The sequence below is a fragment of the Manacus vitellinus genome, unplaced genomic scaffold (genome assembly GCF_001715985.3).
Source record: "Manacus vitellinus isolate BGI_N305 unplaced genomic scaffold, ASM171598v3 scaffold_2_pilon, whole genome shotgun sequence".
NCBI lineage: Eukaryota > Metazoa > Chordata > Aves > Passeriformes > Pipridae > Manacus > Manacus vitellinus.
In genome coordinates, this window is record NW_021940208.1 from 13,695,911 (window position 1) to 13,767,999 (window position 72,089).

The window sequence follows — 72,089 nt, forward strand, 5'->3', positions numbered from 1 at the left end:
AACTACAACCTCATTTCCTCAGTAAGATCAGAGTGAGAGTGAGGATTTTCTAGCCTCATCTAGCCCTTCTTGGGCTGCCAAAAATGCCCCTATGGTATTCCTTAGGAGGATTATCTGTTTAAGCAGACCAAGAACAAGAAACTGTGGGCTTTGTGTGGAAAGTATCTACCATTAAGGTAGTGGAAAAATTAGTGCAAGATCTAAAGTTAAAGTTTAAACACATCACAAATGCAAAGGAAGGTTTTCACAATGTTTAAGTTGCAGAGGCTTTTTAATGTTTTCTGTTAGAAAACATCTCCATTGTGATGACACAGAGCTGTTGGAACCTTACAGAGACCTTGGGCTGTATGTTAAAAAATGTAACGGTAGTCATTATTGAGGGTTAAGCTAGGCAGATGAAACATCCAATTTAGGACAAATTTGCAGCTCTATTTTATATAAAATCTTCTAAAAAGTAAGTTCAGCTTCTGCAGAAAGCTTTCCTACATCCATATGAAAGTATGGACTCTTAACCTTTCCATGTTAGATGGTATTTTACTCATAGATAAAGAGAAACAAGTTTATGGATGATTGTGCATCTTACACGTCTCTGCTTGCAAGAGCAGGTCTGAAATCCATGTAGCTGGAAGAAGTCTACAAAGCCACATGTTAAAATCTCCATTTCACACTCAGGTTCAAGAAGAAATCTCATGCATGTTAAGTGCCGTTTTATTCCAAGTGTCCCTCCATTTCAGTGTTTGGTGAAGAGCAATCCATCCTTGCTGAAGGAACAAAAACTGTCAGAGAGAAGGGAAAATACTGAGGGACATGGAGCACTTCTTCGAATAAATGTTAAGAAAATAAGTCAAGCTGTTCCCTAGCAAACTAGAAAATTTCTGGTTTTTTTCTGACCTCCCATTTACAACAGAAGCAAGAGGTCTGTGTAGCCTTTCTAGAGAAGAAAATTCTACCTGAAAAATGAACTGTAAGAGACACCAGTCCATGAGTAACACCCTGTAAGCAATGTGCTCTAAGCTGCATCACTGTTTAACTTTGAATAACAGGCTGAAGGGAAGAATTCCTTTCTGTGTCTGAAATCACAGAAAAGAACAGAAGGAAATCCTTGGCTGCTGGCTTGATACATACAGAGCCTTACCAAATCAAATGTGAGTTTTCCCCTGTGGTCAGTTTTCGTCTCTCCACTCTGATTGATTTGCAATAGCACCCACACACACACACACACACACATGCTCTGAAGCTCGAGGGAACAGGAGCAGATAAGCAGGCAGCTAGAGCAAACATATTCATTTACACTTGTTTAACTAGATCTAAATTAATTTGTGGAACGTTCCCTTTGGGCCTGGTAGGCTGTTGAAAGCAAAAGACCTTTTTTTTTTTTCCTACTTACAGTAATTGCTAGGTTCGCATCTGCTGGGCTCCTCTTCTCATGGAGAACTCCTGTCCTCCATATCTCCATCTCTGCAAGGGCCCCAGTTACATATTTGCAAAGATCTTTTTGTAACTCCATACTATGGCAATGCAATCCTGACATGTAACTATATAGGCACTGGCAGCAGATCTCACCTTTTGACTGAGACTGACAATGACATAGTTTTGTCTCAAAATTATTTTTTCTCTTTTTATAACAAGCACCACAAGCACTTATCCTGCTTCCGTAATGAAGCACAGTTCACTCTTTGCCCAAAAGATAGTATGGATAGGATAACACAGTTTCTTAATACCATCCAATTAGATAACAGGGCAATCAGAAAATGCTTACATTTTAACTTTCAAACTATTATCATGACTAGAAGAATAACTACAGAATAGGGAAGGTAAATTCACATGGCTGCTTTGCAGGCTGCAAACTACTCCCATTACACTCAAAGATTTGGGAAACAGAGGTATTGGACTTCCCTTAGTGAAGGAGGTATTTTCCTGCATCTGTCCTTTCTTCCTTATCTTACACATGATTTAGTTTGATTTCCCACAGCATTAAGTCAAAGGCTTTGGTATGGACACAGTGGTCTCGGCTTTCAGTAAGCAGCAGTAACTTATAGTGAAGTCTGCATAATAAGGAAAATAATAAATATCAAATTAGTAAAACAGAGAAAAACACAGTGCAACAGACTTAGAAAATTCCATCTTCCATCACAAGAAGCTTATTGCATTTCAGGAGAAAAGTAATGGGATAAAAGGAGTAAGACAAATTTGAAGAAAAAAATCAAACCAATTAATTCAACAGAATTGGAATTTTGCAGACTTATTTACATGCAGTAACACCACCCTCAATTTCATTTATGATTTGGGTAAAAAAGTCCTCTCATCATATGTGACAATTTGAACTAATCTATCTACATTCTTTGGGGTTAACTGACTTAAGACAGAGCAACATTTCTGATGCAAAATGGTCCAAAATCAAATGAAACTTGGAATCAGGCAAATGCAGGCTGGGATGGAGCTCAGAGGTCTCTGCTGTAACCTCCTGCTCACAGCAGGTGAGCTCTGAGGTCAGACCAGGCTGCTCAGGGCTTCACCCTGCTGGGACTTGAAAACCTCCAAGTACAGAGATTGCACCACCTCTGCGGACAACCTGTGCCCCTGCCTTACTATCTTCATGGGGCAAAAAGTGTCTTCTTACATCCAGACTGAAACTCTTGCCTTTCAATTTATGTCCATTGTCTCTACCTTCTCCCCCAGCCCCAATTTACAGCCTGACTCAGTCTCCTCGATGACTTCCCTACAGGCACTGGGGGCAGCTGGTAGGTCCTCCCAAAGCCACCATCTCTGCTCCAGGTTGTACAAGTCCAGCTCCCCCAGTCTCTCCTTGGAGCACCAGCCTCACCATCTTGGGGGCCTCCCCTACCCCTTGTCCCTGTACAAGATATGTCCCATGTCTTTCTTGTCTTTCTTGTCCTGGGACCTCTAAGCTGGGTGCAGGATTTAGATACCATCTAACGACTATGAGTAAAGGGGATTAATTGTGAACAGGGTACAGGTCCCTGGGATGAGGACAGCCCATTTCATTCTTTTAGCTACCTTTTCCTAATGCTTTCCAGTTGTTGCATTTACTAACTAATAATTGTGTGTACTTCAAATCCTATGCAAATGTCAGCTAAAACACATTTTTTTTCAAGAATCTCCCCCCACCTTCAACTTATAGCTGTGAACCTATGTGGGAACTGATGCTCCAAGGTGAGCTTTGCTGTATGCTAGACCCTGTGGAGGAGCTGCTCACAACACGGAAGTGCTCTGGCTCTCTTCAGAGAGCTTTTCCCCCCACAGAAAACCATTCCCTCACAGCAGAGCCTCGTGTCTGCAGCAACTGGTAAAGTGTCTGCAGCAACACATAAAGTATAGGAGAGTGTGCATTATTTCTTGTCTGTTTTCTCCCCTGACTTCCACAAGTTATTCTACCAGGACACTGGTTTCTAAAGACCCGTATGTAGTATGTAGTAGTGCTACCACTAAAACATCAATCACACTGGAGCACAGAAGTTAATACCTTCCTCATTAAAATAGTTTATTAATAAGCAAAATAAAAACAGTGGCAAATATTTCATTACATGATTCAGTTTTAAAATATCTCAGAATAAACAGAAGCAATGCAAGCTAATTAATTATGACAATGTCATATGCCCATAAGAAAAACAGGTCAAATCTTGAAAGTAATCAGAACCTTGTTTAATAAGGCCTCAGGAGTGAGGATTGACCTCTCCAACTTCAGATATCTAAATGCAGGTTGAGCCAGTTGCTGTGGCAATAAAAAACAATAGAAGAAATCTGACAATTTTAAGTCTATATTGGAATAAAATAATTTAAGCTTACAAATTTTCCTTTCTCTTGGCTGATTATAAAGAAGCACAGGACAATGTCTGCACTATGCCTCCCATCCTATGTTTCACATCCAGAAACGTGTTCTCGGCCCACCATTTGTGTCAAGCAATACAATTTATCCTACATCTCTTTTACTGTGACCTAAGCAGAAATAAGTGGTATTGGTATGTTCATGCAGACGTTTCAGCTCAAAATGGTAACTAATAAAATTTCAACAGCTTGTTTGTATCCTCTATAAAAAACAGGAGAATTAGCAAAATGACAGCTTAAAACTTCTGCATCTGTGCTGTGACTGAAGTTACATGACCAGTTAGCACAAATTCAGAAATGCATAACTCAGGAAGGGTGGGTGCAATGCACTGTTTCAAGTTATTCTTACTATCTGCATAACAATAATGCCCCAAGGTTCCAGCTAAGATCAAAGTCCAACCATATTACAGGGTTCAGACATTCATAATAACACTTTGTCTGCTGTGGATGAAAACATGCCACTGCAGCACCTGAGGTTGATACTACTTCCAGGTGTATCCTGCCTCTTTGTCCATGGAGATGTTGTGTCTCCAGAGGGAAGGGCAGCAGTAAAGCCTAAATGCTGCATTTAAGCCACTGTATCTTTCCCTCTGCAGGGGAGCAAAATAGCAGATCACAGAATCATAGAAGGGCTTGTGTTGGAAGGGACCTTAAAGATCATCTAGTTCCAACCCAGATACCTGCGGTCCCTTCAGCTGCAGCTGTTACACTCACTACAGCTGAGTCCTAAAGAAGCAGATCTTGTTTCAGCTAATGTATAAAACAGACGTGGCACGAGAGAGGTGAACTGGCTTCCCAAGATCATTCAGATGATCATGGAGAAAGCCCAGACAGACCCACTACACAGTACTGTCTCCCAAACTAGCTACTAAATCAAAATCTCTTATTTCTCAGAGACAAGCCTTAAAATGAGGCACATACTAATGCAGCAATGCCAATGGCCAGCATCAAACATCGGTGGGCAAAGCCATGGGGTATCAAGTGCATGGTCTTAAAGACCAAGTAGGTCTCTGGTAAGTCTAACAGAACAAGGGGTAGGGAATAAAGGGGAAATTCTGCTCTATTTACTTACATTTAGATCACCATACAAGTACAGAAGTGCCAAAGGGTGGGAAAGGAGGAGCAATTCTTTCCCGTACATTGTGGTACAGTAATAGACAGGAGTTGAAGTGACCCTTACTGCTGCTGAGGTCTCAGCTCACTGACCAGTGAATCCACTCTTTGCTCAATGCAACCTTCTCCTATCTGCAGCCAGAGCTTCACAAATTAACCTCACTGTCACAGTGATTGGTGGGTGTGGGCTTATTTTCTCCAGTGACAAACAGCTGATGTTTGCCTGTTTCAGATCCCTGCATAATCCCTGCAAATATTGTTCAAGTGCTGAATTCCTAAGCAAGCTGAAAAATGCATTATTTAAAACACGATTGTGTTCCAGCATTGCACAATATTAATATTGCTAAAGCTACTTAATGCTTGCACATCTAATGCATTTATACAGTAATTTGATAAATTTTAACTGAACTTTTTAATAACTGTTTCTAGTTATTCATTAATTTGTCAAATTTGGACCAAATGTTTCATTGGTCTCTACATGTGCACATATCATTGGTTGCACATTCAGTCTCCTCTTCCGCACGACAAAAAATTTCCACTTTTTTATGAAGATCTGCTCTTCATTTGGTCTCTCCTGTTAGACAAGGTGCACCTCAGTTGGATTTCATTTGTGTTTTCAGTTTGGCAAGACCAGTGAGACAGTCATCTCTCCATTTTCTCCTGGCATCCAAGACTTTTGGCACAACTGGAATTTTTTCAGACATTGCCTGGAACAGAAAATTTAAGATGATTAAATCTCACGTTCTGAATAGAAAGTTTCTCACCAGCACTGTTTTCCTGTTTTCCCTGTGTCAGATCAAGTCAACATCCACACAAACTATAATGTAGTTTCACAAGCAACAGGTCACTAATTCTTTACATGGATGACTGGAAATGAGCCAACCCATATGAGAAGAAAAGAGTTCCCACTTGTATAAGGTTATCCTGAATGTGACAATGAAGATGACTACAGAAACAACAAAACATCAGCCTCTTCCCTCATTTTGCTCCACACAGCCACTGCCTAGTCTCTTTGACAATAATCTTTTATCAAGCAGGAGGGAGGCAACCGGGCCATTTATGTGGCTGAAAATGTGCTCTAAACCATATTCTTGTGTGCGTTTTTAAAGCTGTGATGTCTCTTCTGGTTCCCAATAAATGTAATGAGGGATACCACGTTTATTAAAAACATTTTGTCTTAAGAGTGTCAGTTATAATAAAAATGATAGAGGGAGACACGTAACAAACTCAGGGGAAAAAAAGGTATTTCTGAGTGTACAACTGAAGTTCTTAGAAGTGCCAAAGAAAAAGTAGTTTTTTTGAGAGAGCAGGTAAAGATTACAAGGTCATCTTTGCCAAAAGAGTACCTGAGATCTTAGGCTTAAAAATCAAGTGTTGAGAAACTTGGTAAAACCAGGACCTGCTACCAATGACTGGCAAGCTGTGGTCACTCCAGAAAAAAATCAGCAGGAGGGATAGAGAAGTAAGATAAGAAATGTCTAATGATTTACTCTAAGAAAGGATCCTTGCAAGCCCATCTTTGGTGTTGAAGACTGAAGATAATAAAGAGACACAGAAACAGATGTTGAAGTGGAATCCAGCTTTTTATAAAAAACCCCAAAGTCTTTCATGCAGATTAAAAGCTGCTAATTGTGAATGACTCCACAATTATTATTGATTGTTATTATAAGCAATCTATGTTGTTAAAGCATAAAAGAATTCTTTTCCTTTTTAAAATAGCTCATGTTGAAATTGCATTAACATAAAAAGAAACAAAACAGTGCTATCTTCCAGACAGACTGCCTCCATATTTCAAATGAATCTCTGATAGCTGATCAGAAATGATCCAACACATACATGCGTTCTTTAGTGAAGCATTAAAAAAGGCAGAGTTAGGAAACACTTCAGTTAGTTCCTATGGTCATTCAAAACAGCCTACATAGTAAGTATAAACAAATTGTGGGCTTAGAAATGTTAATAGATAAACTAGATCCCAATCCAGAACAGCACTTTAAAACATCTTTAAACATGCAAGTAACCTTACCAGACTGCTCACATGCTTAACTTAAACATGTATTTGCAGCACTACAGACTGGAACTCTAGTTTGTAAAGCACACAAAACCAAGAAAAAGAACACCCAGAAGGAAAAAAGCTACAGGGTTTATACAGCAAGGAATCTTCTTCCTTAAAGTACATATTCACACAATAAGTACAGACTACGGATACCTATAGCAGTTAACTGAAATGGTACAAATTTTAAAATAAAAGCTAATATTCTTTGTTCCGAGTGGCACTGTTTTTATCAATTCCGTATTTACCTGATTGACTTTCTGCGCAATTTCACCTGAAAATTCTGGAACTGGCCCAAAGGTGTTCAGAACAAGTCTCATTCCTTCAGAGTATCTTTCACAATAATTTGCAATACCTAAAAATAAGAGTGAAAAGTTAGATTTCAACAAAATTTCCTAGTTAAGGTCAGTAAGGCTGCCTGTGCTTAAGCACTGTCTAATATCAGAAACCCAAAAAATGGTCTGCTCTTATGATTAAGACATCTAATTGTCATCAAGGAAAAATGGATTCTAATCACCACATTTCCATTAAGGTTCATGGAAAAATCATTTAGGACACACCTTCATTGCAAAACCAGTTAATGTTACATACCAGCAGGTAATGCTATGTGAGGGGTGTTGTACACAACCACAGCTTTACTTGAGACAAGAAAGCCTCCTTGACCAGTGTCCACAAGGAGAGTGCTCTCACCTCTCCTCTCCTCCTGTTCAGTATGTGTCATATCCATTGCAGCATTCCTCTTATTATTTTTATTTATGAACCTGGAGTGTATCAAGAACAACATGGCTCAGGGAGAAAGGCATGGAGACCCAGGTGGCCTCTAGTGAAAGAAAAACACCTAAGGAGGAACAGATGGATCTTGCAGATCAATACCTTATATTGTAACTAGTGTTAGTGACAGGGATTTGACTTTTATGACCCTCTTTGAAGGTTGAACAGTTGTAGGGGGAGACAGGATCCACCTGACAAAGAGGAGAAAAAGCATCGTTGCCAAAAACCTGGCCAATCTGGTTAGAAAAGCTTTATATTAGGATCACTGGAAAAGTGAGATTACAACCAGTAATCAAGAGAGGAAGGTGTGCATGGGGATGGAAAGAAAAGAGTGCAGGGTAACAGGTACAAGAAAAATCTCAAAGTACAAAAAAAGGCAGAAGGAGTCCACTCTAGTGTATATGCACAAATGCATGCAGCTGGAAAACAACCAGGGGAAGTAAGAGTGCAGTCAAACAACTACAACATTGTTGGAGCAACTGTGGTGTGGTGGGATGGCTCACACAGCTGGAGTGCTGCAGTGGACGGATATGGTAAACAGAGTAGTGTCAGCTACCAATTATTCTGGTGCTTATCCAGCTGACACAGGTCTATGACACTTAGACCAGTGCTAAATAGTTTGGGTTTGGTACTTTTCCAAAAGTCAAGGGATACCTTTCAAACATTTGGTAAGCTAGTTTAATAATATCATAAATCTGGTAGTTTTGATTTTGGTACAGGAGAAGGTAGAATAGAAGACTGTGTGCCAGAAGTCTTTTTCACAAGCCTTAAGCTAAAGAGCTAAAGAGATAGTATCTTTGGAATGCTGAACGGATATGGCTGATCCATTTACCTGGTGAATGTGAACTTCTGAGCTGGATATGGCCTTCAAAGCTCACTCAGCCAGCTAGACTTGAAAATAGAGCTCCTACTGGTAGCTCACTTTGAATGAATCAGAACAATTTCTGGGTGGGTGTAGCTCATCAGTTCAACAGAGACATGCCAAATGCAGGCTGGGTAATCCAATTGACTTACTGCACATAATGTATGAACGAAAAGAAGCCTTACATAAAGTCAGCAAAATAGGAAAAGGTGGGGAAAAAAAGTTATGGGTCTAGAGAAGAGCAGCAGCATTAGTGCAGTTGATCTCAACATTGTGGCTGAAATGGCAACATGCAGGCCCGTATGCTGCACACCAAGCAGGGAGGGGGCACTGCAGAATCTTTCAAGTCTCAAGTGAGGGAAATAGACCAAGTTAGAATACACACATAGTCTCAGCCAAGGACTAAAAAAATAGTAGTTTCAAAATAACTAACTTAAGGTAGTACTCCCAGTGTGAAATGTCAGTGGAGACAACTGCAATTTTAATTTAGTTTCAGCAATCAGGATCAACTGTATGCTGCTGGCTTGAAGAGGGCACTTGAGCAATGGGGAATATTGCTGGAAAAATCACTTTGCTTTTCAACTGCAAACTCAAAATTAGCAAATATTTGACTCCAGGTCTTTAGTCTTGGGAGTTCTTTGGTTCAAAGGTCAGGGCTATTGCAAAGGTGGATGTGAAGAGCCCTTGACTAGAGCATAGGGACAAGGAGGAGGAAAACAAATATGACAGAATCCCTTTAACTTTAATCCTTGTTGATACTACCCAGGGAGCAGCTTAATCTTAAAGAATTAGCATTAGTAAACAGTGTGAGACAGATAGGAGAGCACCCTAGAGATGGAGAAACAGGAAGAAGATGGCAAATGGGGTTGTTAAAAACAACCATCTCTTCTTGCATCCAGTTGCTGCACCCACACTGTGCCTCACTACCTCTAACTGGAGAACAAGAATGATGCAAAATGCATCTGGGACAGAGAAAGAGGATGATAGCTTCTTGTCTGTGTGGTTTGTTGGCTCCCTGTCTAAACCTCCATCTTCCCTGCACACGCTCACTTCATCAGCTTTGGAGAAAAGGCTGTGGGAGAAGGCAGATGTTGCAACAATTGGGAACTATGAACACAAGGCAGAAATACCTCCAGGGAAGGCAGGAATTCCTTGAATCTTCCTTCCACCACTTAGTCACAGCTATGGCAGAGATTGAAAGAACCTCTTCTTGAGGTAACAAAAAGTTCTAAGGGAGTAGTGGATGCATGATTATAGAGAAGAAAAGGGGAATACCCTACCTTCCTTGAAAGTTCGAAACCCATCTCGGCCTTTCTGACTTCTACAGTATAGTTACGGGAACATGTTATCACAGGCTAGACAAGGGCATTGATTCAAGGCTCTTCAGCTGCCCATATGTATCTAGGACACACAAGGCTCTTTACACCACCACCAAAGGAATAAGCTGCTACTTACTCAGCTTCAGTAGGAGTCCGGGCAGTTTCCAAAATGGCTAACGAACTGTCCCACAAGAATTTGTCCAAATAACCACACTTCAGGTTTACAGGTCCTTACCTGAAGGACTTGCACTGGTGTGGTTCAAACATGGTTCTTGCTGAAATGCCTCCAGTTGCATCATCAAGATGAACACGACATTGATGAAGAAAAAATAACTCAGAACAGATATTTAGCTTAGAAACATGCATAAAATGCTTCACTGCCCCAAGAAGACCTCTTCACAAGTGAAGTTCATAAAGAGAAAGGTGATGGGAGTAGCAGGAAGAAAGGGAAAATGTAACAGTATAAAATGTAGTATATTCATGCATTATAGTTTGTAAGCATCTTGAAGTACCTCAGCTTCTTCCTTTCTCTTCATAAGAAAGACAACAGGCATGAGGGATGCAAGCAAGCAAACTTGGTAAACCAGTCTGACAAGGAGACTACACATGGGGCAAAACAAGGAAGGCACTGAGATATTTGTGAAAGAGAGCAAGAGACAGGAGCAAGTGTTACTGGCATGGTCAGGGAATACGCCAAAGAGAGGGTGCTTCATGATACTGAGTATTAACTTGATGACTTTCAACCTGATGAACAGCATAACAAGATACTGTAATGACTCAAAAAGAGCTGCTAAGATGGTCAAGCCACTGATGCAATAGCATCAACAACTTGAAAAGACTGGGGTGGGGTTGACTTTAGCACATAAAATCTAAGAAGCAGCTGCACTGAAAGATGAGTATGGATGACAGTAGAAAAGAAGGGGCATATTTTGGGAACATCATGGAGTAATCTGACATGGTTAGGTTATGTTCAGAGAAACAACAGTCCCAAACTCTGTTTTACTGATGGAGGAATTACATTTCTAGACATTACAGCTCCAACGGAAACTTTCTAAATGTAATCCTATCTTCAGCAAAGGTGTCTCTAACACAGATGCATGCTCTTAGTTAGGGTGTGAATTCATAGGACGCTTCATACACTACATTAATTCCCATATGAATTCACTTCAAAATCTAGTTGTATGAATACTTTTGACTACCCTAAGACAGCAGTAGCACCCAAAAAAGTTTTATTCTCACTGTTCCTATACCTCAACAGCAATGCACAAACATTTCTGTAGGTCTGTGAGATGGATCAAGGAATTAAATTGAGTCAATATGAACCACTCGGATGTGCTTTTTTTGCCCCCCCAAAGCAGTTTTCTTCCTGTCTGTTGCAATTCAGTTCTTAATATGCTGGTGGGGTTTCTGCTTCTTTTGATGACTTGATGCTGTCGTTTTATTTCACGTTCAAGGCTGTTGGCTCACTGCCATATATTCAACATTCCTAATACTCACGCATGGATTAACTGGTAACCTAAAGTAGCCTGGATAATAGGTTTGATAGGATCATTTATGAATTAACACAGCAGAAACAAGGCACTAGCACATAGGAAGTTCATGGGAAGATCTTGATGTATGCATCCCACAGGGAAAGAAGAAACACTGACTTCAGAAAAAATAATTGGAATAATATTTCTTATTCAAAACCAAACAAAAATGTCATATCACCCTAAAAAAAAAAAAAAAGAAAAGACAGACTCTCCTACAAATAACACTATTTTTCTCTCACATGCCTCCTTCATGCCCACCATTCTTCCTCACTGATTAACAGAGTTTTAAGATTGTGGGCAACTAATATCTTACAGCTGTAAAGAAAGGCAGCTGCCGTGAAGCTGGTGAAGCTGATAGACAGGCTAACAAAATGGATAGAGGGGGTTTCTTATATCTACCTCCATTTCCCTCCACTGATAAAAAATAGACAGTATTAGTACAGTGCTTCAGAGCAGGTTGTCACAGAGTCATTTAGACTGGAAAAGACTTCTAAGATCATTAAGTTCAACCATTAACCCCGCACTGCTCAGTCCACCACTAAACCATGTCCCCAGGTGCCACATCTACATGTCTTTTCAATACCTCCAGGGATGGCGACTCCACTACTTCCCTGGGCACCCTGTTCCAATGCTTGACAACCCTCTCCACAAAGTCTTTTTCCTTCGTATCCAATCTAAACCTTCCCTTGAGGGTTCCACCTCAAGGTGCAACTTGAGGCCATTCCCTCTTGTCCTATAACTTGTTTCCTGGGAGAAGAGATGGATCCCACATGGCTACAACCTCCTTTCAGGTAGTTGCAGAGAGTGATAAGTAGTTGCAGAGGCTCATCTACCCTGAGCCTCCTTTTCTCCAGGCTAAACACTCCCAGCTGCTCCTCATAAGATTTGTGCTCTGGACCCTTCCCCAGCTGTGTTGCCCTTTTCTGGACACACTCCAGCACCTCAATGTCTTTCTTGTAGTGAGGAGCCTAAAACTGAACACAGGATTCAAAGTGTGTCCGCACCAGTACCGAGCACAGGGGGTCAATCACTGCCCTATCTTGCTGCCCACACTATTGCTGATACAGGCCAGGATGCCATTGGCCTTTTTGGCCACCTGGGCATACTGCTGGCTCATGTTCATCCACTGTCAACCAAGACCCCCAGATTCTTTTCCACTGGGTAGCTTTCCAGCCACTCTTCCCCCAGGCTGTAGCACTGCATGGGGTTGTTGTGACCCAAGTGTGGGACCCAGCACTTGGCCTTGTTGAGCCTCATACAGTAGGCCTTGGCCCATGGATCCAGCCTGTCCAGATCCCTCTTCAGAGCCTTCCTGTCCTCCACAAAATCAACACTCCAACCCAACTCAGTGTCGTCTACCAACTGACTGAGGGTGTGCTCGATCCCCCTTGTCCAGATCATTGATGAAGATGTTAAATAGGATTGTCCCAAATACTGAGCCCTGGGAAGCACCACTATTTACTGGGCCCCAGCTGGATGTAACTCCATTTCACCACCACTCTCTGGCCATTCAGACAGTTTTTTACCCAGTGAACAATACACCTATCCAAGCCATGAGCAGCCAGTCTCTCCAGAAGAATGCTGTAGGAAACAGTGTCAAAGGCTTTACTAAAAGTCCAGGCAAACAACATACATAGCCTGTCCCTCATGCACTAAGTGAGTCATCTTACCATAGAAGATCAGGTTAGTCTAGAAAACCCTTGGCAAACAAGAGGAGGTCCATACTATTCATATTATGTGAAGCAATAGTGGACAACTGAAGAGAAGTTAGCACTGGAATGGAACTATGAACATAAGCCATCACATGTCCTGACATCAGCAATTTTGATTTAAACTGATGAGGGCAAGAGCCTGAGTCAGTCTGCGAGCACATAAAGAGGAGCAGCTCTAGACTCAGAGACAATGCATCTGCAAGGGCAGGAGTGAAGCAATACTTCTCATGATCCAAGTTATTGAACAATGGTGGAAGTGGTCCAGTACACAAGTGTACTAAATATGTTATTTTGGGGTTATTTTTAATTGAGAATATTATTTAATGTTAAAATAACTCTACAGATGTATTTTGGTTTTGTATTTTGCAAGCCTATCACCAGACTACTCTTTCGGTTTATCAGTCACTTGGATTGTATTTTCCAAGTTTTCTTCCCAACATATTAATAGAAGGAATCATTAAATCTAGAAGCTGGATAATTTCTGCCATTAATAAACAACCTACCAGTTTCATGTGTTACCTAAAATTGGTTTGAGACGGGAAATTTCAGAAATGTTTCTGTAACAATGACTATTTCCTGATAGGAAGAAAGAAGCTAAACTGGATCATGATGGAACACTAAAGAGCACTCCAGGAAGAGCCTCAAAATCAACCCAGATGACTTACATGATTCCATTTATCTCAAGTAAACATTGTTTTAGAATTACGGAGTCTAAAATATGGATAACAAAAAAAAGGATTCACAAGCATGATTTGATCTCTGAAATGGATTGCCATTTTTTTGGTATTAATAAACATTCTGTTTCAGTTTTATGTTTTAGTAGAGGCAGTTCAACAAGTTATTCTGACAGAAGACCTTGTGTATGGATGGTTCCTGCAGAGGGATGGCATGAGAGCTTAGTGGAATGGTAGGGGTTGGACAGGACAACCCTGGCCTGCAAGACTCCAGGTAGTTTGCTGTGCTGAAGGCTAGTGCTACATGCATCTGTTTTATATAAAGAATGTATTTGGTTATACTGAGTAAGTCTAAAATCACTAGAGAGAATGGAAACTGCTAGATATCAATATATCAGAAGAGGGAAACTTTTAGAAAGGTGCCTCTATTTAGAGGATGAATGTTGTTTACCTAACAATACACAAAAGCAAACACTCTGTGACATTTAATTTACTGATATACAACCAAACTGACAAGCTGAAAGACTCTGGTAGAGCATCCACAATTCCACATTCATGGCAAATTGCTTAGTCAGCCTTAAGAGACATAAGCTTCTGCTAAGTAACTAACCAAGAAGTAGAAGTAAAATAACACTTTAATTGTGCACTGGTATTTTATGATCTTGGTTTCTTATTTTTATTTTACTATTGTATTCTACTTTTGTTTATTTTACTGTTGCAGGGACCCCTCATGTTAGGGACCATACAAAAGCAGAATAAAGGCACAGCCCATAATATAACAAGTTAGTTTTTAGTTGACCTTCATTTCTTGAATTTTTTGTGATTTGCTAAAGTCTTTGCTCAGTCTTTTTAACATTGATCCACAATTTTTCTTTCATTTTATGAAATTCAATTTTTATTTAGCCAGGATTCACATATACTATTCTAAAAACATCTAAAAATCTGTCTTAATTATGCAAGACAGATTTTGAACCATTACTTGACTGCTTTGTCAAGTCAACTTCGTATGCACAGTATTATGTGACTAAAGTAATTTTACTTCACTCAGGATCTAAGCCAGCTTAAAGCACATCAGCTCCAGTGATATTTATACCAAGCTCTTGCTACAAATTCAGGGAGGGCAGCACTCATCTACGGAAAGTGATTTTCTGTTGACACTGGATTATCAGCTGAATTTTTTCAATACTTTCTTTTCCTGACACTCAGACAGTCCTGAACTATGGGTACAGCAATGCTGTCAAAGCACTGGGATGAATCTTGGAAAAAAATTAATTACACAGCTAGTGTTTTAATGATTTGTCGTCTTTCATCTGATCATTTACAATAGAGCAGTCAATATCCATTTCCTTCCATCAACCTCAAGTTTTAGGTAAATTTTCCTTTTCTTACCATTACAATAAAGAAAGAGACAAGCCATAGTTGCAGCAATCCTAACATGGTTTTATTACACATTTCCCAGTCTTGTGCAATGTAAGCCTTCCCTTCATATCCATAACATTTTAAACTACCTACCTTCTGCATTAAGATGCATGGTTTCCAGAGGTCCAATAAATGCATATCGCATTCCCAATCCATCAGACATCACAAGGTCTAGATCAGTAGGAGATATTACTCCTTCCTAAGCAGTAAAAGTAAAACAGGAAGGAAGGGTGGTGAATGTTTGCTTTTAATATAAAATTTCACAGGTTTTGTATATAATTAAAAAATTAAAGAAGTAATAAAAACCGAGGTCAGAAATAGCAGTTAGTTTGCAAAGAAAACAAAACTGCTTGCCAGAAATGTCCATCTTTTATGCAAACCTTCCTATGGTTCAGTATAAGCACTCATTCATATCTCTACGATTGCTGTACTTCATAGTCCAACTACACTTTGATACATTTTCACAGTATTTTTTTAATTTATAAATTAATATACTTTTTACATACAGTATGTACTATTTGTACACAGTAGTTTGCCTGATACTTATTACTTTCAATAATTCATGTACTAAGACTAAACTAGAGCTGTGTATGTTAACCAATATCCTTTTTTTCCCCAGAAACGGAGAATCAGAGAAGCAAGCAAGCATGACACTCTTAATAGCACATGACCAGAAGAGTTTATATCAAATCTAAGTACCATAGTAACTCTTTCAAATACAGGAGTTTTGGCTGAATGTTACACCTTCCCTCATATTCTCTTGGGCTTGGATGTTTTGGGCAGAGTCACAGTTAGCAGAATGGCAGTGCAGCAGTGGGTACTACTCCTGAGGCCACCTGCAAAAAAAGCTGGGACCAAACATGCAGGCAATGAATGCAGTTGCCACTCCCTCCCAAAAAACTCATCAAACATTCAACCTACCCAGTCTCAACCTGCCCAGGGTTCTCAAGTTCATTGCCAGCCTCCCATTTCCCAGCTGGCAGGATACAGAGTATGCAAAATGAAGCATTTTGGTGTTAAAACCTGAGCACTGCTATTCCACTCACATGGTAGCACTTAGAAGAAAGCCAACGCCTCCATCAGGTTAGGGCAAGCACAGGAAAGCTTGTAAAAAAATGAGTTACAGTTCATTACTTTAACAGATTTATTCGAGAAGAATACTATTTATTACATGAGGTTGTTTTCACCTACTAGAAAGATATGAATTAACAAAACTTGTTCTAACCAATTCTGTCAGACAAAGCTTAGTTTCAAGAATTTGTCCTCTTTATTCACAGAGACACGAAAACATTTCCTTCAGGTTTAGGAAGGCGGAAGAGGTTCTGAACTGCTTCTAATTTGTCTTCTCACCCTACTCTGAGGTGCTGTCCTCACTGAGTGCCTCTTTACTAACAAGCCCCTTTGAGCTGCAGAATACAAGTACGTATACACATTTGCTTGGCCAAAGACACATCTTTTTCTGTTAAATTTCCCTCTTGCAGGGCCCTGCCTGAATGCCCCTTTATAACACACAGGCATCAGCTAGAGTTACAGGCACATAGGACAACAACCTGTGGTAGACACTGACATCTGAGCTAGACATCTAGACTCTCTTTGTAATCACTAGGGAGAAAAAGGAAATCAGCATCCTAAAGCAGGCTCCTAGAATAGATAAGATGAGTTGTGTCCTAAAAGGGCCTAATTCTCCTCACTGATTGAAAGATGAGTAAGGATCTTAGATGTCAAAGTCTACATTGTAGACATCCCATCTTAAGTGACTTAATTCTCACCCCACAGTGTCTTCCTGTGTTCATCATCTACATCATCTCCTGTTGCTTTAAAAGAAAGTTATAAGCCAAGAACCAACATAACTTCTACAGCTGGCCATAGACATCGTTTTGTCATCTCAGGCTTAAATAGAGACATTTATAAGATGATCTCAAGTCTCAACTTGTCAATTGCTTCTATCAAAAACAAGCCTGTCTGAATCCCTGTTGCAAATGACTTTATAACTCTACCTTGAAAAGAAAACATTAACAGAATTATTAAGATCTATGCACTATATATGGAACACATGGTTCTGGTAACAATTTAATTAGACAGTAAACAGCAGGGATAAGAAAGCATTATTTTCTTCAACTTAAAGGTAAAGCATAGGCATGGTAAAGTAACTCATCTAAAGGCAGACAGAAAGGTCTGCATAAAGACAGGACTAAATGAAAACCTCAGACAGAATTCAGATTACAGACCAGCATCAGTGTAACTAACACAGGCATCATAGGTTCTGTGAAAGCTTTTTCTCCTGACGTGGCAACACAACTTCTCTGAACAACGTCAGCAAAGTCAACAAAAGTGCTCTTCTGTTGGGAGTGCTTCATTCAAACAATGAGTTATGCTGGTAAAGCTGTGCTCCATGAGTGTTTGTTTCTCCCCACCCCCACCCCAGTTGACATGTATTTGTGGACAAAAGATTAACCACAAATTCCAGACAAGCATTTGAACCACAGCAGCAGTTAAAAACTGTAAACATAGCGTTAAAAGAGTTAACAGGCTCTTGAAGCACTTCAGAATAATTGCAAATTAATTTTCAAATTAAAAACTTATTTATTTATTTGATACCATAGTCCTCAGCTTTGATACTGACATTTGAAGACCAGGTGCCCTGAGTCATGACATGAGTGCTTTGCTCTTGGTCTTTTGACTATAGCTGCAGTTGATGTTTACAGGTGCTAAAAGGCAAGAATTGTTGCTACTGGGAGGAAAACATGAGCTGAGAGATATAGTATTTTATACACACAGACTCAGCTTTTTGTCACATAGACTCTCTTAAAGAAAAGGTTTTTGCTTTTTCTCTTCAGAAATTAAAAACACATAAATGATAAACAAGTTAGACCGTCCTCCCCTAGGGAATAATCCCACACCCACTTACGTTAAGGACATCATAAGTTGGTGGAATGATTCAGGAGGGTGGGTGCAAGGTTAGCAAAGTGTCTTCCACAAGGATTGGTGTTTATGCTAAGCACCAAACAAGAAAGAGTTCCAACCCAGTTTCATTAAGTCTAGGTGTGAAATAATCTTCCCAAGGGGAGTTTTCATCCTGGATTACCCTTCCTGTAAGCCTTCACCTCCAGCACTTGTCAGAGGGAAGAGGAAGTGTATTAAGAGCTCACTAGAAGCTCTTGAAGCTACAGAATTAAGCTCTTAATTTAAAAAAAATTCCACCAGAATCCTCAGTGGTCCCAATGGCCAGTCAAACTTCAAAATCTAGACCAGCTCAGAATCATCCACACTTCTTATGACATCACAAGTTCATTTTCCTGGCGATTTTAATCTCCAGTGATGCCACAGTACTGTCCTAATGAGCCTTCGGTATTCTATTAGTGCTTCTCTCTATGCAGGGACCCTTTTCACCTCTCCAAAAACCTGCGGTGGTTCTGCAGTATCCACCTTTATGCTTTGACCCAATCTGTTTGGTTTTAATCAACAGTCTTTACATCTATGACTCACACTCACATTGCAACTTCTGTCACTGACTTGGTTTGTAATTATATTAGATGTAGCATGGCCAAAACCCCCCAATCTTACTTTTTTTCATTCTACCAATTCATCACGTTCTTCTACTCACTCCAGTCTGTTTATAGAGTTATTCTGGATTCCACTGCCTCCTGGACCACATACCTTCTGTCTTCAAATCTTCATTCTTCATTCCACTTCATTCTCTGTATCTCCCAAATCCAGTATTCTTTTTTTTCTGATTGCCACTAACATATGCATTCTCTCTCAGCAGCACTTCTTACACCCTTCTCTTCACTATCACTTCAATGAAGTCCCTTCCATCTACATACACCCTGATGAGATCTTTTTCCAGTCCTGTCATTTTGAGCAGATAACTTTTCTCCTATATCGCTCTACCAGCTTCATCTCTGCGCATTTCATAATGTTTGAGAAACTTGTTGTCCTACACACTTCACACCTACTTTGCTGGCCTTTATCTTCCTTCTTCCATGGCACCTTCACTCACCTCACACTGTAAGAAACACTTAATATCAACATTTTTTTATCCCTGTCCCTTTCAACTTCCTTTTATGGGGCCCCTTTCATGGGGCACTGTAACTAGATGTTTAACCCTATATGTTATCTTTGATCTTCTGGAAAGGTCCTCTGTATAATGCTGAAATATAATTAATAGTAAGGAATTTGGAATTCAATAAGTCTTGCCAGCATTTAAGGACTGCTAAGCTAATCACCTGAGAAGGGAAGGGTACATAAATTAAGAATTTAAGACAATGCATCTGACCATTGTGAAAACAAATTAAAATGGTGTGACTTTATTTTCCGAAAGATTAACAAAAACGGCAGGCTGCCCATTCTTCTCGTCTTTTACAATGACTACAACATAAAAGAAAGCCTGCTTGTGAAGAAAAAAACCACATTGAAGACAGTATTAAAAACTTATACAGAGGGAAGCAGAGACTCTTAAGATATTTACACAATCCATCATGCAAAGCAGTTTTAATGCATTCTTAAAAGCAGCTGAAACTCCTAAATTATATCAAGGCTAAAAAACTGTCATCTTCCCTTTGTTATCTCTGTTGCTGTATTTTATGACCTTCTGGCAAATTCCAGGTGATGTTTAAAAAAATACTTCAAGAAGTTAAGATTCCACTCAATAATCCACAGTTAAAGGACAGTCCTAGATATTCAGAGTAAGGCTTGCAACCTCTAAACTGAAGTGTTGGTGAAACCGTTTGGTTGTTATTTTCTGGGTTATGTCTATCAAAACTGTACCTTCAGAACAAGACAAAGTCAAGCTATTTAACTAACAAGCTTTTGCAATGTAATCTCAAACTACTATAAAATGTATTGGTAGTAGTAAAAGTACAAAAGTAATACTGTCCACAGGGCAAAGGGTGCTTCCCAGGCAAATAAAGGCAGTAAGTCTCTGCTCCAAGGAATTATGAACACAATCAGATAGACTCTGTGACCACTGTCAATGGAGATGTGAGAAAGTAAATAAATGGTAACAGAGACTAACAGAGAAAGCAGTTTGAGATATTTTTTATTACTGGCTACAGAGTATTCTAATGGTTCCAAACTAGTAATATCAAAATTTAGGGTTGAGAGGAATAAAGATCTTCAACCTCACAGTACATCTTTTACTCTCATAATCATCAGTTTTGTAACACTTCTACCAAAGACCTAAAGACTAAAAACATAAACAAGAAATCTACAAGAACCTCAGTCTCACATAGTCTATGAGGTCCTACAGAAAGTTCTCAATCCTTAAAGAGATTAGTATCTGCTTTTGGTATCCTGGTATCTGCTTTTTCATGGAATAAGTGTGGAGCATGAGGAGACAAAGATAACTGATGCAAAAAGTTCCTGCCACAAACACCTGCATTGCCCATGTGCTCATGCAAGTCAAAACAATGGTCAAAAAGACATCTTGCCACAAAAAGAGTAACTCACATCCAAAATGAAACATCTCTTTGTAGCACTCTTGCCTCAAAGGGAAGCACTTGCTTGAATTACATCTTTTAAACCCATAAATGAATTTATGGTCTTTGCTTCTAAGTTCTTGTAAAGTCAAACTTCTGCATCCTTTAACCCTAGTTGTCCACATGACCAAAGTTCTCAGACCTAATTGTACGTCTCCAAATCAGTTTTCATTCTCCTACCTTCCTACAATTCAAATCTCAACTTTCAGGCCTCTTAATTTTTTATCATCTTAACTCCACAATTCCCACTCCCATATCTAGTCCAGTCCTGCATTCACAGGATTAACAGTGTGGTTATTTTGGTCAAGAATGCATTATTAGTATGTTCCTCCTGCTATCATTGGCAGTTTATCTTCCACCCCCAGGTGCTATGTAGAGTAAGGAAAACATTTGTTACAGATATAATCAACGTGAGTAAAACTTGATTTTTAGGAGTCTCTCAAAGACTAAGAGTTGGGGAGGCTGATGTTTTCAACAGTAAGATCTGAAAAGTGATTTAACAGTTAGAAGCAAGAAGTATTCCTCTCCATTTGGAAAGTGGAAAACACCAAAAGAACATGACTTGCAATAAAAATTACTATGTTGGCAGCACAACAGTAGAACCACAAACTGCCCCAGGACTGCAGCTCTAACCTATCTGCAGTGATTCCTCTTCCATCAAAGGTACTGTGCAGCCTGAAGTCACAGAGCTGAAACTATACAGCTTTGACAGCTGCTATTTGTTCAGGCTTCTAGAATGGAAATACAGCCACCAAAGCTGTTACAGTTTAAACGTACATTTGCCTGAAATGTGGTAAGTTTATACAACAACAGAACAACTTTAAAACTTCGATGAGGCACAACAAAAGCGACTTTAATTATCTGTCAGTGCTTCAAGCCCTATTTTATCACTACTCACATAACCACCACCCACACAAAAGCATCCACACAGGTTCATACTAAAGGTTCACCTCAATTCAATACCTCCTTTCAATAGTAACCCATGAAGTGTTCTTGCACTCTTTCCACAGCTGAAGACCAAACACAGATTGATACTTTCAATGATATGTACTGCCTCAGCTCCCAGCAGTCCAGTCTTTGAGACTCTTGACAACTGGAGGTTGCTTCTGCACAGTCTAACATGAATGTGCCTAAGTGATCCCATTCAAATTTAGCATCTTAGGTTACTATGGCAGCAAGCCTCCACAATTGAGTTTGCCCTCAGAGATGTGAAAGAATCTGACTAGATTTTTGAGGCATTATTGCCTGACTACCTGTGCTAACCAAGGGTATTATATCAATGTACCTACACGTTATCAGACTTACTGGTCCCCAATTTCCCAAAGACTCTGTGATTTTTTTTAAAAGACCTACGGTGTGCTAACTTCCATTTCTGCAGTATTTTGCTAGACAGTGTGTAAAACAGCACTTAAATTAGAATTTCATCAACTTCACATTTCAGTTTTATGATCCTCAGAGAAGTTCCATTTCTCTTTCACGGTCTGTCATTACTTATTTATTCTTTCTTCCTCCAAAAACCTTGTTCTTAGAATGACTTATTCTGCATCAGATCTCTCCCTTTCAAGAAGGGAATGCTGCAGTTCAGTTACCTTTCTTCTCATGAACTTACCTTCCTTGTCCACAATTTGTAGTAGTTGTTTTACATTTTTATTCTCAAAAATATTTCTTTTCATCAGTATTTCTATGATTTCAAAAATAATTTAGAGGTTAATTTAGATAGGACCAGACTCTTTTCAGTGGTGCCCAGCACACAGGACAAGGGGCAACAGGTACAAACTACAAACTCAGATAGTTCCATCTGAATAGGAAGGAAAAAATTCTTTCCTTTGAAGGTGATGGAGCACTGCAACAGGCTGCGGAGTACTCTCCTCTGAAGATATTCAAAACCACCTAGATGTGATCCTGTGCAACCTGTTTAGTAAGGAGGTGGGACTGGATGATCTCCAGAGGTCCTTTCCAACCCCAAGTATTCTGTGATCCTGTGTTACTACCCCTTCTAGCCTATGTCTTTCAACATAATTACAGCTTTCTGAAGGGGTTTTTCTTTTCATAAACTTGAGACTTTGTATTAAATGTTTAATAACGAAAGCAATTTTTAAAATTTAAATAAATATCTGCAGAAGATCAGTTCCTTCCTAACAATATTGTTTTCCTTATTATTATTCACCACCTCCTTTATATTGTTGTATTATGTTGCTAGCGAGAGCCAGCTACAGGTAAGCAAAATCAGTTCAGCAACTATGTTGAGATACTTCTTTGGAAAAAGAGTAGCTTTATTTATGATAATATTACCTTAAAGATCTTAACCTACATTTGTGTGCATGGTTGTTTTAAACAGCTTGAAAAGTCAAAACACTCTCTACAACAAAAAAGTAAGCCCTATTCAAGCCCACTTGAAACTCATCTCAAGAGAATAGCAACAGACTCATAACTCAGCTCCTGCTGATGAAAGATCAGACTTTTCAGCACAGAACAGGTAACTGTGAGAAAAGCTGAAGGGACACAAACAAATGATTCTCAGCTAGAAGTCTGAATGGGCAGGAGGAGCAGAAATCTGTCTTTACCTACAAGTATCAAGTAACAGTTGAACCTGAGTGCAATTCCTGAAAGGCCAAAGGGAAAACCATTTCAAATATTATTTTAATAACCAATGTCCAGCAGGCCAGCAACATTAAAAAAAATAAAAGGAAATTATGAGACAGCCTACAAAAAAGAAAAATCGGTATTTTGATTTCTATGCTTTTAAGATTTTTCTTTTTATTGTTCTGAAAATAACAATATTCTGAAAAGAAAGCAGGATAACAAATAGTTGTTATGATCACATATCACTTTGTTTTTGCCAGTCTTTGCTATTTGTATCTGACATCACTTCTTACCGATTTTAATCTACATGTTAAATATATATTTCATGTTCATAAGGGACAATTTAACAAAGATTACACAGATTTATAGGAAGTTTAAATATACATCTCACTTGTCACATCTACAAAACTGACCAAATGTGTGTGTAGATAACAAAAAAAATATATACATACACCCACAAGTCTCCAGGCTTCACTTATCACTGCATACTGTAGTCGATTCAGAACAAACCCCTCAATTTCTCTGTTTAGTTTGACAGGAGATTGACCAATCTTCTTCATTAGGGCATATGTTCTTTCTGTAGTAGAAGGATCTGTTTCTGGATGAGGAACAATTTCAACCAACGGCACAAAGTAAGGTGGATTTACCTCAAGAAGAAACACAAAAGAAGAATGTCAACCATTAATGGAACAAGGTAATATAAAGCATCTTTAGAGTTGCTACTAGCTTGAATATTTTCCAGTGAACTCAGTAAGCCTGATATTCTGATCCTGAAAGACTTCACCAATCCAATAAAAGCTGGTGCATTAATTCAAATTAAAAAAAGTAATTAATCTTGCACTAATTTGAACTCTGTTTAATCCCAGCAAAGTTCATGGAGCTACACTAAAGATGACAGCACTCAAACAGTACTATAAGACTTTATATTGACTGGAGTAACTGATGCTTTCTCAATATTCAGGCTGCTTGTTGTTTTAAGTCATATGTTCACCACTTGTCTTTCCAAATTAAGGCATTTCCTTTTAGATATTCAGGAGCTTTATAATAAAAGTATTGCTAAACACCATCTGTAAGATGCAACACTTAATAGATAAGCTGCTACTGGCCCAAGCCTGTAAATATATGCTAAACACAGTAACAGATATCACATAAAACATACTTTGAAAATGTTGCTGAACAGGTTACCTTCAAACACTGTACTTAAAAAAAAAAAATTACCTCTCCCTGACTCTTCCCAAATGTAATTTCTCATCAAATCAAGAGCTTTGTGTAATGTATTTTTGAAGTAAAAACCAAAAAATCGTTAAGAAGATTCTGGAAACAGCTAAAAGCTCTTTAGGTCACAGCGTTATAGAGAGAAACACTGCCTTGCATGCTCTTTCCAAAGTAGCAGTTCTTCAGCCCTACTCCTAAGGTGTTAAACTCAGCTTTCCATCTAGTTTCCAGGCAATAGAAGAAGCTAGCATATCATAAATGACTACTAGGAATAACATTAACATTTAAAGGATGGTAATTAAGCACTGATTCTTTCATCATGCTCCCTTATTGTCAACCACTCTTTACTATGCTCATGTAAATGCAAGTATGGGGTTTAGTTCCAGCAACATGCAAACAGTCTTTCCTCTCTGCATGTTCTTTCTCGTGACCAGGACCCAAGGGAATGACCTGAAGTTGTGTCGGGGAGGTTTAGGTTGGATATTAGAAAAAGGTTCTTCACCCAGAGGGTGGTTGGGCACTGGAACAGGCTCCCCAGGGAAGCGGTCACAGCACCAAGTCTGACAGACTTCAAGAAGCATTTCGACAGTGCTCTCAGGCACATGGTGTGACTCTTGAGGATGGTCCTCTGCAGGCCTAGGAGCTGGACTTGAATGATCCATGTGGGTCCCTTCCAACTCAGAATATTCTGTGGTTCTGTGATTCTTCTCAGTATTTATATGGTTCCCTTTACTGTAGGGTCTGACCAATGAATAATCTGATGTATGTTACATCTCCTCTAACTACTGATGTAACACACTTCATTCCCTTTAAAGTGCCTTGTGTCTCACATAGCCTCTCTCACATAGTCTCTTTGGCAGTGCCACCACTGACGCCAAGAACAGTGCGATGGATACCATCACAGGTGTGGTGTCAGGCAACTGAGCAAGACCCAAAACACTACAAGCACCAGGACATTCTCTGAAGGCTTTTCTAACACACAAGTATATCACAAGTTCCAATCGGAAAGAGGACAAGTTAATTATTGAGGGAGACTGGAGCTATTAAAAATTTCTTCCAAGACTAGTGTTGACAATGATCTTATTGAAATATTCCATTTCATGAATTTGGCATGGGGAGTATATGGGTGTGTTCATGAGCACACTGAGGAGACTCAGGAAGACAATTTTTCAGGAGTGAGATAATAGATGTTGGTAAAAACTAAAACTGGTAGAACATACATGAAATAAGGAATAGTGGAAGATTTCTAAAAATAAGAAGCATTTCAGGAAGCAGAAGGTTACCTTAGTCTATGAAAATGAAAGCTAAGAAAGGATATGACAAAGAAAACACCAGAAAGAATTAAGCTACACAAAAGCTACCAACATACATAAAAATTAATTTTAATGGACTGTTAATTAGATTGGAACAAAAATTAGAAGACATAAACAACTTCTAACAGGACTAGTGGAGTTAAAAGAAAAACTAACAGAGTTTAATACATTTTCAGGATGATTTGATTAAAGGGTTTCCTGTACAACAGGGGACTTGACTCAATGGCAGTCTCCTCTAGCTCCATATTTCTGTCATGTGACCTAGCAGGCATATATAGTACATGAGACAACAACTCTGCAGCAGACCTCTACTGATACACTGCCTGAAACTGCTCTCAGAGAACAGTTGTACCTGTTTTGTATTGTATTGTGAGAATTGTGTGCATTTCTATCACACAGCTGTGCTATGGGATTTAATTTCTTTTTTTTTTTTAAATTACTGAACCATGTTAAGCAAAGGGATGAGCTGCTTCTGCGCTTAGGGCACTTCATTTTATTTCATCTCAACATCGTCACCTGTGTCAGAGGCTCTACAACTTTAGCTTTTAATTAATTTTCAAATTCTACACTTGTTTTCAGTGTCTTCCAGAGCTGCTTCCTTCCTGCAGCCACCACGTCCTAGTGTTGTGTTTGAGATCTTAGTAATGGCAAAACCACCCAAAACCAAACAAAAAACCCCCACCAAAAGCTATCGACTACTACAAAGCAAGCATATTTCCTGATATAACAGATGCAGAAAGGCCCCTAGAAGAGTACACTGGTTTACAGGTTCTCCAGGACACTCAGTACAGCTGAGATTACTAAGAAAATAGTCTCAGTTGCAAAGCCATTTCAGAACAATGAAGACATTTTAAGGCACTCCAGAGTGTTTGTTTTGAAAAAATACATATATCCTTACCACAGCAACCTAGGAAATGCTTATGCAGAGACTAGCTACCTTTCCAGATCTGATAAAACCTGGTTTCAGGAGAAGCTCCTATAAAGACTGCAGTTCAGACTAAACAAAGTCAACTGGTACAGACCAACTTGGGAAAACAGTAAGACAGAGTACAATAAAATCAAAGACTGACAAACAGTCAGGCGGCCAGGAACTGGTTAAAAAAAAATAAAATTGTATAGTTACTTAATACAGAAGTCTAGAAGAAATGCTATTTCTTCTCTTGCACTACAGAAAGTTATAGCCCTGGAAATATGACATAAGGAACTACTGAATTTCAAACTGGAGAAAGGCTAAATCTAGGCACAGATGCATACTTTGAAGTTTCACTTTGTTTTTTAACTAAAAAGGATCAAAACCTATTTATATAGAAACAAACCAATCCTTTCGTTCCCTTTGCCATCCAGTCACCCCAAGGTACAAGGATGGTGGTGGAGGGGTGTCAGAAAGGGACTGATCAAATGCTTTGACACTACAGCATTAGGCTACAGGTAGCTGTACAGACACTACAGTAGTGTTGTATTTTTGTGTTCTTGAGCATGCCCAGGGAACCGACATTTATTTTATACACTCAGGGATGCAGTTACCAAATTGCAGAAACTAGAGTAGTACCTTTCTCCAGATACTGTACACCTTCACAACCACAGGCCTCTTAATTGATCGGTCAAACACCAGATTAACATTGGGCTAACAAATCCATTAGCTTATTGAGTAGTAGAAAACAAAAGCAGTAAGAATCCCAGTGATCAAGATAAAATGCTCTTCCATGCTGAGAAGAGATGTGATAAACTGCTGTCTGCAAGTTTTACATAGACCTCTACAGAGGCTCACAAGTACCCTTCGCAATTTTGAGGTTCTGCTGCAGCCTCTAGTCATGCCATTTCTGCATCACTGCCCTGTCCCAGTTGGTCGTGAAGCATGCAAATTCAGCTCCAAGTCCAATTTGTTCCATTTCATCATTCCTTCATTCCTCTTTCAGGTGTACTGCTTCTGCACCAGAAATCTGAAGAAACCAGAGTCAAACATTTCCATCTTTCATCACCTGACAAGCACATGCAGCTCAGTGTTTGGATTCTTACTGTTACTCAAAAGTAGCTGAAAAAGGATACTACAAAAGACTAACCACGGCACAAGAAGAAAGTAGGCAATGTTAGAGATTTGTATTCAAAACACAGAATTCCAACATTTTGAAAGCCAGTAGTTTGAGAAACACACAAGAGTATGAGCACAGGAGCTTACACAGGACATATTGAGCCAACAGTAGGAAACGTGCATATATTCTCTCAATTTAGTAAATGCTGCTGCTCACAGAATGAACAAACTACGCCTTTTTTGAAAAGCTGGGTCCCTGCACGCTAACAGTTGCACACAAACACTCCAAAAACCCTTCTGTATCTTCCAGTCTGCAGGAAGGAGTTTGGGATGCAGCTTATACCAAAACAAAAAACATGCCATCATACTTACAGGATGTGATACAATACACTGCTTAACATGTTTAAGGCCAGTGAACAATTTGCTGGGTAAGAGACAAGAGGTCGAGCTGCTCAAGATAACATTGTCGCCCACAATAAGATCCAACTGACCAAAAATCTTCTTTTTCAGTTCCAGGTTTTCTGGAGTGCATTCCTGGAATGAAAGTAAACATGAGTATTAGAAATCATCTAGTTCAATAGTATGTATCCATATAATCCAGATGCTACTGATCCCACCTTGACACCTAGGAACTCAGCACAAACCATCTATTTTAATCAAACTAGGTATACCAGTAAGCCATAACACAAAAATACCTTCCCACTGATAAAGAAAGGGAAAGCCCAAGAGTTTCTCTACAGCAGAAGATGGACCACCACACACTACAGGAGATATAACACAAAACAAATGATTCTACTTTATCTGAAGTGTAGACATTTACTCACATACAGAGATAACACAACACAGAAGAATAAGACCAGGCCTCCTTTTTATTTTTAAAGAGAATATCACATGATAGTAGTCAGTGTTCTCTCTCAGACAAGATAGAAATAAAGAGGTGTATCTCAAAAGAAGACAAACTTACAATCTACAGAACTATGGCAGGAGATGCCAAGGTACAGCTCTGCAACCTGCACCAAAACAATTCTCAGAGTTGACATGAATGGAGATACTTAAGAATTTTAATGTGAGAAAGATTTCTGAAGTAGAATGCATGCTATCAAAACTTCTCCCAGAGCTACCAAGCATGTTCAGCTCTACAGTATCGTGTGAAATTTCACATGTATGAGCTAAGAGCCACAATCTACAGTAACTAGATTTCCAAAATTATTTCCAGGAGCTGCCTGAAGGAGAGAATGCAGAAGTCCACTAATCTGAGAGCAGCAAGGACATGGGAGAGTAACTACAGTGGATCCTACAATCAGCAGAAAATACTTCTGTCTGCAAGAGGAAAACAGAAGAACAAAGCCAGCTTGTTTTCTGGGGTTTTTGGAAGGGTTTAAAAAAATCCAAAATGGATCCCAAAGTTGCAAAACCTCAGCTTTCCCCTTAAAACACAGAAAATACCTGTTCTTTTCCAGTTCTAACCTCCTCCCACCTGTCAGTACTTCATTCTGTCTTTCCTGTTATGTTGAAATGCACATGGGGGGTAGGGAAAAAGGCCACACATGACATAATCCAAAATTTACATTTAATATCTTCAGCTTCACAGCCTCAGTGGCAGGAATGCCCAGAGCCAGAGTTTTTAATTGAGTGAATGGGTTAAAAGTAATTTGAAGTCTTAAAAAATACGTTTCATAGAACAGTACTAAAGGTTTCATGATGCAGAAGAGATAAACAGGGTCATTTAAGAACTTCAGATAGAGCCCAAAGTATTAGATGGCCTTATCAAAACAAAATGATACTCTGCTCATAGTTCCAGAATCCCTGCTTGTTGGTTAGGTTTAAATAGTTTCTTTTAGCAAAGCCAAAGATGACAAGAACTCTGCAGATACTGTTCAAGCTAATAAAAGGGCTGCTCTGAATAGGTTTGTGAACTTGAAACTCTAAGCCTGCTCTCACATCAGATGATAATCAAAAAGGCAAACTCAAATCTGCTGGAAACTCAAACCTGCCATGGTTACGTAAGGTTTCTGAATGGGCCATTTGCTTGAAGTTTCTCGTATAGTGTCACAATTGTTTTCAGGTTGTTGGACCACTGCAATAAAGTTTCTGTTCTCAAGCATGCAATTATTTTCTCAGAGACACCAATTCCCTAAAGAACAGGGGGAAAATTAAACCCTAAACAATCCATTAAATAGGAACCTCACTTGATGTCAGTTATGGAGCCTGGAGAGGTCTGAAGCTACTCTGTTTACCCTGAGAAAGAAAAGATCAAACAGAGAGTAGGTAAGATACAGTTTTAAAGCTGCCACAGTCTCTCTCAAACAATCAGTGCAAAAAGGTTACATGCACCTCTACACATTTCAAGTGACACTGTATATTTCTGTGCCCTTTTCTTAGGGAAGATCATACTTCTTGTTTGCAGTGAACCTTTATTTCAAGGCCCGATCACTTAAACAAGGTTGCTACTAATCTGACTTCCAATTTAAACTTTATTAGACATCTCTTAACACCCTAATCAAAACATGACAGTTGCTAACTTTTAAAACCCACTTCCTGGAAGAGTTGTACTGAATTAAAGGCTTAAAGGTTAAAAGTAACAGGCATTACACTATTCAAATACAGAGAATTCAGAGAACACATAGCAGCTACTTGACCAGTATATGAACTCTTAAAGAGCTACACAAAGATCAACACATACTAGACTCACTCCCCTAGCTAACAATAATACCCTGACAAAGGTGATTGAGGTCTAGTTGCCCCTAATTAAAAAGTTGCACTCGTATGACACAACCCCTGGAATGCCTGTACATGGAAAGCTAGGGAATTTTATCTCTTTAAATCCAGTGTCTCTGTGTTTTTGTATAAGCCTTTCTCACCATGCTATCCACCATCTGTGCTCCACATGCACCCACACTAATCTAAGTGCACAACTTCATTTATCTATATTTAAATGCTGGCATCTACTCGGGTTCTTCCCATCCATTCTCAAATGTGCCAAGGTAGCAACTCACCTGTACTTTCTGGGAAAACACTACCCAAAACACTATCTTGTAAAATACCTTTTCCTTACACTAGCAATAAGAATCACTGCCAGTACTGGGAGGCAAAAGAAGCAAAGCATGGCCTCAAGCAAAGCACTGAAATACAGTGGTATGGTCCTAAAATAAGTGGTATTGTCTACATAAACATGGCAATATAAGATGAAAGTCAAATATTTAAACTAGCATGCAGAAGGTCAAACATTAGCAACCATTCAGCAACAAGCAAGTCACTTTCTGTTAGATCATCTGGAGATCTTGTCACAGGGAGCACTTGGGGCCCTCTCAATAGTGAGTATGGAGTCTGATGGTAGTCACCTGCATAAGGAATTGCTGAATAAAAAAGTCTGAGCCACAGTTGCACAATGACAAGTTCCTACCTCCTTACTAGATTCTAGCTGCTGCAAATTCAAAATATAATCAAGAAAGCATTTCTTCCCTGGCAATCTTAATAAGATTTATGATAATATAAATTCCCACAAGTGAAGATTGATCTATCTTGAGCTCTCCTAGACTCCATTTCAGGACTGTATCCCATACCATGGGATTCTTCCAAGCAGATCTTGGCCTGAATAGGCCAAAGTTGTCTCCCCTGAAGTCAAGAGCTGTGATCCCAGTTTTTGTCTTGCTTCTCCTCTCAGGATCCTCAACTTCACCATCTCATGGTCACTATAGGCAAGACTTCCCCGACCTTCACATCACCAACCAGCTCTTCATTGTTTGTAAGTATGAGATCCAGCACAACATATCCTCTCTTCTGTTCCTCAATCACCTGTGTTGGGAAGTCACATGAATGCATTCCAGAATCCTCCCGAATTCTTTGTGCTCTCCTGTGCTGTCGCACCAACAGATATTGATGTGGTTGATGCCCCACCATGAAAACATGGGTCTGTGAATGTGAGACTTCTTCCAGTTGTCTGAAGAAGGCCTTTTCTTCCTGATCTACCACAATATCTTGGTGGTGGTCCTGTTAATCCTGACCCATAAGTGCTCAAGCGACTCCCTTAATCTAATCAGGGCAGAGCTCTGTCCATGCTAGTTCTCTGCATGGAACAAACACCCTAGGCAGCTGCTCCCCTCCTGTCTTCGCCTTGCACCACCTAAGCCCCAAAAGCTGACCTTCACTGCCATGCAAGAGCATTCTGTAGCCTTCCCCTAACCATAACTGAGGTAGAAAATTATTTTCAAGAGTTCTGCGACTTCCCTCTTCCCAATAAATTCAATAGGGTTTCAAGTAGTAGGTAAACTGCTTAAAAGTCATAATCAGTCTGATTGCAATAGGATGCTCTTCACCTTCTGCAGCTAAGTGAGGATCTCCAAATGTGCCAGAAGCCCTGGCTCTGTTCGTCTACTTATACACATATAACTTACAGCATTTTAAGCAGTCTCAGCTTTTCAGTGCTGTGATTTAGCTGACAATTTCGAGGCACTTCTGTAGATCAGTTCCCAGAGTCAAGTGACAGCAATTCTCTCTTCTCATAGAATGAGGATGTAGCAGCAGTTTTCAAAGCACCGAACTATCTCACAACCTCGACACAGACTGTCAGCACTCCTGCAACAGGAACCACATAATATCCAGCTTTTGTAGGAATATAAAGATCTTCACAGGATTAAGAGACAAAGAGTTCTGCATCTCAGAAAAGCAGCTTTTCTGAAAGTTTTGGTGCCAAATACATTTCTACAAATACTTCCATTATCTTCTATAGTTATAATCCACTAGAAAAGAACTTCAAAAAAAGACAGGCATAATTGTTTTATTTTCAATTGAATGAATCACTTCAGAATTTGTATTTCTAAAACAAAGCCTGATTAACATAAACCTACAAAAACCTGAGACCTGTTTATAGAGATAACCTGAATTTAAGATAGACATTAAAAATACCTGAAGAGGAGACCTGCAAATTTAAATAAATGAAATACAGGTTTCAAATCACTATTACTATCTATAGATAGCAACTGTACAGTCAAATACAACTATTGCATAGAATTTTAACACATCTAAACAACAACAACAACAATAATAATAATAATAATAACATTCTTGTAAAAGCCTAGTTGGAAGAAGTACATATGCTACAATAAGCTCTCTGCAAACTAAACCCTGCAATTTTACAACCAGTTCTGTTTCCCCCAATATCACTGGCAAAGTTGAGGTTACAAGATTGCATTTATTTGCTCCCTCTTGCATACAGACTGCTGTGTTTCTGTCATTACCACCACTTTATTCAATTCACATCAAAATCAAATTGTATTTTAAGCCGAATAGTGTTTAAAGTGCTCACTACTTTTTAAGTTCTAATTATTATTATGACATGTCCGCTCCTGCAGAGTTTAGGTGTGTATTTCCATTCCCTGCACTTTCTATTAAGGAAACTGGAGCTTTTTTTCTTTTGTTTTCCATGTCAGACACTGAAGTGAACTCTACTCAGCAAACAAGTCACACACACAAACCTGGGGAACTACACCACCTGCAATCAAAAAATGTGACATTTTGACTGCAGAGTTTTGGAGTTCAGCTACTGAAACAAGTAGACATATAAAACCATATTTTTAATATCAGAATAAATTATTAAATCAGAATATCAATTTTTCTTCTGATATTATTGTTAAGCATTACAACTTAGCTCAAATATCTAATTTTTTCATACGTTGAATAGGTTTGGTAAATCATTACACATTTCAAATGCAAATATTTTACTTCAAGTATTTTGGAATTTTCCGTCATGCTCCCCTCAAAAATAGTTTTAAACTGAAGCACTTTAAAGACGGATAGTATGTGGATCTAACAGTATACCAAAACATTAATTAAGACAAGATGACAAATAAAAATTTGTTATTTCAAACTGCAGAGATGGTGATGGGAAAACATATTTATTTTAGTCTCCTTTTATAAAGTGTTGTTACCCTCATCTCAGGTTAAAAGCAGGGACAGCAGATGTCCAGGAGACACACACACTCTTGTTCACCACTGCATGGGTTTGGGATGAGACACATACACACAGCTGTTATTGAAGGAAGTCCCCAGGCTATCACACACCTTTCACTGCAGTGTCAGCATTTTGATCAGTTAAAATGAGGAAGAAGGAGAAAAAAAAAACAAACCAAAATGAACCACCACAAAAACTCTTGGAACCACCACAGAAACCCTTGGAGGTGATGCAGAAACCAAATCCAGTGGAATGCACACAAGAGAACAGAAGCTCATCAGGCTGTCTGCCCCTTTCCCCCTTTAGAGATACTCATTCCACCTAAGTGGGTACACAACTTCCTCCAAGATGGTTTTAAGCACATGTCCAAATACCAGATCATTAACAAAAATATCTTAGGCAACAAAAGACTCCTTAGATGTAAACCAACTCTGGTTAGCCCAAAACAAGCCACACAGCCTTGGCAAACAAGACTTTTACTCTGAAACTGAACTATCTTACTAATTCCTTCTGTCCTGTAAGCCAAAGGTAATAAAGTATGATAAGGAGAGCAGCACCTTTAACTGAAAAGCAGACTGGCCGTTTATTAGGAATGACAGGGCCACAATATCACCATGCGACACAATTATAAAAAATATTAATAAAATAAAGGTATGAGGGCTTCACATCCTGAGGCTTCAGTTACAGATCTTCTATGGGTTATGTATGCACTGAAGTAAAATGCTTAACATGGGAGGAGAAGGAATCACACCACAAGAGGATTTTAAGAACAGGTTAACACATTTTTGACACACAGTTGTCTAGGTATGACTGATCCTGCCCAACTTTGGTCCAGGGTTGGCCTAAGTAAACTCTACAGTCCCTTCCAGCCTGATTTTGCGTAACTCAGTAGCCAGTATGGCAGCAAAGGTAAAGGTGAATCTTCTGATAAAGGGTTTTCTCATACACTGTTCTACTGAGGAACAGAGCACTGGGGGCTGGTGGGGACACACAGACCCCATTCAAGTTTAACTCTTATTTATAGCATTTAAACTTCTTTAAATTTCCATTCAAAATGTAATTTTAAAAATGTCTTACAGCAAATCTACAAGTGCCTGACTTTTAGAACACAGTTAAGTTCATATTCAGGAAAGCTTTAACAGAATTCAAACCCAGAAACTAAAAGAACAGTAGATGAGTAAGCTTATTATGGAGCAGTTGTAAAGGCATTAGTTAAAGCACCAGCAATTTCAGGCTAATCTAATTAAAAAAAAAAATTAGGGCTATAAATCACTTCAGATCTGAAGTGATAACTTCTTATTTGTCTTGAATATATGAGCTCATACCAGTGTGAAATCTGATGCTTCTTAAATCACTACCTCTTGAGTGACATGAAAGACTGTCTACCACATGATACTGCACAAGTAAACAACATTTAGGTAAGGTGAAATCTGGCATTTGGATAGAAACATTTGGTACTTTCCTGCAGTTCAGAAACATACTCTGTTAAGGAACATGAGCAATAAAAATATCAAGTTACTGCCATTTTATACTGTTCAGAATAAATGACTGAATTACAAGTGTCTGTTCAACCTTTACCCAAAAACACAAAAGAGGATTTGAGGAAGTACTAGTTTTCAGAACTACATTTTCTAAAATTAAACTCACAGATTTGGGAGGGTTTGGGGGAAGTGGGTGGCTTTTTGGCTGTTTTTGTTTGTTTGTTTGTTTAAAACAAATACAACAAATGAAGACATTTTGCTTCACTTCGTGTTAGTATCATGGCATGAAGAGATCCACCATTTTCCATGATGTTCTCATGTCCTACAAAACTTTTAAAAGACAGACAGACGAAGATCCTTTTTGCTCCTTCAACCTCTTTGAGATCTTACTCCTCTTTGTTGACTGACATGTCCTCCCCACATCTCAAAGAACTAGATCTTCTCTGTTTTCTTCTACCCTGATCCCATCCACCCTGAAAAACAGGGAAAGTGATCTAAGAAAGGCAATGGAAACACAATACAGCCCCAGAAAAGAGACCAGGGAGCACTGGAAGAGAACCTGAAGAGTAAGATTAATTGTTAGGCAGAATGACAGTTTTGGCAATGACAACCTCCTGAAATGGTGACCAAAACCATATTCAAGACTGCAATAGTAGACAACATCAGCTGTTACATGCAGAGAATATATGGGGAATGAATGTTAGAAAGTTTGGAAGGACATAAGTCCATTCAGCAGCAGCACCACTGCAGTGACACTGGCAAGCTCTTTAGCTAAACATCCTTCAGCTCAATTCAAACACTGACTTGATAAAATATTTTACAGCAAGTTCTTGAGATCAGATGGTTTCAAACCCTAAAATGGGGAAGAGTTTTCTCAAAACATCTACAGAGACAGCAAGTCAGGTCACATGCTTAAAACCTGTTCCCTCAGAAGCCAAAACACAACTTCTGGTGCCTCAGGCCAGCGTTTAAGATAAGTAGGGTAAAGTCAGGCCTAAGGTTATATTTACCCAGCTGAAAGTAAACAGACCCATGTTTGTCTGTCTAAGGCTCAATCCAGAAGAAGCCCTGTTACTGCAATGCTTGCACACTCTGCCTTCCAGCAGTTTTGTTTCTACAGAGGTAGAAACACTAACACAGCTTCCAAACTGGTATGGTCTTCTAGCCTACGAGCTCAGGGCAGCTGAAGACATCTTCACCCACTGTCTGGAGCTAATTCCTTATTCCCAGAAGTAAAGGGGTTCTTGAAAAGCCATCAGGAAAGCAAAACAAAAGCTAGGGGTAGAAATTGGTACCAGACAGTGAAAAAACTAATTTTTATGACCAGAGACATGAGACACCTACTGTCAAAGCTCCAAAGTCAATGGTGGTTTTGCACTCTGAGGCACCACCAGGCTTTTTGAAAGCTGTTAACACTGTTTTTCTAAATATGTCTAACTGGGAGAGACGAACGAGCCTGCAATACCTAAGAGATACCAGGTTGAAGATCTATATTAGTGTTGTTATCACCAGCTCAAGAGAGCCTGCAGGTGTAATGGGATACAACTTCCCCACACACCATCCCACACACACGCACCCCTCTCCTTTCAAAGGGGGGGGGAGCAGGAGATAAAGATACTGTTCAAAGGCTTTTAGGCAGAGTTCTTTTAAAAGCAAAAAGGATAAATACCTCAAGAACACAAGGTATAAGTTAAAAGCTTAATTTAATCCCCTTGGCCAGTCTGCTCGGTCCCGTGCCACAGCACAACTGATGGGTTTAGAGTGCACATCTCAGCCACCTCCTATGTCCATCTTCAACTAGCCCGACCAACCCTCACAACTCACCAGAACACACAGCAGCTCAGATGTCAAGAGTAAGATCTCACCAATAGTTAGTCACCTTATCTTCCTCTGAGAGCCAGTGAACTTTATTATTCAATTAGTAAACTGTTCCATTTAACTGGTTTTGTTTTATTAGCGCTGCAGTAAGAGATCATACACTGACTTCTATTCAGTTTATATTATTTAGAAAATAGACACACATGCACTTAAAGGTGGTTTTAATATAGAAAGACATAGTAAGATGTTCAGTACCCAGTAGTCACACAAGAACAAAAGGCAAAAGTCATCACATATTTATGCAGGAAAGCTAAGAGAACGATATTAAGAAACATTTACCTCACCCATGATAGTCCCGTGCCAGGGACATTACAGTACAAACATATCCATTAATTTGTCTCATGGAGTTTTCAGCTGATGGAAAACTTATTTCAGAGTTAAAGCTTCTAGTGATACAAGAGCTTGCAGTGTACATTCACCTAAATACTGCACATCATGCATTTTAAGCAGCACAGAAAAGTTCTGAAACTGTGTGAATACTCAGGTTGAGAGCAAAATATGGACTAACTTCCTTCTGAAGTTGATGCAAAGCACATTACTCAAGACAAGTTACTTCATGAAAATGTCAGGAGAGGGAATATATAAAAATATGCATTGAGGCATACTTTGTTTTTAAAGGTTCATGACATTACAGTTACAAATTTTCTTCTTACTCAGTCCTTCTAATAATTTCTTGCACCTTTTTCACTTCTATATCTTCACTAATAGAATTTAAGAAGTTCTACTTTTTACTTCATCATCCCATCTGTGTTATGTCCCATGAAAATTACAAAGGCAACTGTCTGAAGAATTTATTCATGGAGTGCAAACATCCAAGAAAATTTTTAAAGCTTGAAGTAGACTTACTCTACAAAGGCCAAAATCTGAAAAGAAGTTAAGATTTAACCATCCGAAATCCAGGGTAAAGAAATGCAGTTCTCATGGAAGTTTTCTAACAAGTTAATCAGTAAGTTATACCATTAAGCAAGAAAATTTAGTCTTCTATATTCAACTAACATAATGCAACCAATATTTTATTTTTTAAGTAACTAAAGTCAGAACACTTGCATTCCTAAGTTACTATTAATACATTTTGTCCTTCCAGGTTCAAAGCTGCGCTAGGCAATGTTTCTAGAGTTTACAATGGTTCAGCCAGAAAGTAGTCTGCTTGTCGCTGAAATAAGGCCGTGAGCCTAGGATTAAGATTCTTTCATTCTATTCCACCATCCTCCTTTCAAGAGAATATTAAAGACTAGTTCAAATAAGTTGCCTGCCCACTTCCACTATGTATTAGTTAACACTTTGAATCAAACTCAAATTTAATGCTATGGTTTGATGAGCTGACATAAATAGTGCCAACCATGTTGCACACGTACGATTTGTTATCCATGGGCATACTGCAGTAATTTAGTTTATTTTTATTTATATACATAACAACTACATGTTAAGAGATATCAAGAGGGCTAAGGGAACATAAAATAGTACCAAACAGCTTGAGGTACAATGTTGCTGTTCAGAGACTATCAACACAGCACTGCTGTCTTCAACTACCTGAAGGGAACACACAGACTCTCTGAGGTCCGTGTGGTAGGACAAGAGGCAAGAGACTGAAGTTGCAAGAAAAATTCCAATTCTATATTGGGAAAGAAGTTGCACAATGAGGGTAATTAACATTGTAGCAAGTTACCCAAAGAGACCAGAAGTGTTTATCCAAAACACCAACTGCACAAATCCTGAGCAAGATGATGTGAGTGGGTTGGGCAAGATGACTTCCACTGGTTCTTTCCAACTCAAAATTACTTTGATTTTGCAACATTTGTTCGATGCCCATTTCATAGATCAACTGATGGTGGTGGGAAAGGATGCTGCCCTTGATTTAATCTGAAGTGGCATGTTCAAAAATACGACTGCCAAAGACCCCCTCTAACAGGATCAATGGCATTGGACTAAACATTTCTGTTGGAGCAATAAGATCCAAAAACTCCACAACAGCTGTGTTCAGCTTCAAAATAAGATGGTAAAAAGAAGTGAGGATGCTAAAGAGATGCAAAATTAGCATTAAGAAGTATCAGATCCTTACAGGTAGCATACAGAGAAAGTAAAGACACCATACAGATAAACCAGGTAGTAAGTAATGTTTGAAAGAGCAAAAGAAAATGAGAAGAACTATTAAGAGCACTGGAAACCAGAAAGGCAGCCTTCCCAAAGTTGATGTGGTACTCAAATGGACATGGCCACATAGGATTGTTAATTTGTGAAAATAAGGCACCCCCTTACAATTTACAGATAAAATAACTTAAAAATATCTCTTTTTTCTTCAAAATGCACAGAGAGGAATACATAAGACCACAAGATGATGAAGGATCATCTGGAAAATACACCCAGAACAGTAATTTCTTTGCAACTGTTCTGTTTTGCCTTCTAATCCTTGTAGAAAACTGAAGCCTCAACTCTTGCAGACTCCCAGGGTCTCTCTGAAATTGAAAGAATTTGAAGGTATAGAACAGAGGAGGGTGGAACCAGAACTAAGGTACTGGGGCATGTTTTGATATTGTTGAAATCCCCAACACAGTAACAATGATATACAACCACTCACTTAAAACAAAATTGAATGTACAGTATTTTGGTACCAAAGAGAAGAGTGGCAATCATGATGCAACTTCCAAGGGAACTTCAGGAAAGATCTCACTAGTAGGCCTGTAAGCCTTATGTCTTTATCAAGCAAGTTAAGAGAAAAAGGTAGCACCAAATGAGTATAACATAAATTAGAAGCAGAATCAAAGAGAAGAAATATTAGAGAAGAAAAGAGCAACAATATGGAGGGAAGTCCCAACTCACAGACCTAGTAGAATTTTCTGAAGGAAGCAACAAGCACAGGTATCATGTAGCTGATGCCGTTTGTGCGAACACCCAGAAGTAATACAATAAAAAATACTAAAAGCTTTCAATGAAGTTAACTGGTCACATGTGAGACAAAAGATCCTTTAATGGACAGTAACTTGTACAGAGAGAGTAAGCAGAAGATAGGAAGAACAGTCTGTTCTTACTCACTGGAATATGCTGGGCAGTGCTGTTTCACAAATATCTGTGCCCTTTGTTACATCCATTCATAAATGACTTGAAAGTTAGGTCATAAAATTTAGGTTGGCCATCATTATTACAACCACAAACATTTACAGAAGGACTTTACAGAACTGAGACAATAAATTTGCAGATTAAACTCAGTAGAAATAGGCAATACATACGTGAATACAACAATACGAACTGACAAGTTCTGAGCTCATTAGTGATGAAAGAGTAAGATACTGGGGTAACAGTATATAGTTTCATGATATAGAGAAAAGGAAGTGAACACAAAACAGTATACTACTGTAAAAATCTAGAGTCCATTCACACCTTGACTTCCATGTGAAGCTTTGCCCTGTCTCCCATTCTCTCCCCTCCACCTCATTAAATTGTGAGGAAGAGAAGGTCTGGAAGTCTATCCCCTTTCAGTTTGATTTGATATTAGGGTTGTGTTGGAGCTAAACAGACAATGGGATTTACTGAAAGAATGTAATTTGTAAACTCTGGGGTGCAGCACATATACACGTAGGGACAGCTAATGGTACGACACTGGAACTATACTGGGGGACCATGCAGGGTAGAAGATGCCAATCCTAATGAAAACTCATTCATACTTTATCCCAGAAATGGTCTCAGATTCACTTATCCCCAAAACAATGCCCAATCCAGTGAGCATATTAATAGGTAAGCAGCCACAAACTATCAGGTCTAGTACTTCAGCTTGTTTCCCATTCCAATTTTACTTAGCAGCACACATTCCAAACTTATATATCTACCCTGTTTTTAATACTCTAACACTCTGAGATACCTGTGTTTAGCTACAGCACTCCCTTCACAGTCAGAATAGAAGTCAGCACAGACATAGTCATATTCCCTGCCTTCACTAGGTACCAGGACAGGAAGAAACACGTTTTAGTTTCAGCTCTAGAATGTGTGGTGTTTACTAAGAGACAATTTCTTCCCCAAGAATCTCCTGCCCAACTGCACCTTACATTCATCTTTCTAACAGGTACAGTGTCCTTTATACATGGAGGGCAGCAATTCCCTCTCAGCTTAGTTGCCAGCCTCTCCCAACACAACTCAGAAGAAACTTGCAAGGAGTCTTGAGTAGGAAATCCTGCAAAGAGGCATGATCTCCCATGTCAGGATACATAGCACAGCTTTTGATCATCTTTCTGAACTGCTTGCTAGAAGTTGGCAAATCTTTGCTTACCTGAATGAAAGTAGCACCCTCTACTGCTGCCTTCAGGTCTGTACAAACGCTAATGAGAGCAAACTGCTGTTCCGCACTAGAAGATCCTTTCAGGGATCCCGACTTCTCCATCTCTTTCATTTGTTTGCTGACAGAAACAACACAGACACATTTCAATACTTTATAATTGTTAAGCCACCATTAATTTTTTAAAAAGCTTCTTAACAAACCAGTAGTACTATGCTATTTGCAACACCACTGCATATATTCATACTCAAAAATATAAAGGTTAATTTCAGTGGCTTCTCTTTGCTCCCCCTTTTATAAGGTTTTCTTTTCCTTCTCTTCAAGCAGAGGCAGCTCTAAGATCTACTCCTAGATGCAGGATTGCCTCTTTGTAGGAACAGCTCTTTAACTGTATAGAAATAAATAAACACATTCCATGCAGCCAGGAGTCCTTCCTAAAAAACCTGTATCACTACAAGAGGTTTTTTTAATATGTAACTAACAGAGCAAATGTCAAAAAATTCAAGTACTTCTTAAATTGAGTGGCCAAAGCTTGAAATGAATGTTTGAGTACACACCACTAGTAGGGCTTTTACCTTCACTTTTACACACACTGCTTTTACCTTCTCAGTAAAAGTCTCTACAGTCTGAAGCCCTCAAACATCCAGAGCAAGCAAGTCATTTTTCAAACCCATTATAAGTCACTTAGAGGAACAATTTCCACAGAAATTAAGTGGGATTAAACTGTCTGATTGCAAACAACCCAAAGGTCTTTGCTGTAGCCATTATCATGCTTAAATCTGTTCAGTTACCTCAAGCCAGAATTATCATGCTTAAATCTGTTCAGTTACCTCAAGCCAGAATTCCTCGGAGCCTTTGGTTATTATTCAGCAAAAACCGCTCATCCTGAATACAGGAGAAAATTGAACTAATGAATAGCAGTAGGGAAAAAAACCCCTTTATTCTCCCTACCAACCCAGTTTTGAAGCACTGGCTTCTTTTGGGATGCCTTTTTACACGATAAATAAACTGCCCTTGCCACTCAGTTAGAGGGTAGAAAAGCTGTAGTGATTAAAAAAACTGTATAGAAAAAGTATATTTTTGTACTACACAAACCATAACTGAATATAGAAATAACCAGTGATCCATCATGTGTTTCTTAAGTGACCATGGCACTGAAGCACACATGACAGTCTTCTTTAGGGGCTTTACAGAACACATTAAATGGCCAGAACTTAGTTATATCGGCCCAGATAATCTCCACTCCCAGTCACACCTCAGACCTTAATACACCTGCCCAGTCCCCTCCAAGTGTCCAGACAGTAACACTGAATTTACTTTTGTACCTAGAGACCTCAGAGGAGATACATGTTTGTCACAATCTACAGCAGCCAGAGACAGACACTGTTCTTATGAAGCAGGACAGGCACCCCATCCCAGGGTCAGGAAAACATCAGCCCCAGGCTACTTCTCCAGTCCAGCTCCTTCACTTACGCCCTGGGGCAGACCTTCCTTACCCCCTGCCAATGACACCGCTGCAGCCACCAGCAATCCTAAACATACAGACAGTGATCCTAACTGGATCCCAGATCTCAGTTGCTTTATGAAGCTGTGGGAGGTGTTGTCTACACTTTTCAAGCAGCATTTAAGTAAATTGAGAAGGGAGAGGACTTAGATCACACTGCCTCTTTTTCTCTCTACACCTTTCAGGCCATCTGCTGAGCAATGTGTAATAATGCACTCACACTTTGTCAAACCATCCTTTTATTTAGAAATCTTTCCTCTCAACAAGTATTGTTGACATAGATCAAATAAAAATATTAAGCTTCCTCCTCCAGACTGTCCTAAACAAAATGAGTGCAATTCATCCCACCTACTCTGACAAAATGCACACCTGAGACAATCATTTTCAGGTCTCTTTTAGAGAAGGAACAACTGTTTTGGGTGCATTTGTCTGATCTTTTTTTAGACATCCAAGTAGGCAATCCATCTTGTCTTACATTGGAAGTACCTATTTTCCACCCCAAGAGAATATAGTTCAGAATGAGAATTTAGACCATAGTATTCTGAAGTCAAGGATGAAAGTTTGCTGGGATTTATTTAAAGGCAAGGCAGTTCCTACTTAACTATATAGAAGCAAGTCACACCTCAGCCAAGATTCACTGAGCCCTCAGATCTTTAGCTTGAACTGGCTCACTGTATTTACCAATAAATTCCAAAGAATCAGAATTTTACTTCAGCATCCATGTCGTTGTGCTGTATCCAAGAAAATGGAGCAAATACAGCCTCTACTAGTTTTATCATGGCTTTATTAAGAGGTTATAAACACCCGCAGCTCTGCAAGTTATTCTGATGTCTTTTCTCCCACACCAAGTATCAGAAAAGAGAACATTTGTTTCCCAGCAAACAAAATAGCTTTGCAGCAATATGTTATCCTGGGAGCAAGTTCAAGTTCACTTGTTAACACATCTAATGAGTTAGGGCATCTAACCTTTAGCCCCACTAAAAATCACATACCTTCAAATCACTATGGACTTTGTACATTAAAATCAAAGCATTTCAAATAACTTGGGAGCAGGTAAGATATCAACAGAGGCTCTGTTTAACGTTCTGTTGAAGTGCACCTTGCAAACCAGAATATACACCTATATTCCAGATTGGAAAGAACAAAACCACCACCACCAAATATCCACATGCATGCACACACACAGTGCTAATTCGTACCAGCAGTAACTTTCTCCTCTTCAATGAATCTCTTCAGCAATTAACTCCAACTAATCATTTCTGTACTGCAACTTCTAATACTTCCTCTTTATTTTTGTCGTGGATGATCATGGACAATGAATTTTTACTCTTTTAGTAATTTAATTTTTACTGTTTTACCTCAGTAAACCATTAGACATTGCATTTTGTTTAGACTGGACAAGAGCTTTGAAAAGATCAATTAATTCTTAACTGGAAAACCAAGCCAAGAGTCATATGCTTTTTATACACTGCTCAGGAATGTCCTGTTTGCTTCCCTGAAGTCCCTTAGACTTGGTACTAAAATTATTTTCACCAATTTATGCAGTCTAAAAGTGATGAAGAGTTCCATAAATATCTTTCTGCCTCTTTTCTCAAATACGGGTATAGACTCAAAAACCTAGACCTTTCCTACCCAAAGCTAAAGTAGTCAGAAATTCCTTTTCATAAGTTTTGTTTAAGAGCACTTCAAGGTAGAAAAAGGATATTAATAAAATGTGCTCAAGCACACACCCCTCCCTAGGCAAAGCCACAGAAATCAGCAGGAAATCCATCAAGTGTCTGGAGGAATTCCCCATTTAGTTTCTTACCGACACAGCAAATGAATGGCTGAAAAGCACAGAATTCTACCTCTTAAGCAATTTGCATGGCAAGGAATAGGAAGCAGGAATATTCAGCTCCATTTCCCAAGGTCACAGGGTATATACACCACAGCTTGCTAGGCAAAAACTTCATCCAACACTTAAGGTTTCTAGCACACTAAAGGTGCCAGTGCTTCATCTGTAAAGAAATGGTGCACCTAAGCTGGAGTATCCAAACTCCTTACAAGGCTACCTCACACCTTGTGAGGCAAGATAAGGAGCCAATAATTCAAGTCTTAACTATTCATTTGTCAGAAGTCCATTTTCTAGTTGCTCTTGCCCAAATCCAGCATACTCTTGTTCACAGGATATATATATTGCTTGAAAAAAAACCCACACCAAAACCCAAGAAAACTCAAACAAACAAACTTAATGTTGAAGAGACCACAACAGAATTATTTCCTTCTTTGAAGAAGGGGGTCAAGTTATTATTCAGCATCTATGCCACACAACATTTGTCTCATCCTCCCTGGTTCTCCACAGTAACAGTACATGACTGGTAACCCTTGATTCAAAAAAGCTAGAGGTATAGACTGAGAGACCAAGCTTTTATTATTCTTCCTCAAGCTCTCACAGAAGTTTGTAGCACCTGTCTCCTGTTCCATATCTTTCCTTCTCTGCCAGTGATAACCATCCTGTCATTTCTTCTTCTCTGTCATAAGCCATTACACACTACACTGTGCACTGATAACACTTAATTGACCAGCAAAACCACCATCTTTATCTTTTGCAACTTAAGGCTGGATTTTTGTTTATTCCTCAACAAAAATCTCCCTCTTAATATCACCAATCTTCATGTTAGCTATTTATTTAAATTAGTATAGTTATTGGGAATATGTGCTTTACTTTAATTTTGGCTTTCCTTCCCAGGAAATGCTGTTCTTTGGCACCTTTTGACAGTATACTTATTGACATTTTGGTTGTTTTGTTTCACAAATGAATTTTAAGTCTTCTAAATGCTAAACCATCTTTGTATTCCCCTAGGCTATTAGATTGCCACAAAAGTGTGGGAAAAGGAAGAGAGTGTTCCCTGATACTTATACATTAAGGCAGAAACCAGACCAGCTTGTACATACAACGGTACACCACTGACCTCTAGTGGATGGCTTTTTATTCAAAGGTTCGTCCCTAGGATGACCAGAGACTGAGGTCATTGCAGTCATGTCCTTAGCACACAGCACAAGACTTCACTCTGTTGCAACTGGCTATCTGAAAGCATTAGTAACCACTTTCCTCTTCCTGCTTTTCCCAAAGGCAAACACACAACACATCCCCATGGAAAAGTCATCACACATGAAGTCTTCTTGAAACAGCAGTACAAGCTGAATCACTACAGTATGTTTATGTCCAGACAAGAGAGATCCAGAGCTGTCAAATGCACTTCACCTATAGCAACAGCAGTATACTAAAGAGGGACAGATGCACATCTGCCTTTGACACAGTTTTGAAGAGGCACAAAGCAACGGACTACAGAGGAGCTGGGATGCACCATAAGAGTGTGCTGATGCATAAAACCAATCAAAGTTCTGAGATGTCCTGAAGCTATCACACACACAAACTGTTTTCCAGCCACAGCACTCCCAGGATGTCTACACTGGCACTTCACAAACTGGATGCTGCAACGAGAGCAAAGACTTCGTAACAGGAAAAGCATTTAACGTCGCCGTGTTTTTCCACAGTAAACACAGTGTTGTGAATACTGGAGAGTCTGATCAGAGTTTGCAACTCATTACAAGTCACTTCTTGCTCTCTGAATATCAACCCTAATGCTGTCTCCAAATCTAGTGACCTAAGTAAGTTCACTTGTTAATGCATCTAATGAGTTAGGGGATCTAACCTTTTTGGCATCTTGGCATCAGAATGACAAGTTCATGCTGGGAAACCTTCCTGCTAAATACATTGTAATACTAAAACAAAATAAACCATAAAAGCCTCTAAGCCTAAAAACTTCCCCAAAAGTATTAGCTATTTGGAGGGGAAAAGGAAAGCAAATCACAGCAAGTCCAGAGAAACAGTCACCAGCTGGCTTTGTCAGACAGCTCCAATGGGAGCTGCTGTTCTCCTGTGAGCCCTCATTACCTACTGAAGCTCCAGCTCTCACGGAGGTAGCACCCAGTGTGATTTGCTGCAGGTTGTGTGCTATGAAATCAGTGCAAAGAAGTTCAAGTTTGACCATATTCTGATAGATGCAATCATTAAAATAGTGGTTGAAGAAACTGCATAGCTTGTATTCTTAACACAAAAACTATGTTGTCCTGAGACCCAGTTTTTTAACTAGAATGTTACAACAGCCAAGATACACAAGTTAATTATAAATTGAGTTAAGAACACCTTACGTAAAAGGCAAAACCTGCCTTGAACGCAGTTGAACTTGCCTTGAACTTATCAATGACTTAGATGAAGGGGCAGATGCCTCCACAGAGTTCACTGATAACACAAAGCTGGGAGTAGTGGCCAATACCCCAGAGTGCTGTGCTGCCCTTTAGAAGGACCTCAGTAGGCTAGAGAAATGGGCGGAGTGGAAGTTCAACAAAGGCAAATGCAGGATCCTGCATCTGGGGAGGAATACCCCCATGCATCAGGCTGGGGGCTGACCTGATGGAAAGCATCTCTTTGGAAAAGGACCTGGGGGTCCTGGTGGACAACAAGCTGTCCATGAGCCAGCAGAGTGCCCAGGCTCCAGTACCAGAGAGACAGGGAGCTCCTGGAGCAGGTCCAGCGGAGGGTGACAAAGGTGATTATGGGAGTGGAGCATGTATCTTACAGGGAAATGCTGAAGGAGTTGGGCCTGTTCAGCCTCAAGAAGAGGCAACAGAGGGGACCTAAACAATGTCTATAAGCATCTGAAAGGAGGGTGTCATGAGGATGGAGCCAGGCTCTTCTCAGTGGTGCCAAGCAATATGATGAGAGGCAAGGGGTAGAAACCGGAATACAAGAAGTTCCACCTGAACATGAGGGAGCACTTCTTCATTGTCAGGGTGACTAAGCACTGGAACAGGTTGGCCAGACAGGTTGCAGCATCTCCTTCCCTGGAGATATTCAAAAGCTGTCTGGACGTAACATGCTCTAGGGAACCTTGCTTGAGCAGGGAGGTTGGGCTATATGACCTCCAGGGCTCCCTTCCAACCTTACCCATTTTTGACTCTGTCAGCATTTATGCTACAGCACATGCAGGCACAGGACAGCACAGACCCACTCAAATTGTACTCTATTCTATTATGCATGACATTTTATGCTTTACTTTTTCAAGCTGAAAACCTTGGAAGGCTAAAATCCTCATTTCATGATTTTGTTATTAGAAAAAGAAAAAATTAGGGGCAAATGCTGTCTTCAGTAACATAAAGTTTAGTAAACATAGTTTAGTAACATAGTTTAGTAATACAGTTTAGTAAAACTGCCACCTCCACAATAATCCAGAATCTTATCATGGCTATTACTGTGACAGCAGTTGTGAAAAAAAGCAAAAGTGTCTGTCATCTAGGGATGCAAGAGAGATGTTTGGTCTGACTAACATCTACCTGGAAAGAAAAAAAAAAGTAAAAGATAGATTTTCCTCTTCTTTTGTTATCAAGCCTTTTTTAGCAAATCTCACTAGATATCACATACTGCTTTGCTTTTGAATTCCAACAACTGAACTGACCTACAAGGGGCTCCTGAAGTCATTTCTATTGGCTTTAAGCCTTGTTACAGAAAGAAATGAGGATGCAACACACTACAACCCTTTTTTAGGTGCACCTTACACCCCATACCGCTGACACATCACTACAATGCATCAGAAGGGAGAGTTGATGCATTTAGGTTGATGCTGATCGTGAAGCAATCTGAACTTTAGCATTAAATGCCGATAAAGCTACATAAGGTTGTGCACAGAACAACTCGATAAACGCACTCTCTCCCTCTCTCACATGCATATAAAAGCTGTATTTCGAGGACCAGCAAGAAGAGGGTGCATACGACCAACCAGACACTGTCCCTTCTAACATAAGAACTAGGGGTCAATCAAAGCAACTGAGGTGTCAGGTTCAAAACAAACAAAAGGGAGTAGCTCTTCATGCAGCGAGCAGTAAACCTGCAGAACACAAAGTCCTTGGGCAAGGAGGCCATGGAAGGATTTATATGGGTTCAAGGGACATTTAGAGAAATACTTAGAAGAAATCTAGTTAAGAGCTACTGAATACATTAACTAAAGAGTTACAGCTTCTGGGCACTGAAGGTTGGGGGCAGGGTGCAGACGGGCAAGACTTGAACTTGTAGCTCTTGTAATATGAAAAGCATGGGGCTTTAGCCACAGTGCCACAGGGCAAGAGAAAAGGGCTGGAGGACCGTTGGCCTGAACCAGTGTGAGTGATCTCATGTTCACACCCTCACATTTACTATCCCTCTAAAGATGCTTCCCAGCTTCAACTACAACTGATTAGTAGTTGTATCTTTGGTGAAAGTGGCAACCTGTTCTTCTAAGACTCAAAAATATTACTTTAAGAGTTTAAAAAACTCTAGTTATAAAATACTAATAACTGTAGCAGAGTTCCTCAGCAATCCATTTTAACCTACTTAAACTTTGAAAGCGTTTTTGTTGCCTTTCTATGCAAAACCTCTTATGTTTGTATATTTTAAACTTAGCCTATAGATAACCTAATGGTGGTAAGCATAATTAAACAAAAATGAATTTAAACTTAAGCTCTTGAACTACTTAAGAATTAAATTTCTCTTCACAAGTGTCAGTGACGCTTGGGAACACAGTTCTGATCTTAAAAGGACCTGTACTTCTAAATTAAAGCCTTCTTCAAAGCTTAAAATCTATGCTCCCATAATAAGATATGGCTATTCATTCATAGTTACAGCAATGCCACAACTTCGTTACAACCCCAGTCATTTCAAGCCAGGTGACCTACCGAATAGTTTCCAGTGCGCTTGTCAGCTGCTGTTGTGCAATATCATAAAGTTTCACTTTGAAGCCTCCAGCAGCAAATACCATGGCCCAGCTGCGACCAATGAGTCCGCTGAAAAGAAAAAAAATAAATATCAGCCCAATTCATAAAATGGCACTTATTTGGAGGAAGAAGGTCTTGCAAGCACTGCAAAAAGGAAAAAGGAGCTTGAAGTCTTCAATATTTGACTAAAAAATAAGTTGATATCGATAAAAAATAAATGTCTCTAACAGCTACTGAAGTCACAGGTCCTCAGTAATTCAGAAAGTACCATACGCACATGAAACGGGAAAAAACCCTCACCTAACCATGGGTTTGATACTACTTTTCCATCTAGCCACTTCTAGCACTACCTTTATTTTTAGATGAAGCACTTCAACATGCTGGATACACACAGGAACAGCCTGCCTGCATCTTTTGGTGAAAACACATTACCAAGCACTACATAGAAGAAACTTGTAGTAACTGACAATTTTATCATGTCTCTCGAAGCAATGCAGGTTTTAACTTAGTTAGATGTACAGCAGGCATCAGCCTTTTCAAATGGAAGCCCCAAATCACGGTGTCACAAGCTTAAGTAACCTGAGATCACAAAAAAAAATATTAAAAATTAAAAAAAAAAAATCCATAATAGAGACAAGATCAGAACTCCATACCCATGACTGTTACAGTGGGTTTTTTGATAATTACATGCATTTCCTGTCATTTTCAAGATCAGCTTATTTGCAGCAATAAACTTAAGTGATCTCTGGCAACTGGAAAATGTAAGGCCGCTAGGGCATCAATAAAAGATTAAAACGGGAACAAAAGTCAAAGATAAAGCAGCAGGACAGATGAGAAAAGAAGGAAGAGAAAACAAGAACATGTTCAGCCTTTGGTTTAAGTATACATTTTAAAAAAGGATCAAAACAGGAAGCTTCAGGAAATAGCAAGAATAAGTGGAAATAATTGGGACCAGAAAAAAAAAAGTCAAGCTTTGCATTTAGTCTTGTTAAACAGACAGTAAAGTCTCACTAAAAACATACCATTTGAAAGTAAAAACACAAAACTTCACTGTAGTAAGTCCAGACTTCATCAGTTCTCAGGCAAGCTACAGAACAGACTTATGGAACCGGTAAGGTATGGTCAAAGTTTGTAAGCTACTGTAGTCTCCTGGCTAACAAGTATTTATAAAACTTGGACCACTTAAGCCTTAAGCAAGTAAATCCGAGCTGCCAGTATCTTTATAAACTTGCATCATCTCTCCAGATTGCACTCTTAAGTTTCCTTAAAAGAGTGTTTGACAAACAACAGAAAAAAAAAGTTTATTTCAATACAGGTTTTTAGGATCGTGGGCTTTTTTTCTTTTGAATTACAGAGAATACAAAACAAATCAATGGTAGGTATCAGTCCTGCACTCTTACATCATTGTACACAACCACATCATTACAACCTGATGTTAGCATATTTGACCCCAAGACAGTGTTTTTTGAAACTTTAAGTACTGTCATTTTGAGTCCAGTGATAGACAGTCTTAAGGACCAGATCTGCTCACATAACTTCTGTGGGTGCTACCAGAAACAAATTTTCTGCCTTCACTACAACAGTGCCACAGCAGCCACAGCGAGCAAGAGCCTAGCTTTCCCAACCCTTCACACACACTCATGGGGAACAAAAGTTTACTTTTGTCAGTGTCACACAACAGCACTGAGACTCATGTCTTGAGGCTTCAAGTGGTCTTGCTAGTGAAGTTTGTTGCAGCCCACACTTCTACACCAAGGTACAGCGGACTGCTACTGTCTGGCACGTGTTTTCTCTCCCCTCCAGATCATCGTTCAAGAACTTCAGGTTCAGCTCACAATGAGAGGATGAAACAATGCATTCCCACACAAGCCAGAAATATTGCTTTATCTTGTGGCAATTAAGCATTACTTCAGGAGCGTCTTAGAGGAACTTAGAAGTTTCTTGACACAGTTGACAAACAGGACATTAAAGCTGTGCTTGGATTTCTCCACTCCTCTTGCACTTATGCACACAAAGCATTGCAATAAAAAAGGCCACCAGTCTTTCACACTTAAAGGATGACTTACTTCGGTAGAGGTGCTGTGTATTTTTTTTGCTGTTTGTTTTACAGTAGCACGGGGCTGTCGGGGCGTTAAGCAAAGGCACTCTAAGGAGCCCAGCAGGTGCATCACCGCCTGGTTCCCGAGATCCAGGAGCAGTACGACCCCGCAGCTGGCCAAAACCCACCGACTGCCCCGACCCAGCATCTCCCCGACACATCCCACGCCGGCAGCAGCGGTGACATCTGAGGCAGGGCCGTACTCGCACTGAGTCCCAAACCACCACGCCGCAGGCCGGGCCGTGCCGGGACGGCGTCCGAGCCCCTTCGTACGCCGCGGGCATCCGCCCCCAAAGGCGGCGAGCGCTGCCGGGCGCTTCCCCCACCTGCGAGAGAGGAGAGGCGTTACCTGCCGACGATGGCAACCTGGGAGTGCTCCATGGCTGGGACCGGGAGACGCGGGATCGGCAGCAGACGGCGCAGCTACGGCCGCGCTGGGACACCTCTGCCTGCGCGCAGCCGACCCACCCCCGCGGACGTCAGCGGCCGCCCATACTGGGCCCGCGCGCCGCGGCCCCGCCAGGGGCGGGGCGGGGCCCCGGGCAACAGCCCGCCTCCAGCAGCCGGGTGTGCCCCCCCCGTCCCCACACGGCACGGAGAGCTGTGCCCGATCCTCCCGCACCGCCAGCTCTCATCTGAGCCGAGACCAGCTCACCTCTTCCCCCTCGAGAGGCCAGCGGCAGTACTAGAGTGCATCCGACCCCACTGCTTTTGACAAAGGCACAAATTAATTTCAAAGTTGAAATTTGAAAGCACATTAAGCAAGGCTTTATTATTCTTAAAAATGCTTTATCCTCTAATTCTGAGTTAATTTTCTTTTTTGCTGTCCTTGATTTTCGTACAAAATCTTTTTAAAGTTGTGCCAAAATGTGACATTACAATGTCAACTCTTCAAGCTGCTCTGTAACACTGTTCGTGTTGGTGTGCTCATCATTACTCACTTCTTCCAATTTGGCTTAGTTCCTACTCATCTGCATACTGCTCTGTAATCATGCCAGATGTTCCTGAAAAGAAACAAAATTTAGCATTTTAAATGCCTGTTTATTATCAAGATTATATTACTGTACTCTTAATACAGCTGAGAGATACTTGCAAGTTCTCCTGTGTTTCTAGCTTTCTGAAAAAAAAAATCGGTTGAAATTTAATACATTTGTTCCCAGAATAAAGGTTTGATAGTTACTGAACAAGCTGCTCAGTGAACCTTTGTTTGGCTATCATTTCTTCTAGTTTATGAGAAAAAAAATTAAAGACCCACATAATCATTTGGTACATCTGTCCCCCTCACTGGCACTTTGCTAATTCCAGTCACATTCAAAAAGGAGACAGAGATCTCACAAGTATAAATTCCTAAGGGCTTCATGAATACCACTCAACAGGTAGCAGGTGGAAAACCAAGCTATCTCTGACTTCATGACCTTAATATCATCCATATAAGCTGAGACATGCCAGTAGCTGGGAAGTGTGAGTGGAGTGAAGTGGATGTAACTGGGCCATGGAAGATTTAGGGCAGTGGGACAGAAGAGTGCAGGATGCTGTGCCAGTTCTGCTGCTCAGGGTTTGCATAGAAAAGCGTAGAAAGCAGTGTTTTATGATTTTAGCAAGTACCAATTTTGTTCCTTTGAAGACTAATTCAAAATGCACGACTTGACACATGTTCTAAACACAAAGATCTTTCTCTAGCCAATCAATGTATATTTATTTTGTGAACTCAAGTTTTTACTGCAAAGAAAAAAAATTAAGTTCCTAAAACATAAAACTAATATCTCCTGGGCTTTGGAAACATAGTTTCTGGAACAACTTTACCATCACTCCCATTTGGAAGTACTTATCAATTATTTTAATACTCTTTGACTTCCTGAGATGTGTATTTATATTCAAGTTGTTGTTAGCAACAGACTATAAGAGACAAAAGCCATTAGAGATAGACAAATGGATTCAGCAGAATTAAAAGCTCAGTTCAACTGTTCAGGAGTGTTACCACAGGGGTTTGAGAGCTAATCACGGTCATGATAAAAGCAATTACAGGACCTTTAAGTTCTGGGGGTGAACAAAACAAATACGTGGAAATGAATTCTGAATTATATTATTATTATTATTAATATATTAGTGACAAAGCCACATGCATTCCTTAATCATAATTAGGGTATGACAGGACAGCAGGCATATTCCCCATTGTTTACAGCGATGAGACACACCGATAAGTCCAAACTGAATAGATCAAAAGAGGAGAGAGAAGTTTGCAAGAAGAAAAGAAAACAAAAATAATTAAATTATCAGAAGGGTAAGTCAAAGGAAGAAAATATGACTTAAAAACAAAGTGCAAATTTCATTTCTACGTAACAACATAAAGAGTTTTAGGCCCACAACTTGCAGCCTCCACAAATAAGAGACAATGATTCTCCTCCTTCTTCTGCAACTCACATGGGAAGGAGAAAAGCTGCCCTAAGCCCAGAAACAGCAAAGAAAGGACTTGGGCTCCACTAGGGAATGAAAAGTAGGGCTTGTCCTGCCAGTGGGAGGGGCCCAGGTGGAGCCAAAATGTGCTCACCAGCGTTTTCTTTCTTCTAAGCCCAATAGCAGTTAGGAGCAGATTCAACTTGTGTTGGGAACTGCATAGTTAATCTCTCCATGTTTTTAGTCTCTCTGCTCCTCATGTGTGGAGCTGAAATCTGCTACTGGCCATGGACAGGTGAGTTTACTGCAAGGGAGTAGCAGGGTGGTATAAAAGGGTCATGTAACGAGCAAGGGGAAATAACTCACATTAACTGGGAGCCACATAGAGGCAGAATACAAAGGAGATGTGAATTTCCCTTTAGAGAAAATAAAGGTATTGTATGCTTTAAGGATACAGAGGGTTCTAGATTGAGCTTTTGGCATGGGATGAAAACAGAGGCATAGTTCACATTTTGTTAAGTATTAGGTCTGTTTAATACATTACTTGCTCACCGGAGCGACCAGAAAGTACATTTGTTCGGTAATGGACTATGGCACGTTGCTACTATGATCCTAATGGTTTGGAAAACATAATGCCTTAAAAATTATAGCTTTAATTAATTAATAACTTTATTGCTATTCTGTAGAGTTCTAACTAACAGTTTGCATACTGTAGTTATGACTAGTGATTATACTGAAATTACACTACAATTAAAACTATAATTTTAATTATCAGTAGTTTGTGCTGTTAATTTAGGTGGTCCTTTACAGTGCAAATGGTTTGATGCAAATACTCCCAATAGTGCTAAAATGCTGATTCTTAATGAAGCAATCTGCAGGAACTGGAAATAAATAGTAAATAGTAGTGAAATAGATATTACAAAAGATTCAGAAAAACTAGATAGAATTATATCCTTCAATAGTAGAAATACCTGTTAACAAGATAATTTTCCTGCTGCAAATGTATTTGAAACCCAAACTATAACATATGGTGGGACATATAAAAGCACGTGGTGTGATTCTTGGGGTGGTCCCATGCCAGGGCCAGGAGCTGGACTTCAATGATCCCTGTGGGTCCCTTTCAACTCATCATATTCTATGATTCTATATAGCTTACCTGTAACATATGTTTTATTCATAATGAGGTTCTTAAATTAATTTTGTTTTCAAACTGTACATAAATTGATTTATTTACTTGCTTTACTAAATACAGACTATATAGTAAATTGATGTTTAGAACAGAACTATACTGAATATTTTCTGCCTTTAGAACTGTTCAGAAGTAGCTCTTTTAAAACTTTTCAATATAAATCTATAAAATATTTTTACATAATTAATTCCTCATTAAGAACCTAACTGAAAACATTCTGATGTGCTACTTATCATTGCATCAATAGTAGCTGTATACACTTTATTTTCTACCTTTAATTATCTTACTGTAATTTATGTATGTTTATGCACAGAAACTTGGAGATCATAAATACAAAATGGATGTTTAAATCTCGTTCAAGAGACAGAAGGCTTCTTTAACGTACTGCTTCTATTTTAGAAAACATTAACCGAAATAAATTGATGTTATAAAGTGCTACAGAGGTGTATTTTTAACAGCACTGAAATAATGAGCTAATACATGAAGATTCTAACACTCATACTGTTCATACACTTGATAACGGAGGAAAGTAACATGCAACATGTATCTGCTGATGGGATAAATAAGCTCAGAGCATCAAGGCTGTAACATACACCAGTCAGCAAAATAGTAAACAGTTGAAGTTTGAATTTTCAAGTTTAGGGAGAGTATGAACCATCGCTTTAATTTTTTAATTGTCTTTATAATAAATGTAGTTATTAAGTTCTCTGCATAACAGCAAAAAATCCTGAACACCTGGTCAGTCCAAAATTCCATGCTAAAAAATTACTTTTTAAAGATTATAATGGGAGAATTACTTTTTCAATTTAGACCATTTTCTGAAAACAATTAGTGGCCGATCAGAACAGTTCAACTGACAAAGCAAGGGTAAGGTACACACTAACAGCGATTGTAACAGGCAGATGGTGGCCAGTAACCCCTGAACCTGAGTTTGTAGGTCCTGGAACAGTCCTTATTTTGAAATGGGAGCCTAAAAGAGGCCTAAAAGAGTTAACCGAGATATCTTGTCCTGCTAAGAAACCCCAATACCTGTTTTGCTAGAACAACATTCTAGGAGCACTGGTTAATATCATGTTCTATTCTGCTCACTGGACCAAAGGCCTTATCATAGAAAGAATAAGAATAGTATACACAGGGCAATAAATTAGGTAAACCAGACGTTTGAATAAGATATAGAAGGCCCAAAGCCAGGATTTTGCAAGCTTCAAGAATTCAGATCACCTAATAAAGAAAATTGAAGAGGTCAAATCATGGAAGATATCTGTGGCGACCACCAGAGAGATGAAGGCTTGAGGAGAAGACTGCCCGTGCCTGGAAAGACTCCGCCTAGAGACTAGCCTACTTATTAATATGTATGATAAATGATGTAACCATGTATCTGAAGCGTATAAAATTGCTTGCTTTTGCACTTTCAGGTTGAGCAAGTTTGTCCAGCGTGAGCTGGCTTGCTCCCAGTGTTGAATAAACAAATACCTTGCTGCTTAAAGATGAAAAAGTCTCTGAGCAGTTAATCATACCGAGGTTTTTTGGCATCAATTTGCAATGTTACCACTGCAAAAAGACAGATACACCATGTGTTGAAAGGAAAAGAAGTTCATACTTAAGAGTATAGCTTCATGGTCTCCTTAATCTGCCCTAATTTTTCACTGCTGTCCCTGGATCTTTTACTTCATGTCTTGAAAGGTATCTGAAGAAAAACCTCATGAGATCTGCAGTTTGCTTCAGCTGCACAAGTATGTAACTTGATGCCAGTCAGAGGACTGATCTGGGGCAGGGATGAAAATCAGAAGGTGGCAAAAGAACAGGAGAACTTCATTTAGTGACTCTGCTGGCTTAATGATTAGGAATTCACAGCATATGATGTTACTTGGACTGTATACTAAACTTGCTACACTTCTTTCTGTCATATTTGTGTTCCAGCTTGCCCTCTGGATTTAGCCAAAACCAGTAAAGACAATTACATCATCTTACATCATTACAGGGTTTCTTCCTGTAGCATCATCTTGTTAGATCATATCTTATAATCACAGCCCACTAGTATGGTCCTGTGTTGTCCAAAGGATCCTGAGGGTTTTGCTTTAAATCTTCATGCGTTTTTATACTTTACAGCACCAGAAAAAAAAAATCATAGATTGACACAGCTTTTAGAAACATGAAAAAAGTCTGTTGAGACTCTCATGTTGTTGTGAGGATGTCAAAAGTAACAGCTGTACTGCAAGGCCTAAGGACCTGGGCCAGGGAGTGTTCCCAAGGTCCTGACCACTGGTGTACGCTCCAGCAGCACAGGCAACATGCAGCATTGGGAGGGGCTGGACTGAGTGCTGGAGCTAAATGTCTCTGAGGTTGAAATAGCCCATTAAAGTGTTGGCCAATTACCATTCGCCAATATAATTTCCAGTATGGTCAGAGTCCATAGAGGCCAGGGACCACTTCCAATAACTGGTTTGAGTGTATACACACAATTTTGGAGGGTAAGAAAATTTGACAACATGAACATGGTCAGATTCCAGTGGTGCCTTGGCACCACCTCTTTTACAAAGTAGATGCACTGCCTCCTTACCCCAGTGCCTCCTCTCCACTGCCCTAGGCATTTGGGCTGAAACATCAGAATAGCGCTGGGCACCCATATGCCCAGGTCTCCAATATGGACAAGATGGATAGCAGAGCTATCCACAGAATCCACCTACCACTCAGATACATACTGATGCATCTGGGGACAATGAGAAAATTCTAAAAACCATAGGCTCAATAATATATGAGGAGTCACAGGCAGAAAAAGGTTACTATAAATGTATATATATTTCTTATGCTGGAGTTCATAATTTGTGGCAAGGAATGCAACCAAAATATTTTCCCACCTTAAGTCTGTTATGCTGCAAAATACTTGTATTCCAGAAATTTAGAGTATAAAGATTCTCATGTCCAAAGTTCTCAAGTCTGAAGTTTCTGTGTGAAAGTGGTTCATGCATGGAACGTGAACAGGTTAATGCAAGAAGTGATAATGTCTTAATACTTCCTTATGTTATCTTGGTTTCTCTTGATGGGAGTCAGAGTAGAAAGACCTTTCACTCATATCCTCTTCACCTTATCTCTCCAAAAAGGACTTTGAGGCTGAAAGGTGAGCAGCAGAAGGCCCTGACATTGCATAATGTGCACAACCCCTGACCACAAAAAGGGTGTTCTGACTGACTTTGTACTGTTTATTGTCTTTGCAGCCTTTTTATGCCATTAGTATAAGGCAGTAGGGGTAGGTTACAATTGGTCTCATAAAATATTTTCTCTCTCAAAAATACTGTAGGCTTGTTCAGAGATCCCTGCTCTATTCTGTTTCCCATTTAGGCATGTGAAACTTTCCCCAGAGTTAATGATTTGCTGTGAGCAAATCCACTGACACTCGTCAGGGTTTCCAAAATATCAACAGAAACTAGTAAAAATGGTAGGAGGAATCATCTTTTTTTAAGACATTAGGGATTTTAATTTTTTTTATTTTGTTTCAGAGACTGGCCTATGGGAAGCTTTAATAACTTTTTTTTTTTAATTGAGCTTTTCAGTTTTGAGAGCAGATTTCTCAGCTTATTGGAAAAAATGGTGTCGCTGAGCACCCCGAGAGTGAGTGGTGATTGTGATGAGGTCTCTGCCCAGAGGTGCTGGCTGCTGCCTGAGAGCCATCCCTGCAAGTGGAGTCCTACTGTGCTCCAGAGGACATGTGCCAGCAATAATTTGGAGCTCGAGAAACATGCTCTCAGGTACTCTCAGGTATGGGGCATGTGCTTGAGTGCAAGCTTTGACAGCTATGCAAGAAGCCATTTACTTTATCAAAGTATATTTGCTTTTCGCTCACGAGGAAATCTATAGCATAAAATAACAATTTGCACCATAAAATGACAGTAGGTTGGCTTTACTACTGGGAAGAGACACAAAGAAATTTAAACTAGGTATAAAGATGGGAGAGATGTCCTGAGGTCCCTTCTACAATCCTGTAATCCTAAATTCCCTGCTATGGAGAAGCATAGATTTTTTTTTCCCCCATTCTGAACTTTAGTTGCCCTCTACTTAATGTTTCAGAAACACCAATTAATTTATTCTAATAATTTTCCCTTTAAAGTCGGTAAATATCACCCACACCACAGAGTTTTATTTGCACACAGCAAAGCAATGCCTAGCAGACAACAGATCTTGTTTCCATTTGTTTTCCTTATCCCATGGACAAAGGTAGGCAGTCCGATGAGCCCACACAGCTGTTTTGTGTTCCTCTTCCATAAGACAAGAAAAGCACAGGGAAAAACAAAATTTTATTTGTACGTCTATCACATGATACAACTTTTGTTTCTTAGCACTGAGGCTCCCATATTGGAAACATGGATAACCTGACACACAGAGTCACAGAATGGTTTGCATTGGAAGGGCCCTTAAAGATGATCTAGTTCCAAGCTCTCCTGCCGTGGGCAGGGACATCTTTCACTGGACTAGGTTGCTCCAAGCCTGTCCAACCTGGCCTTGAACACTTCCAGGGATGGGGCAGTCACAACTTACCTGGGCAACCTGTGGCAGCACCTCACCGCTCTCATAGGGAAGCACTTCTCTAAAATATTGAATATATTCAAATATAATAAACTATAATAAAGAAATTCTTCTTTAAAATATTGACATGATGAATGGAGCATTCAGATAAAGACCTTCATCTTAGGTGGAAGCTGGAAGCAATGGATACAGCCCACACATCTCCTGGAAGCAGTGGGGTAAGATGGCAAAGACAACTTCACAGAAGTCAGTTGTTTGAATGTTTGGACTTAAAATCCCTTTGGGGGACAGAAAAGTGCGGGTTTTTTTTATTCCAGTATGTGAGTTGTCCTAGTTTACTCCACCACCACAAGAAACGGAAGTTTTATTCAAAGCCGACTGTAGTCAACAAACTCTTCTCACTCTTTGCCCCGAGTTATACCCATGGGAAGTATATAAACGCCATAAGCACTAGGGAATCGTCTGCAGTTTTAGGCCATATCTGTAACGTTTTGGATTGTGACTCGGGAAATTAGGTGCACACTTAAACGCTTGAAGGACCTTTTCTTCCCGTTCAATTTGCAGAAACGAGGTGAGGGCGAGCTCTTTCCCCACCTCCTCGAGGTCAAGCACGCCCCGGCCGAGGCGGGGGAGCAGCGCTGTCCCTCACGGCAGGCCCCGCCCACCCGGGGGCCGCGGCTTCGGCTGCGCCCGGCCCCGCTCGCTCGCCCGCCCGGCCGCGGTGCATGCGGGGACCGCGCCGTGTCCCGGAGCAACGCCGCCGGGCCGCCGTCGGGCGCGGGCAGCGGGCAGCGGGCCTCTCGGTGCTCGGGGCCGCTCGCCCTCTGCCGCCCTCGCCAAGGCGGAGCCGCCCCGGGCACATCGCCGCTCCCCGCCTCGGGCGCGGGCTGAGGGAGCTCGCGCAAGGAGCAGTTTGGCCGCGGTGGCTCCGCGGGGGACATCCTCCTCCTCCTCCTGCTGCTGCTGCCGGAGAGGAGCCGTGCGGTTCATCCTGGCTGGGGCTCGCTTGCTGAAGGGCACGTACTTCATGTTACTGATGAAATCAAACGCTGCCTTCTTAAGATTTTTATGAAAATAGGAAGCCGGGCAAAGAGAGACCTCCTTAGTGTCTGTGCTCCGTGAGGGAGAGGCCACCAGGCGAATGCAGCCGTATTAGACAGTGGAGTGTTTGTGAAGAAAGACTTTGGAACCTGGGCTTGTTTAATGCTGGCATTTAAAAACCTTTTTGACTCTTCCGTCTATATGCAACATTCTTCGTGTATGATAGATTCTTCATGTATGATAGATTCTATTTACAACATTCTTCCTATCTTCGTATCTGTATAATACCTTTGGCTATGCTGATATAAGGACATATGAAGGAAGGAAGATTTGAAGCTAGGGGCGATACCTTTCATTAGACTTAACTACTATGGTTTGGCCTAATAAAGACAAACTTTAGAATATGAAAGAGTTATCTTAAACCTGAATTAGCTGACAATGGAAAGATACTATTGGAAAAGTAGTAATACAGTTAGTTGTTATAATCGTTTAGTTTTAATGATGAATATCTTTTAAACAGTTTTCATAACTGGTATAAGTACAAAACAAAATATAATTCTGTGAAATGGTGCTATTTAATACTGTCTGTAGGTGAGTCCTAGCTCTTTTGAACTTGTAAACCTTACATTTGTATTTTACATTTTTAAAGATTTATATAAAACCACCAGGGTAACATTTGGCATGTTAAATGTTTCACAGGAAAATGATGCAAAATGTCCATCTGGCTCCTGAGAACGATGAAGATGATCTCTATTCTGGCTACAATGATTATAATCCCATGTTTGATACAGAGGTAAAAATATTTGCTATTTTCCACCTTTCCCATAGATAGAATTATAATTTAGAAGTACAAGATAAGAACTTGTGTACAACTTTACTACTGCTTTGAAGTGAAATGTACTTTATTTAGCAAAAAACATAAAAAGCTTCTCCAAGATTTTTTTGACTAGTTAATTCTTTGATAGTTTTCTATTCCAGCAAAGGAGTTGTGTACATCTCAGGAAACCTAATACACTATAACAGTTAGAATTTATGAAGTATAAAATCTTAGTTATTTGTAGGCACATTCAGTGTGGTGTTTCCCAGATTATGTGCAGGAGCTCGTTTACTGACAAAAGAGGCTACTCATTGGCCAATAGGTCACTGATCTCTTGCTGAGCTGCTGCTGCTGGAGCTCACAGTGAAATGGAATACTGTAGGTCTCTGTGCAATCTGGGGTGTCTTAAGATAGCCCTGCAGACCACTTTCTGGTAACTGCTGGTATGGTGGAATTGGAACAACAGTGGGCTCATTTGATCCAAACCCACTAGACGTGGCATCCTGTGTGAAATCCCAATGCCAAATTCACAGGAGTTGCAGCATGACCTGAGAGACATGAGATGTCTTAATGTATTGGGATGGCAGGTCTTAATGTTAAAATTTAGAAATAGTGTGAGTAGTAAACATTTGGATGGAGATAAAATTTCATATTTTATCACTTCAGCACTGCTTCCTCAGTATGTTTTTACTTTTCAGAGAATAATGAGTTTTTAGATTTCCTAGTCTAAAATACCAAAAAAGATAGACAAATACTGTCGTTGTAATTTAATGGCAGTAAAACCTGTTCTTCAGTTATCTTCAGGTCAAGTATTTTGGGAAGAATTACTGTGTTTTTACCTTTCTGCTTTTAGTAGTCTGAAGGTTCTGGAATTGTGGCTTTGGGTGTTGTCATTTTAAAAGGGTTGATGTTTTTATTTTATCTTTTCTAGGATTTAGAAAACGATGTAGCTTTTCAACAGGCAGCAAGAACAAGTCATGGAAGAAGACCCCCTGTAAGTACCTTTGAAAATACATTGCAATAATGTAAAGCTTCTCTAGAGCCTTAGCTCGAACTTTGGCACTGATACAAACCAGAGAATCTCTTACCTTTTGGGTTTTGTCTACTACTAACATGAAGATACAGGCTTCAGTTATGCATATGAAAAATAAGTAAAATTTAGCAGAGCCTGATTAACTTCATTGCATTCTGGAGTTAATCTAGAACAACAAGGAACTTTGGTTGAAAATGCGTCTTCCTGTTTGATAAAATGAGGTAAAGCCTCGTTCAAGAACAAAATTATACATTCACAAAGGACTTTGTTTAATATTCCAAACATAGAATTACTGGCTCTGATGTACCGTTACAGGGTTGAAATATATACTAGACAGTGGGATTTAGAAAGTCATGTGCTATTGTTCTGGTAACTTTTTCCTCCATATTAACGTAACTGACATCAATTCCCTTATTTTCATCTAGCTTTGACTTAATCTTACATCAGTTTTCAAAACCAAATATGAAGTTCGTACCTGCACTTTAGAAGTACCTACTGAATGCCTAAAGAAGAGCTGGAACTGTCTGATTGTTACTTCTTTGCCAGAATAATCTGCTTCTACAATGAGAATTCTTTCTGTAACAGTTGAAGCATTATATCTGTGAAATCACTACAGAACTTATATAGAAAGACTAATAATTGACACATACGGTTGTTAATTGGTGAGGATTTTTTTTTTGGTTCTTTTTTTTTTTTCCCATTCAGGTGACAGCCAAAATTCCTGGCTCAGCAAGTTCAAGACCTTTAGCTACTGGATTTGGGGTAGGTTTTTGTTCTATTGTATCCCTAATGAAAATGGTATTTACCAAAAATTAAATGTAACATTTAATTCCTCGCACAAAGTGAGATTATTTTGTTTTTTCTCCCAAACCATACTGTAAATCTACTTCCATACTTCATAAGGCATTAGAATCCAAGGAATTAACCAGATTCTCTTGCAGGGGAAACTGAATAGCTTGTTATTTTGACTTGGGAAAATTTTTCTGGAAGTCTGAGTTGTTTATCCGCAACAACAGAACTAGAATTTCCAAGGCATTGTCCACAATACTGTATCTTTTGCTCCACAGATTTGCTTCTCCTACACAATAATCCTTGCTGAGGTACATTAATCCTTAGCAGTAAAAATGAAAAACAATCATGGTGTATGTGGATAGTGAGTATAATAGTAAGACATAGGCCTTTGAGTGGGAAGTAGGGGAATACTTTTTCATGGCCTGAAACGCTTAATTTTTGTCCGTTTGTATTGTATATTTGTAGCAAGCTTTAGCACTTACTAATAAATGTTTCACATTTGTTTCTTTACATTTTTAACCTTCTGCAGGAAGACAGTATGTGTCATTCAGGAAATGGAAGAGATATCCATTGGCAGTTAAAAAGTGTGTCTGTATTTATGATAAAATAAATCTGCATGAAAGTAAAATTTAAGAATTAATTCAGGGACAGATTTTATCAGCTCTACTCAGAATTTTACTGAAGTATCTTGTGTAAATCACTTGTTCAATTTGAAGATAGTAATTTCAATAATTTAATAATGGAAAGCACTGCTGCCTCAGATAATTTTCTGAGGGAACTCCACAACATTTGCACTAGCCTGCAGGTTTTACCTCAAGTGCTAAGAGAGAAACGGCAGGCAAATTCCCTCAAGTTCCCTCTTTTTAAATGAGCTGACAGAAGTATCCAAATACATAAAAAAAAACCTTATTGCAAATTTGTGCTAACAGAAGTGTTCAACATCTTTAAGTCTGCCAGGCACTGGCAGTGTATTGTTTATGAATAACATAAATGGGAACTTTGCTATGAAGTTATGTGAGAGCTCAACTTTTAAACCTCAGCTTTGAGAAGACTGTACTTAGGCTTCTTATGCTTTCTGAATGCCAGTTTCAAACGATTTACTTATTTTTTTAGCCAAAGACAACTTTACCTTCATCTATGGGAAGACCAATGACAGGAGGTATACAGGTAAAGATTCAATATGTACGTTTTATATTCATTTGGAACAATAAAGTTTTCGGATAAGTGTTTGATACAAGTATTTTTAAAAGATTGTAATATTTAAGTAATAAAAGCATTTAAAAAAATGTTTTCAGTTGAGTGGGGTGGTAACTAATTTTTGTATTTAAAGGTTTTGTAGTATATAATTATATATAAATAATAAAATATATAAAATTATATATCTCTAAATACATATAATGATGTCTGTATTGTCCACAATATAATTTTTAGTAAGTCTAATTTAATATATCTTCTTCTTTGTTTGAGGATGGGGTTTCTCGACCAATGACAGCAGTGCAAGCTGCAGGTTATACTAAGGCAGCTATGAGAGGTATGGTTTGTAGAAACTGCCAGCTGCCCCAGGGAGATGTTATTTTATAATTTTCAGTACGCTGTTAATTTTGCAGGTTCTTCATTTGATCCTCTTGGCCAAGCAAGAGGTCCTGCTCCACCTCTGGAAAAGAAAAATTCAGACAGGTTTGTTCAGCTTTGCATTAAATTATTTCAAAGCATTAACAGCAACAGAAAGCCAACCATGCATAGAGTTCAAAAACATCCAGGCAGTTACAAAACCTTGAGAGGCCAAACTCTTAACTTTGTGGAATAATGCCACAAACAGTATACATGTAGTTAGCTGACTTGCTGGAGCACTTACATTGACTTTCAGGAACATTTGATTTCAGTGATTTCTAGTTCTGAATAGCTCAGCAGCCTGGACGTAGGTGTTGTCACACAAATGCTGTTCTATAGAACTGTGGAGGATCGTGGAAGTGTGTGTGACAGGCAAGGAACACCATGATTCTTGCAGCTCTCTGGGAAGAATTTGAGGGAATTTGAGGGAATTTGCCTGCCGTTTCTCTCTTAGCACTTGAGGTAAAATTTGCAGGCTAGTGCAAATGTTGTGGAGTTCCCTCAGAAAATGTCGTTGAGCTTTCCAATACAAAAGTTACGTTCCCCAAATGTAACTATGTAGGAACAGGGAATCCTACTGAAATGCTCAATTATTTAGCAGACAAAAAAATCTAGATGAATAACAACTTTTTGTTATAATCTGCATGTGCAAGCAGTACTTTGGAGTTATCTGTGTAAATAAAGGTTCAATTAATTGCTTTTAATGTGATATTTCATTTCACTAGGTGTTTGACTTGAAACACCTTATCTGTTGTTCTGTTGTTACTTCTCCTGAACAAGCTGAGTTAATGAAATTTACCTGTCTGTATTGTTCTCTTAAGAGGATTTATGTTTTCTTAGGTCTCTGTTCTCAAATTGAAAGTGCGAATGTGATATCTTTGGAGGATCTTCTTTGGGCATAGTTTCTTGTGATATTTTCATTGATGGGAAAACCAGTTAGTTGCGACGTGTGATACATCACTGTGCTGTTTTACTGAGTAGTGTGTAAAAGAATTGAATTATGTGTAAAAGCTTAGTGTTTGCAGTTATGTTACTAGTGTTAATCCTTTTATTGTTATTTTTGTTTTAGTCCAGAAGAGAAGTTGAGGCAGTTGGAAAAAAAAGTGAATGAACTGGTTGAAGAAAGCTGTGTTGCCAACAGCTGTGGAGACTTGAAATTGGTAATTTTTCTAGATTTCACTTTTGCTGTTGTGTGAAGAACAATTTGTGTAGATAAGTGTTTCGTCTGTTATAGAGGGTACTAGAGCAATGTTGTGCCTGTGAATAGTGGCTAAGTAACAGGCTCTCACCCATTTGATTTACATCTAGTGTAGATGTTTTTGGAGAGCTCAAGCTGTTTGGACAAATTAGCACTTTTAATGAATGTGGTCTTTCTGTTTGACACAAAGGGATATTTTTCTATGCTACTCCGATTCAGACAATTTCAAATATCTCCGTAGGTCTTATGAAATGTGGTGGGTACAGCATCATTTAATCTTACTTCAACTGTCTTAATGTACTGGATCTGTTGGTAGATTATCTTTTTTCAGATGTCTTTGTTTTTGCTTTGAGATCTAGAATTCATTCAGCTTTCAGGAGATGAGCTAACTTGTTTTGTTAATTTTTCCTGAGCTCCTTGCATGTATATTCTAGAATATTCTTTTTTTCTTGATGTCAAAGGGTTGTTTCTTATGTAGATTATATCAGACTATTCTAGGGGTCCTCTAGAACGTTTGTGTTAGTTTCTGGTAAGTCCAGCAGAATATCCATTTTTCTGCAAAAGCCATCAAAGTTGCCAACTCATTATCTATAGAAGAGTCAAGTTGGATTTGCCTTCTGTCATAAGGGATAATAATCAAGCTGTATCTTGAAGTACTTCCTTCATTGCTGGCTGCCAAATCGCTACCTGGAGTGGTAACCATTACTTTCTTAATCATTGTACCCTTGTGAAGGCATACAGGACTGCTAATGGCACTTCCTAGACCCAGAGCATTAGTTGTGCAAAGGGTCTTGACACCAGTCTGCAGAGAATTATAATTGGGTATGTACATGTGACATAACCACTGTGGATAGATAAAAAGGGAAAGCAGTTTACCAGCATCAAGAATTAGTGAAGGTGTATGTACAGAATACATTTGTGTGGTTGTAACGTGCATGTTTATTTCTTGCCTTCACTTACTTCCTTCCAACACTTGCCTGCGCTGAGATTCTGCAATAAGAAAACATGCCAAACCTAATTGCTCCCTCTTTTTTTTCCTTTAACCATTTCTGTGCACTTTCTGTGATTAATACAAGTAGAATAATCGTCTAGGATCATGATAATGTAGTGATTATGGCATATGCATGTGTGTGACTGTACTTCTCTAAAATTATACAGCTAAATAGACTGTATGTTTAGTGCTAAGTAACACCTTTTTGTGGGTTATAGTGCCTTTTTTCAGGCATTTGGTACAGTCTATGCATCTAAAGAAAATAGACATGAGTATATTCTCTTCATACTTTTTTGAGTATACTTTTGTCATCTTGGGTCAGTAAGATTCAAGGCACTGTTAAATTCTAGCATTTTGTTTAAGGCTCTGGAAAAAGCAAAAGAGGCTGGAAGACAGGAAAGAGAATTGCTGAGACAACGTGAACAAATTACTCCTCCAGAAAATATCAACTTAGACCTCACTTACTCAGTAAGTGCTTAGAAATCTTCAGTGATTGAAATGTTGCTAAAAACCCCCCTGAACAGATATTTCAGTGTTTCCTGAAGTGTGTGTGTTGTAATGCTCCTAGCAGGGTACCAGAGGAGATCCATTTATGTCATTGAGTCTATTACCGTGTCATCTCAAGTACCAGAGAAACCATGTACTCAATGTTAAGTGGAGAAGGATGCCCATGAATATCTACTCCAGCTATCTACTCACATGCAAAACTTGCATATCAAAACGTAACAGATATAAACCCTGTACTTCAGAAATAAATAGTCTAGAAAATGTGACATGCCAAGAGAAGAAAACAGGAAAGATCAGATGCTGTCTTTAAATTAAACCATAAAGTGACAGAGAATGTATTACATGAAATAGAATACAGTAATATTCTTGAATCTTAAAGCAGATATCTAGATTTACATTCTGGTTTTCAAATTAATAGTAGACTTTTTTTAAAAAAAAAGGGTACAAGGTGTATAAAAATACTAGAGGTGTGTTTAAAGCTGTACCCTGGGTAGTGCTGTAGAGACAACTATTAACAATTAAATTAGGCAGACCTAATAGTTTATTTTACTGTGAAGGTCAGGGTAAAGCTGGGGAAAAAATGCGGAGGTGTTTTACCTGACACCAGCAGAACTTGTGTTTTGAAACAGCAGTTTGGAAAAATTCTGTCTTTCTAAACTGAGTGACCTCGGGCAGTGGGACTGTTTTCCACATGTTGGGAGCCATAAATTACACACAGTTTCTGAGAATGAGCTTGTATGAATATTTATTAATAACTTTGTATTATAACATTGCGTTTACTTGGATTTAAGGCTCACTTAGTATGACTTTGAAGGGTAGTTATTTATGTACAAAATAAAATAATTACCTAGAATAAGTATCTTTTAAACTTGTTTCCTCTATGTCCATATGCAAGAACAAAGGAACATTAAAGATGGGAAGCTTAAAACTGGTACAAACAGGACTTCCAAAGTAAAATTAATTTCAAATTATCTATTATGAATTCAAGTTTATTACTGTTGAGAGGACAATGTATTTTGTTGTACCTATAATTCCAATTTTCTATAGGTTCTTCTCAATCTGGCCAGTCAGTATGCTGCTAATGAAATGTATGCTGAAGCACTGACTACTTACCAAGTCATAGTGAAGAATAAGATGTTCACCAGTGGAGGTAGGTTATATTCTAAGGTGGATTAAAATTGGTAGTTAGGCATTCAAAATGAGGGCTGCATCTGTATGGTGTTGATTCACAGAGATCTCAGCCCTCAGAGTCAGCTGGTCAGAGGGGGCAACAGATAGCCAGTCTCTGACTTGGAGAGGCAAACCACATTAGGTTACACTGACTCATGAAATCTTTTTTTTCCATAGGCTAAGCTAAACATAAAGACAAGTCTATAATTTTCTCATGGCACACACACTATGGTGTCTGCTCTAATACTAATTTTTTCTCTTTTGATTTGGCTTTTCCCTCCTGAAAGATTCTTTTAGTATTTTGCACATCTTTGAGACAACCACAGTGCACTTTTCTTAGAGATGTTGATGTGCAGCTGTTTTTCTGGAGAGCACTGTAAATAATCTCTACCTCATCCCTCAGTTCATAGTCAAAATCAGAATACATCTTACATGGTAGTTCTTTCCTAGGTTTCATCAGTACTTCATCTTCTCCTGGGTGAAGGCAGTTCTGTGCAGTGCTGCTTTAAAGGGACACTGGTATCCTGTAATGAAGACAAATTTATTAGGAAGTTGTTCTACTGTGCCACTTTGAAACAATTTAAAAATCTTGTAACTCATTGACTTCTTTTGATAGGTATACTGAAGGTAAATATGGGAAATATATATTTAAAACAGCGGAACTATTCCAAAGCTATCAAATTCTACCGTATGGCTCTAGACCAGATTACTAGTGCCCACAAAGAGATGAGGTGAGTTTCTTCTAGGAGGCCTGCTTATGAAACACAAGATTTGGATACAATATGATTTGAGAGTTAAAAATATAACCTAATCCTGATTTCTTTACTTAGGATGAAAATAATGGAAAATATTGGAGTTGCATTTATTAAAACTGGCCAATACGTTGATGCCATTTCTTCATTTGAAGATATAATGAGCATATCCCCAAACCTGAAGGCAGGCTTCAACTTGATCCTATGTTATTTTGCTATTGGAAATGGTGAGCAAATGAAGAAAGCCTTCAAAAAACTGATTGCAGTTCCTTTGGAAGTAGATTTTGATGACAAATACATTTCATTAAATGTAAGTTTGAAAAAAAGAAACTGTGTCTTTACATAGTAAATTGGGAGAAAGAGGGAGATATATGTAATGCTTGGAAAGTACTGAATATGTAAATCAATGTGTACTTAGATATCTAAAATAACTTTTTTTTTACCAACATGAATTTAGTGTGACACTACTGCTTGGAAGTGTAAAATAATGGAAGAAAATTCAAAGCCTTTCTTCTCAAAAGATATGATGTACATAAAATCCACACCATTTTCTTTTGAATTTAATTATTAGTTCTTTTAGAGCTAGCTGGAAAGATAGAAATCATAAGATGATCATGTGAATTATTGTAATGAGAAGGTAGCACAAGTCCTTCTCTGCTGAATGCAGTTCAGCAAATGCTTATTTTTAAGCATGAGAATATTCTCACTCTGCAGCCTTCCCAGTCTGATATACATGACACGATCTACATCCATTAACAACCCTAACGTGAGCTGTGACAACATATATGAGCAGAAGAACAGGACTGAAGTAGTTGTAATGCCAAATTTCAGATTTTACAGTTAGAAAACTACTTTAAACTGAAGCTAGCTTTTTCAAATGTGGAAAGTAAGTGACATTATAGACTATGTATTCTGCATCAATTTATGTTTGCAGTCGTATTATCTATAAAATAATTAAAATGTTTGTATACTGGCATAATTTGCAGTTATTTTGTCCCCCTTCAGGATGATCTACATACCAATTTACTGCTCGAAGCCATTAAAAATGACAGTATAAGTCAAATGGAACGTGAGAGGTAATGATGGAATCTGTTCTTTTTTGACTGTGGTGCCTGGATTTTAGCTCCTGAAAGGATTATCGGACTCTCACCTGTCCACAGCTCTTGTTACGAAAGTGTCATAATTCTTAGGAAAGAACACACTCAGAAGAACCAGTTGGATCACTCAGTTTAGTGTACTGCACTAAAGTAGAATATCTGCCCCAAATGATCTAGGTTACGTTGCTTAAAACTTGCAGCATTAGAGATTTTTTAAGAATACAACTACAGTGTGCGGTGAAAGGAAAATAGAAAAAACTGATACAGGGCAAGATACAGGGCAGTGTCAAGATACAGGTAGCAGGGGACTGGTTAGACTGACTTCTGAGATTGTCCTGAGTGCAGGAAGAAGCAGGAACAAGATTTGTGTTGGTTTTTTTTTTCTATACATGTTTTTGAAATGATGACATAGAATGGTTTGGGTTGAAAGGGACCTTAAGGATCATCCAGTTCCAACCCCTCTACCATGGGCAGGGACACCTTCCACTGGACCAAGTTGCTCCAAGTCCCACCAAGCTGGCCTTGAACACTTCCAGGAATGGGGCATCCACAACTTATCTGAGGCCACCAGTGCCCCACTACCCTTGCAGTGAAGAATTTCTTTAATATTTTTATGTTGTGTCTTTGTTTGGTTTTCTTTTTCCTTAGGAAATCCATGGCAGAGGAATACATCATGACGGCTGCTAAACTCATTGCACCAGTAATTGAGACATCTTTTGCAGTAGGCTATGACTGGTAAGAGTCAAATGGGGCTTCTTTTTTTCTAAACTATATGTGAGTCTCTTGTGCTGGTTATGAAACTAGATTCACAAACATAAACAGCCTGGGAAACATAAGCCCCACATCTCCAATGTAGTATCCAGGCTGTTTACAGTTTGCCTCCATAATCCTATGGAGAAGAATAAAACAAAGCATTAGAGTCCATCATTGAAACTCAGCTGTTAAATATATATTTTGCACTGTTCTGTATTCACGCAGAAAGAACTTCTAAAAGCTCAATTGAATTTGAAAATTCAACTTGAAAATTGAAAAGCTTTTAAAAATCTCAGTAAACAAACGCTATATGGAAGGTAATGATCACTACTCTTTAGTGTAAG

At 39.2% G+C, this 72,089-nt stretch overlaps 2 protein-coding genes across 4 annotated transcripts in view; one reads left to right on the plus strand and one right to left on the minus strand.

Annotated features, from left to right (window-relative positions):
• Positions 1 to 4,204: 4,204 nt before the first annotated feature.
• CRYL1 (crystallin lambda 1) lies at positions 4,205 to 52,287 on the minus strand. The gene is made up of 8 exons (XM_025894959.2): positions 52,229 to 52,287; positions 49,743 to 49,850; positions 41,483 to 41,609; positions 28,288 to 28,449; positions 23,811 to 24,005; positions 15,392 to 15,497; positions 7,258 to 7,364; positions 4,205 to 5,666 (listed from the first exon to the last, which is right to left on the minus strand). Exons 1-8 carry the CDS (start codon positions 52,258 to 52,260, stop codon positions 5,553 to 5,555), a joined length of 951 nt encoding a protein of 316 aa, XP_025750744.1. The 5' UTR covers positions 52,261 to 52,287; the 3' UTR covers positions 4,205 to 5,552.
• An 8,614-nt stretch (positions 52,288 to 60,901) lies between these two features.
• IFT88 (intraflagellar transport 88) overlaps positions 60,902 to 72,089 on the plus strand; it is a 44,593-nt gene continuing 33,405 nt past the window's right edge. For 2 of the 3 annotated variants that reach the window (XM_018071339.2, XM_029960901.1), the window contains exons 1-13: positions 61,728 to 61,817; positions 62,773 to 62,835; positions 63,580 to 63,636; positions 64,780 to 64,833; positions 65,134 to 65,197; positions 65,274 to 65,343; positions 66,347 to 66,437; positions 67,830 to 67,934; positions 69,021 to 69,123; positions 69,760 to 69,874; positions 69,974 to 70,205; positions 70,901 to 70,971; positions 71,641 to 71,727. In XM_018071339.2, coding sequence (XP_017926828.1) covers positions 61,728 to 61,817; positions 62,773 to 62,835; positions 63,580 to 63,636; positions 64,780 to 64,833; positions 65,134 to 65,197; positions 65,274 to 65,343; positions 66,347 to 66,437; positions 67,830 to 67,934; positions 69,021 to 69,123; positions 69,760 to 69,874; positions 69,974 to 70,205; positions 70,901 to 70,971; positions 71,641 to 71,727 — 1,202 coding nt within the window. Of the gene's footprint in view, positions 61,000 to 61,723; positions 61,818 to 62,772; positions 62,836 to 63,579; positions 63,637 to 64,779; positions 64,834 to 65,133; positions 65,198 to 65,273; positions 65,344 to 66,346; positions 66,438 to 67,829; positions 67,935 to 69,020; positions 69,124 to 69,759; positions 69,875 to 69,973; positions 70,206 to 70,900; positions 70,972 to 71,640; positions 71,728 to 72,089 lie in introns of those variants that run through there. The other variant, XM_018071341.2, reaches the window with a different exon arrangement.

Excerpts from the sequence above, each read along its gene's own strand:
- CRYL1 (XM_025894959.2), bottom strand. The coding sequence starts at position 52,260 with ATGGAGCACTCCCAGGTTGCCATCGTCGGCAG. Across the intron at positions 28,450-41,482 it reads AGGGTGCTACTTTCATTCAG|GAATGCACTCCAGAAAACCT; the intron begins GTAAGCAAAGAT and ends CTTTCATTCCAG. Across the intron at positions 15,498-23,810 it reads AAGCCTGGAGACTTGTGGGT|GAAGGAGTAATATCTCCTAC; the intron begins GTATGTATATAT and ends TTTACTGCTTAG.